The sequence below is a fragment of the Mytilus californianus genome, unplaced genomic scaffold (genome assembly GCF_021869535.1).
Source record: "Mytilus californianus isolate M0D057914Y unplaced genomic scaffold, xbMytCali1.0.p SCAF_12, whole genome shotgun sequence".
NCBI classification, from domain to species: domain Eukaryota; kingdom Metazoa; phylum Mollusca; class Bivalvia; order Mytilida; family Mytilidae; genus Mytilus; species Mytilus californianus.
Genome location: NW_026262604.1, coordinates 58,742,875 through 58,814,963, shown reverse-complemented (window position 1 = coordinate 58,814,963; position 72,089 = coordinate 58,742,875). Strand labels below are relative to the sequence as shown.

Below are 72,089 nucleotides of genomic sequence, written 5' to 3'. Positions count from 1 at the left end.
TCCTTCCCGTGAAAGATAAAGATATCAAGAATCAGGAAAGGGCAGTGTTAAGTATTAGCTTCATTTACAGTTAGTTCAGCAGGATAAATCTCTTGAGTGTACATACTGAAGTCGTCATTATTGAGAGGCAATATATCATCCAAATATCTAAAAGCGTTATTACATTTTTGCATCAGATGTTGTTTCGAATGGTCTTTGCTGATTTTAGTCATTACTTGTAATTCGTAACAATACAGACACAGATACAATAAGTGGTGCACAGTTAGTCCTCATTTGAATTCTGATAACTTGACGATATTCGGAATCTCCATAGCGAACAAAAATGTTATTTAGTAAATATATTTGTGCATTATTCGTATCAAAGCAGGTCTAATTGACATAGTTCTTTTGTTCGCTGTTACTAGAAAAATGACCTAAAAGAGTTTAAACATATATATATTCGCATTTTGACTTTTTAAATGCCCATCTAATTAGATGTGTAATTTTTATCTTAATGAGATTATGAGGCAAAGTGGTATAGAGGGTAAAGAAAATCAAAAACTTTGAACAGATTCGAACTCCACTATTTTCAAAGAACAATTTATTACCAGGTTTTTATTGTACCAAGTGTACTAGTAAGTCATTGTAAGAAGAATAGACAGTTTTGTTTTTGTTTTTTTTGTTGTTTTTTTAAGTAAAAAAATTTTATTACATATCTACTGTTTAAACAATTTACTCGGATTACAGCGTTAGCCTGAGTATCCCTGTTATTAGTTACTGAATATTCAGGGTAAAAGTAATCAATATTATAAGTAATAACATCTACATTCTTTTAAATACAGTGTATACATATAAAGAATAGAATTCCATGGAATAAATCACATGTTTACGGAACATCAATTTGCTTTCCGGAAATGTGCTCATTTTCCCATATTTATTTTAATCATTGACACAGTTATTTTGTACTTGACCTTTTGTCCCTGATTTGTTAACCTGTTTACTAATCCATTGTCCAAATACTAGAGCAAAAACGCACATGTTTGTAGTTAACAAATTGTTTGTATATTACATATTACAAAAAGATGACTCATCAAAAACTACTGTTAAGTGTAAAAACAACTCTCTTGACAGCAAAGTGCAATTATATATGATTTACAAAACATTACTTATAAAGATATTTATAAAATTATATCAAATGTTAGTAAAGATAGTCCTATAGGGTTTACAAGATGGCGGAAAGAACTAAATACAGATAAAAATCAACTAAATATCAAATACACATTAAATCGTATTTTGAATTACTTAAAGGACAATAAATTAAAAAAGATTCGATGGAAATTATTACATTTTATATTACCTATAGGTACACATCTTTTCACATGGAAAATCAAGAACACCAATTTGTGTTCAGTGTGTAGGGTACCAGATACTTATCAACACAATTTCATACAGTATACTTATTTTAAAGATTTCTTGAATACGATTTATATTCTATTGAATGAACTTCATATTGATAAACATATAATAAATTTAAAACATTTGATGGTAAGATATAAAATACAAGAACACTTATTAAATGATTTAACTTATCTCTTGACAGTTAATCCAGCACTGTTTTGTTTTGCATTAAGTATTTTGAGTATGTTGGTATCAAATCACATGTTTGTTTTTTTTTTCTCTATTATATTCCCTGTTATTTAAACACTTTAATTTTATAAACATTTGTTTTTTGTGACATACTTACTAATGAATAGTATATAATACTTACCAAACTAGTTTAATTTAATCCAACAATTTGTTAACTACAAACATGTGAGTTTTTGCTCTAGTATTCGGACAATGGATTAGTAAACAGGTTAACAAATCCGGCACAAAAGATCAAGTACAACATAACTGTGTCAATGTTTAAAATGAATATAAGAAAGTGAGCACAATTTCGGAAAGCAAATTGATGTTCCGTAAACATGTGATTTTTACCATGGAATTCTATTCTTTTTAGGTATACACTGTATTTAAAAGAATGTAGATGTTATTACTTATAATATTGATTACTTTTTACTGAGTTTTTTCCCTGAAAATTCAGTAACTAATAACAGGGATGCTCGGGCTAACGCTGTAATCCGAGTAAATTGTTTAAACAGTAGATATGTAATAAAATTTATTTACTTAAAAAAAAAACAGAAAAAAAACTGTTTATTATTCTTACAATGACTTACTTGTACACTTGGTACAATAAAAAACCTGGTAATAAATTCTTCTTTGAAAATGTGAAGTTCGAATCTGTTCAAAGTTTTTTATTTTTTTTACCCTTTATACCACTTTGCCTCATAATCTCATTAAGATAGAAATTACACATCTAATTAGATGGGCATTTAAAAAGTCAAAATGCGAATATATATATATGTTTAAGCTCTTTTAGGTCATTTTCTAGTAACAACGAACAAAAGAACTATGTCAATTGGACCTGCTTTGATACGAATACTGCACGAATATATTTACTAAATATCATTTTTGTTTGCTAATGAGATTCCGAATATCGTCAAGTTATTGGAATTCAAATGAGGACTAACTGTGCACCACCTATTGTGTCTGTTTCTGTATTGTTACGAATTACAAGCTATGACTAAAATCAGCAAAGACTTATCGAAACAACATCTGATTCAAAAATGTAATAACATTTTTAGATATTTGGATGATATATTGCCTCTCAATAATGACGACTTCAGTATGTACACTAAAGAGATTTATCCTGCTGACCTAACTTTAAATAAAGCTAATACTAACAATGAACACTGCCCTTTCCTGATTCTTGATATCTTTATCTTTCAATGGAAGCTTAATACCGAAAGATGATTTTTCATTTCCAATTGTTAGTTATCCATTTTTAGATGGTGACGTTCCCTTGTCACCATCTTATGGTATTTGTATCTCAACTTGAATCGCTCGTGTATGTTCCAACGTATTTGATTTTAACGAAAAAAAATCGCTGTATTACTGAAACATTATTACACCGGGGTTTCCAATATCACAAACTTGTCAAAACATTTACTAAATTTTATCATCGGTACAATGACATTATTCGTTAATTTTAATCAACGTGCAGGCATCTTATACGTTCAGGTATTTCACATCAAATCTTTTATGGTAATACTCTATACAAAGCATACAAATGTCGTCATTCACCTCAAAAGCTAACCAAACCTTTAAACATACTTATTCAGAGATATAGTTACGATTCTGTTGTCAGCTCATTAAAGATGACATTTTTTGGAATTAATATTGATTCACTTATAGGGTCTTTGCATCGAAAATAAACACATTTATTCTAAAACCAGTTGTTGGCATGATACAGGTTATGTTCTTCTCGTATATTTTATGATGGTATGATACTTAACCCCTTACGGAGGAAATGTGCTTGATTTTCATATGATGAAGACATAATCTTTCAATCAGTTTAAATGAGGTCTGGAGCTGGCATGTAAGTAACCGCTAGTAGTCATTTGTCATTTTATGTTTATCATTGTCATCTTCGTAGTTTCTTCTGTTTATTATTCTAACGTCGGACTCGGACTTATTTTAAACTGAGTTTTACTGTGCGTATTGCTGTGTGTTTGTTTATTCTACATTGGCTAGAGGTATAGGGGAGGATTGAAATGTCACAAAACATGTTTAACCCCGCAGCATTTTTGCGCCTGTCCCAAGTCGGGAACCTCTGACCTGTGTTATTCTTGTATGTTTTTTTTTTATTTTGATTCATTTATATGTTTCGGAGTTTAGTGTTACGTCCATTTTCGCTGAACTAGTATACATAATTGTTTAGAGGCCAGCTGAAGCCCTATTCCGGGTGCGGGTTTTTTGCTGTGTTGAAAACCCATTGGTGGCCTTAGGCTGTTTTCTGCTCTTTGGTTCGGGTTGTTGTCTGTTTGACGCATTCCCCGTGTCCATTCTCAATTTTATATTCATAAACAAATGTCGTTGATTGTTGTCATATGTCATATCACTATGTTTCCGTCATTTGCAGAATGTACTGCTAATGACAGATCTTCGATTATGTCTGTTAAATTTATCAATAGTTGGTAGATGGGCTATTAAAAGACTGCTGCTTAAGATGAAGGTCATTGATAGTAAAGTTATATACATTCCGTAGAAAGTCGCTCATATGCCAATTGGATTTGTTTATCTTTTATGAAATATTCTTGTGATGGTTGTTCACATATATAATCTGATTTTCGAAGGTGCAATCCATTCTTGTTTATCTAGGTTTGCAACATCATCGAAAGAGACCTACATTCGTTTCACCAAAGTTTAATTCCATAAAGAACACGTCGGATGCAAATGGTGTATCAGGAACAGGTGTTTTTTCCGGAACATCTATTGGTGTGTTTTAAAAGTGTAAGTGTCTTGTTTGGTTTTACTTATTAGTGTATTAAATGCTACATGTTTTTTCTATGATCTGTGTTGTAGGAAATGATTGACAGAACTTAAATAATTTGGTTGTTTTTTTAAGTTTGTGTTTCATGGTTAGAAAAGATTTGGTGAATAGAACCTTGCTTACATAAAATGACTTATTAATATATTTAAATATAGGGAATATGGCGTGTGTAGTAACTAATAGGTTAGGAACTGCTGATATTTCCAGTCATGTTATTATTGTTCTTTTATGTAAACAACTTGATTTGGAGAATATAAAGGTGACAAAGGAATATTCAATCTCATAAGTTGTGATGAAATGTAGTCTGATGTGAAACAGAATACTTAATTGCATGTGTTTTTCTTTCTTTTCTTTAATTCCCTTTCTGTTCTTATTGATTCCTTCTCATTCGAGTTAAACGGTTTCATCGTTGTTACATTAACGCTTATCGCATGTTTTCTTTTGGTCATTTCGAGCTTAAATTCATGTTTCTCTCTGTATTTAATATTAATATGTTTCGATATAAAATGAGTATAACTATTTACAATTTAACAGAGATTGTTAAACAAAGTTTGTGCTTCTGTCCTTTTAAGAGTTTCCAAACGTCCACTCTAATATGTAATGTTTACTGTTGCTTTGCTTTTTACTCAATAACATCTCTATCAATTAAAAATGCATGATGCAAATATTATGAAAAAAAAAGAGATAAGATATAATTATTAGCTTATAGGTCATTAGCGATGCCCCATATATTACCTTTTGTAGTTTCTGCTTCTTTGACAAGAAATGTTTACCACTCCGAACGAACGTTTAAGACGCTGACGTTCTTTTTTTTCATTTCTATTTCTTCAATGATTATAATCCCCTCGGGTGACCCGGGAATAGAAATATGGTCACTACAGGTCTTCTTCCGACCGACAGTTAAACCCTTGCCAAAGTGGGGCGTCCTTTTGGTTCTTCTGGATGTATCAAGTACGCAGTCACGTCCGGTCATAATGGATACCTTAAATCCGATGCCTCCTGTAGAGAGAGTGCCATGCTCTCTACACGTTAAGAACCCTTGCAACAACTCTTTGAGGGGTCCGTTGGTGGCCTGTTGCAAGGCTAAATTTCTTTTCCTATCCAATATACCCTCATTTTCCATTGGCAGTCTTAATTTACCCCAACCTTCATTCCGAACGACTTCTATTACAGGACCTACCTATTGTATTTATTGTCAATTTTTTCTCGTCCTGAACATGCATGAAATACTTTCCACTGGACGTTAAGCAACCAACAATCAATCAATCAATCAATTATAATAGGAAAGAGCGATAAAAAAAAGGATAATTGAAAAAAATCAAGTATTGTGAAATATATATGTCACATAAATAAAAATTACATGTTTATAAAATATTTCTTTTAATATTATTTTTTTTTTTTGCTGTAACTGGGTATTGATTTTTCATCCTACTGCTGCTGAACCTGTAATAGTAATAACGTAAATTGAATTGAAAACTGTTAGTAAGGCATTTACAAATTCCAATTTTAGGACATTATTATGATTGTCATATGCTTTTATATTTGGCCAGGAAGCACAGTACCAATGTTCAGATACCAATACCCCTTGTCTATCATTTTTGTTAGTGTCTTAAGGAGCGTAAATCCAGAAAAGCGCCTCTGACGCACTCAATTTATAAAGTGTTATTCTTTTCCATAAGATATTTTCATTTATGGCTCAATTTCATCTATTACACATTTGCTATTATGTTTCTCTTTTTTTTCTACGTGTTTGTCAACATTGTTAAGCACGCCCTATGATTTTATTAACATATCCGATCTCAGTGAGCATAAGTATGGTTGAATACATTTGTTATTCTTTGATTATCTGTCTATTCTAAAATAAAATTGTTTAATTTTACAAATACCAATAGATCAAATAAAAACTAATGTTCTGGTCGACTTTGTTCTTAATGACAAATGGTATAAATTATTGTGTTAGAAAATAAACGCATTTGAAACTGTTTACTATTTTAGTATGGTCTTTCAATATAAATCTTTGAAATTTTAATTAAAAAAAATGTTAAATGTATTAAAAAAAAGGGTCAGAAAGGTGGAATAAACAAGATTGCTAGTTATCTTATGAACTTAACTTTGAACTGGATATACAAACGAGACCATACGTGATTTATTGCACTTTGAGGTTTTATTTATATATTCGGCTTTGGTTATGCTTCATAAGGCGGCATGGGTAATGTTTTAATGTTTTAGACAGGTTTCAATATATCTATGTCTGCTCATTCTTACCTTTAACAGGTTTTTTTTTTTACTTTTTTGATTTAGGCAAAACAAAAAGGAGATATAAAGTATAGTAAAATTATAATCATAGTGAGAGAAATTTCACTACGACAGGATTTTAAAATTCGGCACCAGGACTTATTTATCGTTACATAATTTAAGCTGTTGGTTAAAGTTTGCAATTTGCAGTTAATTTACTTGTTTTGTTTACATATATTATGTCATGCATTTCCCTCTTTCTATCTTTCTATGAAAACAACAGTTCGTAGATAAAAGCACTACACTTGGGCAGTTTTGCTACAGACTTGAAACAATGAATAAAAAACTAACTCGTCTGACATCTTTTACTAGTGTACTCAGGTAGACAAGAACATATAAAGTCATGTATAACGTTTTTACAACTTCCACCATTGAGACACGGATTACTTGCGCATTTGTTTAACATGACCATGTCTACAATTTATGCAAAGAAAACAAAATTATTCCGTATATACAATACCACTAGAGCTAACAATCACTTTGTTAAAGGTATCATAAACAAGTGGTATCGATAGCTTAATTGTTTAACTAAGGTTTGAAATACTAATGTATAATTATGTGAGCTATTACACCACGGATTCATACGGGTAAAGTGTAAGTCATCCCCTTTAAAAGTTACAATGAGTTCGTTGAATGTTTTGGATTATCTTACCTTCTATGCATTTCTAGGAATGTCAGTAATTTTAACAAGGGGTAGGTAGGCGTGGTTTATTTTACTTCACGGTTAGTTGTGGTGCTACGTCCCTTTATACAAACCACACGGCGTTGAGGAAAAATTTAAAGCGTTTCGCCTGGACAAAAAATAAAGACATTGACGATGAACGATTGAACATAAATGCAGAAAACTCATTAAAAGCTAACAAATTGGTTCTTTATATTGAAGACTTGATGATTTTGATAGGCCACTAGTCTAAATGCCACATGTTAAGATAGTCGGTAAGATAAATTAGTTACACAGTGTGCTAGTGACATAATGTGATATATATGGGGTAAGTTAACTCCATATAGGGTGAGAAAGAAGCTATCTTTGTAATAGATAACCCCCAATTGTGTCGGGTTTTTGACATTCCCTTTTGAATTTAACTTGGAGTTCAGTATTTGTGTTATATTTTTTTGTTTTCGGTTTAAAAGAGGTGATATGATTCCAGTTATTATCTGGCCACTAACTTTTTTTTAATTTTGAAAACGATGTTAATGTCTTTGATAAATGAATAGGTTTATACAATCTAAACATTCGCCACCCAGCACTACTGCCATTTGAAATTTGACCTTAAATGTGACCTTATATAAGTGATATATGTTGATTTTGATATTTTATGGCGGCCATCTTGGAAATAGCCGCCATATTAAAATTTCAAGGTTGGTTCATAGCTAATATTGCTTCAAACACCCAAACCTACTATCATGCCAAATTTGGTGTTTTTATCATCAAACCCACAGTTTTTTCACCAATCTGCCGGACTTTTTGTAGAATCTTTGATGAAAGTGGACGAAGTATAAACCCTTGTGAGTCAAGGTGTTTTCTTAATGTATAACATTTTTTTTTAGTAGCGAGTTTATGTTTTCAGTATTTAATCTAGCAAAATAAAGGATTGATTGCGTTTTTATATATTTTTCTATTGGTTGTCTGCCGAGTTTAGCTTTAACCCCTAAATTGGAAGACGTTTTTTTGGTACCTAGAATATATTTACAGAAATTAACATGAACCTTTTCAAAATGAGTCTTCTTTCGTGTTGGCTTGACCTGTTGACACGATTTGTGATGCATTTTTGTTGTTCAATGTTTACTTATTTTGTATTATACCTCGTCTCGCTATTTTCAATACGTACTCCTAACAACAACATTGTTATATTTAAAGTTACATGTGTACGTTATTTATTTAACGCCATTTGTCCCAGGTTGTAGTCTTTTTGACATTGTTTTACATATTGTATTTATATGGTGTCATAGATCAAATGTATTCGTTCACTGTATGTATACTTGTTTTTGTGAATATTTCTTTTTGATCGAGTTAAGCCATTTCAATTGATATTTCAAAGTGTGTCTCTCTATGTTGTAATGCAATACCACTGTTTCGGGATAGGGTGAAGGTTGGTGCCCGTTGACAAGTTTAGGCCCGCTGCATTTGTTTGGCAATCAAATCACATCTCCTTATGTCATAATGGTTTGAGTTTCTGTCAGGAACCTGTTGCTCAGTGGTTGTCGTTTGTTGATATGGTTCATAAGTGTTTCTCGTTTCTTATATAGATTAGATCGTTGGTTTTCCTGTTTGAATTTTTTTACACTAGTCATTTTGGGGCCCTTTATATCTAGTTGTTCAGTGTGAGCCAAGGCTCCGTGTTGAAGGCCGTACTTTGACCTATAATGGTTTTATTTTTACACATTGTGACTTGGATGGAGAGTTTTCTCATTGGCACGCATACCACATATTCTTATACCTACTTCCCCAAAGGTGCTTGGGGAATAGAAATATGGTCACTACTGGTCTTCTTCCGACCAGCAGTAAAACCCTTGAAAAAGATGGGCGTCCGTTTGACTTTGCGGGATGTATCAAGTTCTCAGCCACGTCCGGTCAAAATGGGGACTTTAAATCCGATGCCTCGTGAAGAGAGTGTCACGCTCTCTGCACGTTAAGAACCCTTGCAACAACTCTTTGAGGGGTCCGTAGGTGGCCTGTTGCAAGGCTAAATTTCTGTCCCTATCCAATATGCCCTCATTTTCCCGTGGAGGTCCAAATTTCCCCGACCTGCAACCCAGTTGACCTCTATTACTGGACTTACCAATTGTATTTATTGTAAATTTGTTCTCGTCCTGAACATGCATGAACTGTTTGCCACTGGACGTTAAGCAACCAACAGTCAGTCATTCAATCTTATATCTACTTATCCAAATATTAGAAATTATCTATATTTTTGTTTTGGAATTTTAATCTGCCTTTTGCTTTATAATAATAATGATATGTATCCATGTATGATATTTCTGCATTATATTTAAAAATTAGCTTAATAAGAGAATCAAATAGATTACAGGATACATTAACAGGAAAATTTCCCCAAAAGGCTGCATGTGATTTTATTGAAAAAAAAGAGCCTTTCTAGCTTTTTTTGTCTAAAATGGTATACTTGCATTTAGATTTCAATTATGTTTTATCAAGGTGCCCAGACATTTATATTCTGTAACATTATCATTTTTCATTGTTGAACCTTACTATGTTTGGTTCCAGTTTTGTAGTTCTTTGTTGAATGATCATTTTTTTTTTTTAGTATATAAACATTACTGCCTTTTTTCAAAGTAATTTGATAAGTATTTTAAACTATTCTGAAAACCTTCTTTTAGATAATATGATAAGGTCTTTAGCAAACAAAAGACTTCCTATATCAGAATTTAATATTATCTGTGGTTTTGAATCTTTATGGTCAAAATTTTCAACTATGTCATTTATAAATAAGTTGAAGAGTGTAGGTCTAATATTTTCTCCATGTCTTACCCTTCGGTCAATGGAAAATAATCTAGAATGTTTATCAATATATTTTAAAGATTTTTCAATATGAAAAAAATGTTGTTTTATTATTTCAAACATATGTTTTCCCACACCCATTTTTAGATAATTTATACAGCATTCCAATTATCCAAAGTGAATCAAAAGCCTTTTTAAGATCTACAAAAAAGACATAAAGTTTTCCCTTTTTTTTATGAATATATTTATTAATTAAAATTAAAATAAGGATAAATACACATGATTAACTCTAAATCCAAACTGGAAATTCCTCGGTAATTGCTTTAAGTACATTTGTCATCGGATTTATGTACTAAAGTTATGTATGTAGAATTCCATGAAATTGGATAGTATCATGTTTTAACATTAGATTACATAATTAAACATATGCTGTGGTAGTTATTGGACTACTAAATTTAATTACCTCATTCAGCACTCTATCTGGACCGCTTGATTTTCCATTTTTAAAAGTTGTTTATTATACATTTAATTTCAGAGCAAGTAATAGGGCTTGCAGTGTCCGGGTTAAAAGAAATAGTATCTTCAATATCTTTTTTTAATTTTGCTCAATTTCAGTTTGATAATCATCATTTATTTTTGGAAATTTTCCTTAATAATAATAAAGATGTTTGTATTATAGTGTTACACCATATGAAAAAAGTAGATTCTTCAAAAATTACTAAATTCATACTTCAGATAACACAAAGTACCCATTATTGTACGGTTGCTAAGCACTTGTAATTGCTAAGCATTAAGTGAACCACAATTGAACTGACTTTTCATTTCTAACTTATAGTTGTTGGTAAACAGACAATCTGCATCGCATCTAATTTAGTTTGTACAACAAATTGACCTATTTTTTTTTTGTCATTCATTTATGGTCTTAAACATATCACACAAAAGACAGACAAATAACACTTGACAAACAGTTGACCCTTACTGTATTATAACAAATGTATCCGAGGTAAAATAGATAGCAGATTTCTAAAGCTTGCTGATATTTCAAAAAATTTCTTTGTTTTAAATATGACTTAAATATCAACATAACAATTCAAACTTTTGAAATATCAAATTAAATACATAAATACTACATATATAACATGGATCCAAACCAATTTATTGGTATTGTTTTACCACGAACCATTGTTTCAGAATTTTAATTAATTTATATTCATTTTGTGTGTTTATAGATCCTGAGTAGATGATAGGCTTTTTAAAACAATATTAATCTATTTCAATTCTGTTCTCCAGTAGTTATACGTGATTGAATATTATTAATATCATGATTGACCGATTGACTTATTGTTCTCAAACGACGTAAATGTTTCTTTATTTTGTTTTAAAAGTTACACATTTCTTCATTGAAAACTGGCGAATTAAGGGACGTGAGAAAACACCGATAAAACTGGCGAATAAAGGGACGTGAACAAACACCGATGCTCATATATTTTTATTTTTAAAATGAGCGAAAACACATAGTTGATGATAAAATTGATACAGAATATTATATTGATATTTTACGAATAGTGGGACGATAACAAACGTATATTTTGATGCCATTGTTTTTAATGGCATTTTTCTATATGACACGATCAAAAATAAGTCACATACAACTACATTAATTCATCACAAAGCAAAAAATAGATAACTACTTACCTATAAGTTGCAACCAGGACATCAAAACATACAACTAATTACATCTACGACGGAACGTACTAGCTTACCATTTACACATATGCACAAGACCGAAAAGGTTCATTTCATAAGTACCCAATACCTCGAAGATCATTAACATTTACCAATGTGCTTAAGTTCGAAAAAGTTCATTTCACAATGGCCCAATAACTCGGATATGTTTTAACTATTCTTTGTGATGACAAATGATTGTGCCAATCGAAAAAAAAAAAAACTTAAAATTTCTTGATATCTTTTGATGGTTTACACTGCCCACTTTCACCGTACACTATAACACCATGCACCAAACCATATTCCCCAAAACGCGCATCTATCCCATCGAACTTTAGATAAAGGATACAACAGATACAGTTAGGGCTACCTCATTTCTTGACCTACATCTAAAAAATTGATAATTAGGGTTGGTTGAAAACAAAATTTTACAAGAAAAGAGCTGATTTCATCTTTCCAATTGTGAACCTTCCATCCTCTGGTTTTATCCATGTAGTGCCATACACAATTTTGCCCACTAACTCCTACTTTTCTTTCCATAATTTGACTACATATAGTTTAAAATGTCATCTATGAAAATCTTATAAAATCCTTGTTATTTTTCATTGTTTTTGAAAGAAAAAAGGAACCACTGTTAAATGTATGAAAAATCTAGAGATAATGTTTTTTTCCGGCCAAATTTTCAATGGCTTATATCTCGAAAACAAGCACACGGACCCTTTATTTTTTACTGTTTTTTTTAATTTCTTTATTTATATACTATCAATTTAAACAGTCTTTTAAAAAGCTTCTTATTTTAAAACAGAGTAGCGAACATCCTTAAGCCATGACGTTGTTAGTTTATTTTCGACATATGAGTTTGAATGTCCCTAAAAAAGTCTAAACTTGGAAATATCAGCTGATATTTTTTCAACATGCATGAAAAACGTCCTCAGCTGATACTTTTATAAATTGTTACTCCCTGAATCAAAGTTTACTTTCGTTCTTTTATGATGTTCTGTGTAGGAACATCTAAATTATTTATGCTCGAATATTTGCTTTGGGCTTCCAATGATGTTGGCCCCGAACTTACACGATTTACAGTAGGGATTCCAAAAGGATGTGCAGAATGCAATTAATCAGCAGCATGCGTATACTAACGTCCTAATCAGAAAGTAGTTGCCCCAAAAGTTTCTAACCGAAATCTTACATTAAAACTCGCTCATTCAAAGTTGATCTTAACTGTGTTTGGCTAGTGTTTAAGTCTATTCACTGTAATTTGGCTCCAAATATTTGATTTATATTTTGTATATTTGTTACACGATGATGTTCATTGACCATATTGACAAGTTTATGCATACTGAACCGCAAAAGAAACGTCGCAGTAATTTGAAGCAAATAGCAGATACAAGAATAAACGCCATAATTATTATTAAATGGGCGTATAAAAATCCTTGTTATTGCACAAATTCACATCATTTCAGTTCCGTCACTGTTCATTGATAAAGTTTTTCACCACCATATGACAGGAATAATTAATACAGTTCACCAGTCAGTAGCGTTTGTGTCCTCCATTAGTGTTGATTTCGGCCCGGCATCTCCTGTACATTCTATATAATGTGATTTACACACAAAAACTATGTTGATTAGGGCTTTATCTGCGAGGACAACAACATATTTGTCATGGAGGTAGGACAAGTGTTTAGCAACATTTGGGTCTTTAAAGATTGATGTAGCATTGGTATTCATAGACCCATTCAGTTTCTTAATTCTGATTTGTATCAACGACCTTACAGCTTTAAGCCATTTGGAATGATTATCTACGTCTTCTTTCTCGCGTTTAACCCACTGCCTGGCATAATCCTCGGCATCGAGACCTTTGTTGGCAAAGGAAAGTTCAAGATAGGATTTTTTCCCTTTTTCATCTTTTCCAATGCGAAATGGTTTGAAAAGTCTGTGACTTGCAATATCCGAAATGATAGCTGTAAGTTTGTATTGGTTTGAATGAGGGTTTGTAACAGTGGTTTCCAAATGTAATTTGTACAGAGAACGAAGTTTTGCTTGGTCTTCCCCATGGATCTCTTTCCATCAAGCAGTTATCAGCATATATTTTGCCCTGTCTTCTCCAGATTCGTGTCCTGCCATCTTTATTTGAAATGCAGCAATGACTTTCGTCTGAAAACATAACCGATCACCACTGTTGATGTCGCCAATTTTGACGATGTGTGGCCAACTGCAGTCATTCACGGCGATGACGTGGTGTGAGAATAGGACCTCTAGCAAGACGACGACAACTCAGGTTACGATAATTCAATCGACGCCGGACTGTATCATCGCTAATTGGTCACTGGTTAATGCCTATTGTCTGACAACCAGTATGAGTTGCGCAGATGAACCGGTTCTGCAGATGGTGTCGTAAGATGTAGCGATACTGACGCAATGTTGTTACTCTGGGGCGACCAGTATGTGGGCGGTATTTGTGCTGTTTGTTGCATTGTACGTTCAACGTAGACGTTGGATGGTGCGTACATTGCAGTCAAATGCATTTGCAACGACTTCAGGCCGCTGTCCAGCATTTAAACGTCTTATTGCCTGTTCTCTTTGTCGTGGGTTCAATCATGGCATATCCTTAATGAGGCACGGATGCAACGTGCATATCATTATCATGAAATTTGACTGCGGAACGTTTCCCACTGGCCCAACGAAACCAATATTAGGACGACCAAATTAAGAACGCATTCAGCGGTAACGGAGATTTAAACATAATTTTAGCATCATTTAAAGGTAATTTACCTAAACCAAAATAGATAAATATTTTTTTTCAATGTACTTGAAAATATGAGTTTTCGAAAAATACGACTTTTCTTTAACGGTTCAGTATATTACATGCATATCAATAATAATACAGATAATTTTTTTGTTGTTGAAAAATATAATGTGATATTTATATGAGGTTTACCAAGCACTAGATCACTAATCAGCAGTATGCGTATACTAACGTCCTACGTCCTAATCAGAAAGTAGTTGATCCAAAGGTTTCTAACCGGAAGATTCTATTTTACATTAAAACTCGCTCATGCAAAGTTATTCCTAGTTGTATTTGACTAGTGTTTAAGTCTTTTCACTTTAATTTGGCTCCAAATATTTGATTTATTTTTTGCTTTCCAAACCTTTGTTCTTGAACGTTACTGTTGAAGGTTGTTCCAGACACATGCTACAAACTAGCATTTGTTATTAATGCATTAATAAAAAGTGAGTGTTTCCGTAGTCAGCAGGTAAACTAAAGAAAACCATATATCCAACCTGTATTTTCAAGCCCCAGTAACTATAGGTATATATAGTGTGTACAATATGTGTAAATGGTTTTCGTTTTATTTAGAATAATCCTTCTTGTATGAATCTGTAGAGTATCTATATCAAAAAATTTTGAGCTGCGATTGACTGAAACCCATTAATACAAACGTAAACTATAAATTTTCAAAAAAAGTAGGTTTGTTTTGAAAACTTTGTGCACACTGCTGAATGGTAAATATAAAAGAACGTTGTTATTATAACAAAAGCTATAGCACAAAATTTTTATATCCTTTTTCTCTACTTCTTTGGCAATACAATCTTTCTTGGCCCATTGTTTAAATCAAAATTTAATCAACATGTTGTTGCCGATGATCTCAGTAGATGATTGTAAGACTACTTTTCAGTCATAAACTTTTTCAGCTCTCTTGGTGTATTGAAATGTGATGACATGTGTGACATCTCTATATTTTTATGACTTGGAAATCCGAAATGTGGAAGGCATTGGATGGCGATTTTCGTTTATTAAAAATGAAAATTTATTTGATAATAATTAGAAAGATAGAAAAAAAAATTGTACACAATGAATGCATTTTCGGTTTTATCCAATCTCAATAGTTAACAATGGTTAAATTATAGAACGTTAAAATCCTCGCCGCCGCCCGTACTTTAAAATTCGATATCAATTGGATGAATCAAAGAATCCACTGGTACCAATCTAAGAATCTATATTGATCCGTCGGTCCAATATGTAAGGACAGATTGAGGATCGCTTAGATTATAAGAGATGGGACGTTTGTAAAATGTACAGAAAATAGTTGCGGGTTGACGGAATGTTTACCAACCGCAAATCTGGCGACAAAATTCCTCCCTTCAGAAACATTTAACTAAAATAATAATCATAAAAAAAAAAAAAAAAAACTATATGGTAATGCATGAAGGGTAAGAACTACATAGTCGTCATTAAGTATCGTGAAATAAATGTCTTCAGAAGGAACATAAATATTAACAATGTCCAAACAACTGGGTATGTTTTCAATGTTACAAACGTCTTAGCGAAAGGGATGATTTACATGACTAGAATTCAGATGAGAACAAGTGCAGCAATTACAAACTATACTGCAACCAAACCATATTATAATTAGCCATATATCCCCTCTTGTCTTTATCAGTCTGCTCATCTCTTAACAAAATCGTATATCACGACTTTGTGACATCAAATTGGTTGACCCGGCCTTAATAACTTTGACCCGGACGTACACTACAAACCAGTAAAAGTCTGAAATGACCTATATCTGTACTCGACTGTACTGATTTTTATTCGACCAGTCTGAATTAGTCTGAAATTTACTAGATGTTACTCGACTGTAGTCTTATCCATACTAAACAGTCTGAACTTGTACTCTACCTTTACCCGACCAGTACTTAACCATTTTATAAGTGTCTGAACCATTCTCGACCAAGTCTGAACCATGTTCCACCTTGTCTGAACCATATTCGACCTAGTCTGAACCATACTCGACCTAGTCTAAACCATACTCAACCAAGTCTTAACCAACCTAGACCTATTTTGTGTATCTATCTATTATATTTCATCAATTTAGAAACTGTTTTAACAAGAGATATTTCCCTTGGCTAGAAATTTGAACAACAATTTGAAATCAAACATGTATTTAATATACATGATATAGCATTGTAGCCATAATTTAACAAAAAACATAATATAATCATCAAGACCTTAATTCATCAACACGTATACATATGGACACAGTGCAGGCGGTGTTGTGTCGATATCCCAATAGCATGAGTTCGAATCCCGGCGAGGGAAGAACAAAAATTTGCTTCCGCTATTTTGCTGATTTAAAATTGTTGTGCTGATATTTAGAGTTATAATGAATATAATATGTGTTTTCAGCCGTGTATCAGCTTCACTGATAATCCAATGGATGGATCTGTCGTAGAGTTGTCACATGTTTAGACGTACTTATCAAAATAATTATTTCTGTGACTGTATCTTACGATCCTTTGCGATATATATTTAGCTTATCTGCAATCAATTCCATCTTCATGCCTAATATATCATGTACTGTGTTACAACTCTAGATTCTACTGACGAGGAAAGGTAACACTAGGCAACCGAAAGCTAGATTTTTTCATTCTAGGTGGCCGAGTGGTCTAGAGCGATGGACACAGTGGAGGCGGTGTCGTCTTGATATCCCAATAGCATGAGTTTGAATCCCGGAGAGGAAAGAACAAAAATTTGCTGCCGCAAATTTGCAGATTTAAAATTGTTGTGCTGATATTTAGAGTAATTATGTATATATATATATACATACAATGTGTATCATCTTTAAGATAAAAATAAAACAAGATGATCAAAGGAAGTAATTTCTGGTCAGATTAAAAAAAATATCATGTAATAAATTAAGTTTTAGGGTAAATTAATTTTTATATACATGTTCACATTGCATTATGTACATCAAAAATACTAGAACTTTCGACCATTATTCAAATATCTTAAAGGGTATTACATTTTTTTTTAATGTTTCAGATTTATTTTTATTGTTACTGGAAAATTATCAACACTAACTTAAGCCTGGTATAGATTTGTGGTATCGGTCATGTTTAGTTAATAAAGCAGGGAACTTTGTATTGTATATAAAGCAACTTAATAAATTTTGAAAATGACACCTTTGTTTTGTAAAACCAAGTCTTTAATATAATAGAACTTCCATAACAATCCTTGATAAAACCTCTTAAAATAAGAATTGTGTTCCAAAGTTATAGTAAAAATGCAGGTTGATTAATTAAGTTTTGTCAAAATGAAAGATATTCATGGATCTACAATCTGTCGATACCTGTATCTTGGCATTGCACAAGGTCATGTTTTTCTCTGACTGTTTATGACATCTTTACACTAGATCCATTGGATGTTGGATGTGAAGTGATTGATAATTTAGTCTTAAATGCATGATTTTGTTTTATTAGTTGTTATTAGCTTTGAACTAGCTGTCAATAACTGCGAGTTCTCTCAGATCTGTATTTAGTGTCTTTTTGTTGTTGGGATGCACAAGTACCCGGCCACGTCCACTCTGTGTTTTTGTTAGATGTATTTCTATTTGTATCATTCTGATGAGTTAAGCTTTTTTCAACTGATTTGTATGGTTCGTTCTTATGTTATACTGTTACACCACTGTCCCAGGTTAGGGGGAGGGTTGGGATCCCGCTAATATGTTTAACCCCGCCACATTGTGTATTTATGTGCCTGTCCCAAGTCAGGAGCCTGTAATTCAGTAGTTGTCGTTTGTTGCTGGGTCACATATTTGTTTTTCGGACATTTTATTGTACATAAATTAGGCCGTTAGTTTTCTCGTTTGAATTGTTTTACATTTGTGATTTCGGGGCCTTTTATAGCTGACTATGCGGCATGGGCTTTGCTCATTGTTGAAGGCCGTACGGTGACCTATAGTTGTTAATTGCTGTGTCATTTGGTCTCCTGGCAATCATACCACATCTTCTTTTTTATATGGCATACAAGAAGCACTTTAATAAGGTTTAATTAAATCAGTACAGGTGTGTTTAACAGGTAAAAAGAAAACCCTGTTTTTCTTAAACTCGTGTATTACTTATCTAGTGAATCCCAAAATCCTTGTGATTTAAGTTTTACAGGATGGTGTTTAATTTTCTATGGGTATTATTTAAAATTTATAACTTCCTGACCAGGTGTAATCTTTTTAATGAGTGTGCCCCAAGAAGGAGGTATAACCTTATAGTTTACTCCTAATCAGTAGAACAATTTTAATAATTTCTTAAATTTTTTATCCCTTTTAGATATATATATATATATATATATATATATATATATGCCAAATTAAAATAAGAATAGATTTATTTCCGATATAAAGTTAAGAATTTCAGTGATTTTGTTGGCTGTTGTTACCTCAGTTAAAAAGATATTTATATAACTATTGTATGTACTGTATGTACAAATACCTATAATTAGTTTTTATTTAAGAATTTAGGTGAATTAAGTTTTGTTAAAAAGAAAAAAAAACATGCCAAACAAGAAAGCACCTTAGTAAGGTTTTATTACCCTCAATACAGGTGTCGTTTTAAAGTAAAAGAACATCTTTTTTTTAACAAAACTCAGATCTCGGTTTGATAAATCTGATAATCATGCAAGGATGTAAAAATCTGTTTTTATATATCTTTACTTTATTGTAGCTGTTGTCATGTCAGTTAAAAAGAAAGTTGTTTAAACAGTTAAAGTAGAGGTCATTTGGTCAAATATGGTTTAGACTGGTCGAGCATAGTTCAGACATTTGGTCTAGTATGGTTCAAACTGGTCGAGTATGGTTCAGACTGAAACAATAGGTCAAGTACAGGTCGAGAATTGGTTAAGACTGTTTCTGACTGGTCGAGTAAAAGTTCAGACTATTTTCAATGGCAAAGATAAGGGTAAAGTACAAATCAGTACATTCGAGTATGGTTAAGATTGAGGTCAAGTAATATCGAGGAAAATTCAGATCAATTCAGACTGGTCGAGTAAAAATCGGTACAGTCGAGTACAGAAATAGGACATTTCAGACTTTAACTGGTTTGTAGTGATATCACAAACGTCATAATGATTGAACCGACATTGATAAAAGTCATCTTCTGGTTTGCTGGTGAAAGAAAGAAAACATTTGTTTTCATCATGCAAAGTAGGCAAATCCCATCCGATAAATCGATTATCTGGTTGTCTGCATATTGATATTGTAAAATATCAGCTGCTCGACACAATATGAAGCCCTTTTGAACTCGGTAGCAGCGCTCATATTGTGACTCGCAGCTCATATTTTACAATATCAATATGCAGACAACCTGATAATCGGTACGTCTTGCCCCATTTGATAAAGATCAAATATACAGACTAATAAATATCGGTTTAGAGATTGGAAACATTTAAAATTACTCCGTTGCAAAGGTAACCAAGGTTGACAACATTAAAGACACGTAGAACAAAAATGTTTCACGAAAACTAAGAAGAAATCCACCTCATGGAGGTATAAGCATAAATTATATTTAGTGGAACACGTATTAGTGTAAATTCTGCTAATCAAAGTCCGACTAATAAAACAGACAGAAGAAATGACACATTTCTAAAAGACGCATAAAATAAACGTATAAGTCCTGCACAAAAGACTAGTTCAATGTAGTCCAAGAAGTACTTAGGACTGTATCATAGTATAGTTGTGTTGTCTGCTCTATGGTCGGGTTGTTGTCTCTTTGACACATTCCCCATTTCCATTCTCAATTTTATTGTTTGGAAATATGTGCAAAATGTATACAACTATTATAATTTCTTTTATAGAAATAAAGGAAAAAAAAACACAAAAACCATGAAAGTGATGTAATTATAGATTGCATACATGCAAAACAGAAACAACAACTTGATTGTTAAATATACGTATGTTATGAAAAAGGTACACATTCCTACCAGTCACTTGTTACCATGACAGGAAATAAATAGCACAACACAATTTAGATTTGTTTCTTCCGGTAAGAACATAATTCTTGATATTAAGCTAGTAATAAAGCACCATTCCTAACACATATGTTTCCCTGTGAATTCCCTCCCCCCCCCCCCCAAACCAAAAAGCATATCAATCAAAAGTGGTGATATGTTTCATGAATCTTCGCTATGTACACAATGTATAGCAAGGGACAATCCCATTCTATCTATAATCTAGGATACACTATTTGCAGTCACTCGTAATTACAAAGTATACGAAGGAAAATCCAATAATAGTACGTTTCTTGTCCATGTATCACTTGTATTACAACACATTACAAAGACACTTACACAAATATCAAGCAAATACTAAATTACATCAAGCATTTAATCATACGATGAAAACATCTTACGTCAGTTTATTGTTTTAAACATGGTCATTGTTTTACTAGAGTCAAGGTCAATCATTTACAAAAATAAATAACAAAACAATATTATTTAAATGGAACAATATTATGAGGTTCATATTAAAATGATTTCTCAAAATATGTATATTTGTTACACGATGATAATCACTACAAAAAATTGACCATATTGACAAGTTTATGTTTTACATGCATATTAATAATATTACAAATATTTTTTTGTTGATGAAAAATATAATGTGATATTTGAATGAGGTTTACCAAGCACTAGATCACTGCAACTACGCGTCGAGATTTCGTCCCTTAGGTTATCACCAGCCCAGTAGTAAGCACTTATTTTTTGTTCATTAACTGTTCATAAAACTTTTAATCGTTTGTTTTATAAATCATAAGTACTAAGGCTCTAGCACAATTTTTTTGGCAAATTTGGATTTGAATATTTTTCAACCACTGATTTGCCATCAAACTGATTTTAATCGAGCGCCACGCATGAGTCTTGTGTAGACAACATGTGCGTCTGGCATACAGAATTATAGTCTAATATCATTGAAGCTTATTTATTATCAGGTTAAAAGTTTTGTAACTCTACACCAAAAAGAAGTGTTGGCAGAACACTAGACAGAGTTTAACAAATAAGTTCACGATTACATTTGCTTAAACAACATTTAATATATTGAATAAAACAATAAATGGTAACATTTAACTTTGAACGTTTCTAATAGAATAAAATGAAGTAGTTTTTATCAAATAGAGCAATATCAATACAATCTGATCTTGTGATGTTTTGTCCTACTCATCTTTTATTTTAATAAATGACTCACTATTGTACCTATATATATTCTTACTTGTTTTTTTATTATGTATTCCGTTATTTGTTTTTTTTTCTACTGAAATTTCTTAGAAGAGAGAAAACGGGATAAGGGAGACCACCACCAGACAACTGAAATAAATATGAAAATCCATTCACACACAAAGGCAGTTTCAGTGAAGTACCTTAATCTGTTACACACTGCAGTATAATTTAATAACTGAATAAATAATGGATACAAAGAGTCTAAGCAACAAGGACAAGATTAACAAAAGACGGACCAAAGCCTTCAACCTTTCACAATTTTGTACATAAAATATATTTAAATACGAGAAAATATCACATCGTTTCATTGTCCTAATCAATTTCGTTGTTTAAAACGGGTAAATAATACATCTTGTGCTCAATTTTGTAATGAAATTACTTCAAAAACGTAAGATAAATGTTGATTATTTACCTCCTGTTCAAGCGTTAATTATGTAAATAAGACAAAGAGTGACGGGAAATTCTTCACATAGTTTATAAGTTTATAACGATTTTATTTGGTATAAGATACAAATAGGATCGGAAACAATTTGAACCAACTTATGAAGTCTTCTCCTTACAATTATACAGAGCATGTACGGTTCAGTAGATCTATCTTAATTGTAATATCAAAATTCGGCATTTGCAGAGTCTTGGAAACAAAGCTTAACACAAGTAACAAAAAAAAAAGAAAAAAAAAAGAATAGAGATTTCAGAAAAATAAAAAAATAAAATAAAAAAAAATAACTTTATAAGAAGAAATTAAAATAAAAAATAATAAATGAGTAAATGAAATTCTGTGTACACTGTTATTTTGTGTTTTTTCATATTTTATTTTATTATTATACGAGAAATCGTCTAGATTTGTTTTTATAAATTTAAAAAATACTTTAAAGATTTCACAGTTTTCCTCGTAAGTTAAAGCTCGGCTACCCTCAGTGAGCAACTCTATATATTTTTTTCTCACTTGAGAACGATGAATGATGGTTTAATAGATCGTTCCTTATATCGGTGTATTTATTGCAATTAATGAAGAAAAGAAATGCATCCTCACGCGGAGCGTCAAGGGCACAATATGGACTCTGTATTATAATTGATTAAATAAGGTTATTATTTAGAAATGAGGCTAAGCATAATTACATTCAATTTCCGTTGACCATACATGAAATGATTAGGTACAGTCTTTTCTTCGTATGTATCCAGATAGTCATGAACCCCTATGTTTCTGGGTCACATTTATTTATATCTCAACCAATGAAAAGCTTTAGGATGCAATTGTGACAGTTATCTTCAGACGGATAACACAGGCAAAAGATAAAAACGAGGGTCGGTACTTCCCACTCAATATATACAATTAAATTTGATTAGAGATACTTAAAGCGAGTTGTTAATGTAGGCTTACATCAAATGAGAAAGAGTCATTAAGTACCATGTGTATGACAAGAAGTAGGTTAAGAAACATTTATTTAGTTTTTAGAAAAGTTGCAGCTATAAATACATTTAGATAGATAGATGTCTGCTGGTGGACATTTTGCCCCCGAAGACATCATCCGCCCAGTAGCAAAATTGTATGAATTTACGAAGATCAAACAGAATACTGGCTCGGACGTCGCCCACTATAAAAAGGTCCGAAACAGACGTCACCATGGTAACGGTGTCGTCTGATATAGCAGGCGTCCCCTCATCACAAGACATGACAAATATCCCTAACATGAAACATTCAGATTATCATACTAAAGACAATAGCAATAATCTACCTACGCAGCCATGTTCAGTTCTTCTACATGATATTTTTTTTTTATTTTAATGACACAACTTCAAAATACTGATTGATTCAGTCGAGGATTATGCAAGGTAATGGACTAAACGCAAGAAAGAAGACGTAGATACTCTTTCCGAAGGGATTAAGGCAGTGAGGTCCTTGATACAAATCAGAAGTAAGAAACTGAATGGGTCTATTAATACTCGTGCTACATCAATCTTTAAAGACCCAAATGTCGCAAAACACTTGTCCTACCTCCATGACAAATATGTTGTTTTCCCCTTAGATAAAGCCCAAAACAACATCGTTTTTGTGTGTAAATCACATTACATAAACTGGTTGATAAATGAATTTGGTATTTCAACCAAAGATAAAGAACTTGATCTTCCATTACTGTATTGGATACCTAAAGTACATAAGTGTCCTTACAAACAACAGTATATTGCTGGGTTTTCCAAGTGCTCCACGAAACCTCTTTTTAAATTATTAACATCAATTTTATCAGCAATCAAAGCTGGGCTTCAAAGTTATTGTGAAACTACCTATTCTAGAGATGGCGTGCATCAGTTGTGGATACTAAAAAATTCAAAAGTTTACATACAATCTAAGACTCTTTAATCTTGCAATAGTATTAAAAAAAAAGACTTTTCTACACTTTACACAAGTATTACTCATTCCAAACTAAACGACAAATTGAAAGAGTTCATCCTGCTTCGTTTCAGAAAAAAAGAATGGCCAACGTAAAAACAAGTATCTTGTCTTAGGGAGGGATTAATCCTACTTTTGAAAAACAAATACTCTTATTCAAACAAAAAATTCTCTGAAACTGACATTATCAAGATGCTTGATTTCCTGATTGACAATAAATTTGTTACGTGTGGAGGACAAACAATCGGCATTCTCATGGAAACCAACTGTGCCCCTCTTCTTACCGACTTGTTCCTTTATTCATATGAGGCTGGCTTCATACATAAATTTCTTAGGAAGAAAGAAAAGAAGTTACCAGTATCCTTTAACTTCAATTTCCGCTATATAGATGATTTTCTCTTACAAAATAATTCAAAATTTGATGACTATGTTGAACGCATTTATCCCATCGAACTTGAGATAAAGGATACATTAGATACAGTTTAGTCTGCTTTATATCTTGGCTTAGGATCGGTTGACAACAAAACATTTCTACAGAAGAGATGAATTCAGCTTCCCAAAAGTGAACTTTCCATTTCCATGTAGCAACATTCTATCAGCGCCTGCATACGGAGGATATATATCCCAATTGATCCGATATTCTAGGGATTGTATTTCCTATCATGATTTCCTCGGTAGAGGGTTGCTGCTCACAATGTAGCTATTAAACCAAGAGTTCCAAGTGGTGTAGTTAAAATGATCCCTTCGTAAATTTTACGGACGCAATCACGAGTAAGTTGACCGTTATGGAATATTCGTTTATGATATTAGATGATAGTGGATATGTTCTTAATCTCGACTCCTTTTCACGAATGTGACCTACCGAATTAGACTTATTACCAGGTTTGTACTTACATGATCAAAACGACGTGCGTCACATGTGGAGCAGGATCTGCCTACCTTTCAGGAGCACTTGAGATCACCCCGAGTTTTTGGTTGGGTTATTGTTGCTCAGTCTTTAGTTTTCTATGTTGTATTTTGTGTACTATTGTTTTCTGTTGGTCGTTTTTCTTTGTTTTGCCATTTTCCTAACTCCTAGGAATAAACCTGTACTCAGTAAACAGTCTGTCCCTGATTATGACTGTCTGTTAATGTACAGGAGGATAACATTTTGCAGTATTATCTTAATTCCGGAGACACCACAACAATTCTTCTTTATTACAAGGAAAGGCAAGGATAAAGGACAAGCATCTACTATAAAACATAATTGAATTTAAATCTTAAAATTTGAATCGTGCATTTCTATTTAATTTTTAAAAAAATATGAAGAAAATGGGAAAATTTATACCAGTGGTGCAAACACAAAACATTAAACATAAAACTGAAAGGGGGCAACATTTCTACAACAAAACACGGACGTGAAAAAAAAAACACCAAATAAAGAAAAAGAAAAAAATACATACAAAACGATGAGTGTCGCTGATATTTTTATGAACAGATTTGAAAATTGCAATATTTATCTCATACGAAATAAACATGTTTCAAAAACATAATAGGTCAATATTTATCATCAATAATTGAGTAAATGGAATCAAGTAAGATCTGTCTTACATCATTGTACTTAGGTTTAATAAAAAAAGAAATGCTGGTTATTCTCATTCGGGTGAAAACAGTATGGACAAATAGTGTTTACTGATAGAGTAAAAGGAGTTCGCTTGGAAAATATGACTGGACTTACTCATGCATGCAGGTGTCATCGCATTTAATATTTTATAAAACAGTATAAGCTTATGTTTATTTCGTCTATTCTCCATAAGGAGCCTCGGGGGCCGAGTTGTCTAAGTAGTCCAACTACTGTACCAATAGCCAGCCAACACTGAGGTTGTGAGTTCAAATCCCTCACGGGACATGTGCACTCGACTTCAGTCTTAATTGACTAGGATTGTCAGTCTTCCTGCCGAAGGTCGTTGGTTCTCTCCGGGCACTCGGATACCTCCACCAATAAAAACTGACCGCCACGAAATAGCACAATAGTGTTGAAAGGGGCGTTAAACACCAATCAATCAATCTATTCTCCATAAATCTAATCCTGATTCAATATAAAGTTGATTTCTAAAGGAATTACGCCGTAGTCCAGTGGTAAATTTTGCAGCTTCCATATGAACATTTTCAAGGAGCCCGGACTCGTGCTGAAAGCAGTTGCCACAAACAACATCCCCATACTCTTATAAAGGTCTAGTGAATACGTATAAGTGAATTCCTGTCTAATAAATGCTAGGTTTTACCTCTTATGCAAGAATGCAACTTAATCTTACGATGACATGGTATGTTTGTACAATTAGGAATTAACAGTAAATGTTTATCTTCCATGACAGAACTCATACATTTAAATCCTCTAATTAGACAACATTTTATTAGCTACCTTTTTCAATGTTCGCGTACTTTAGAGCAACGCGTTGCTGTTGGTTCGAGTACTTTATAACAACGCTTTATTGTTGGCATAAAGTACCTTAAAGCAACGCGTTGCTGTTGGTTCGTGTATACTAGAGCAACGCGTACCTGATAGTTTACGTAGCCCGAAGAATGTGTTACAGTCCCTTTGCAGTACTTATGTCAACGCGTTTCACCTATTACACGTTTGAAGTTGTTCACGGTATAAACGATATTTCTTACATTTGTAACGAACTTACATCAACTTCGTTTGTACTTTGATGGATAGTGTTTTCATTTGCAATAATTCTTATTAGGTCTTTCCACTTTTCGGTGAGAGAACCTTTTAATTTTGTTCTGGCCTTTTTTTTTTCTTTTGCAGTCCGAGATGTTTTTTGTTACTTTACATATCGAAACAATTTTTGGCCCATGATATTGTACAGTGATTACGATTCCACCAATCACCCTGCGTAAGCAAACACTTTTTCTATTAGGAGTTATCTCCTCGGGAACTTTTTCTTGTTATCTTTATTTCTTTAACCGTAATTGATATCAACAAAAATATTTTTCCAAATTGTTTGTCTACTCTTAAGGATGTTTTGGTTAAATTTAACCGAAGTGATCCAATGATCTTAAGGGAGTTATTTCCCTGTTCAAATTTAACATTAGTGAGATGTTGAATAAATTCATAAACCATACGCCATAGAGACCTAAAGTCTTTTGATATAAATTTGAATATAAGAAGATGTGATATGATTCCAAATGAAGTCCTTGCTCAAATTTGAGGAAATGAGCCCTATAGCCCTATACTAATAACTCCTTTCCGAAAAGACAGAGAACATTTCTGGATAAGGGAACTAGGTACTGGAATGTCATTTGGTTGCAATGATAACATCAAAATAGAAGGATATTTGTCAAGTCTAGCCTGCAGTGATGTAAATGTAATGAGTTTATTTAAAACTTCATAAAGACCCCAGCGTAGTCATGGGCAAAAACATTACCATCGACCCATTGTTAAAAATTCTTTCAAATCTAGATCGCCCTCTGTGAGCTTTGATGACCTTCTTTCACATCTTCATGATCCACTACGGTTACATTACATGAGACTCTTATTTTCTCACTGCCTGTTAATTTTCTTAAATGTTTGAGTGACTATGACAAGGGATGCCTAGACACTTTTTTGCCAATATACAGACTCATCTTAAAAGCTTTAGGGGTGTTTTTGGGCATGATAAAGAGGAAAGCAAAAAATAAATTGGGATTGTAAAATAGAAAAAATGATAAAAATGTTCAAGACATGGGAAAAAAGAAATCTTTCAATTTTAGGGAAAATACTAATTATAAACGCATTGATCTTGCTTTTATTTACATTTTTTGGGAAGCGTTTGCTTAAATTCCCGAAAGTTATCTTAAAATACTAAAAGCACGAAGTTTTACATATATTTAGTATGGGAAGCCTGACAAAGTAAAAAGAAACTTGATAATAAGTCCATATGAAAAAAGGGGGCTTACCAATAGTCGATTTTAAAAGTTGTTTTATCATGTTTATGTCGCTAACGGCATAATGGGTATATAAACTTGTTAATGGTAAATTTGCCAACTGGAAGCTTATACCTTTAAAATATCTAAAAGTGTTTAATAATATTTTGTTTATATTCATAGAAGATGTGGTATGAGTGCCAATAAGACAAATCTCCATCGAAGTCACACTTTATAAAAGTAAACCATTATAGGTCAAGGTACGGCCTTCACCACGGAGCCTTGGCTCACACCGTACAGCAAGCTATAATGGGCCCTAAAAATGACTAGTGTAAAACCATTCCAACAGGAAAACCAACGGTCTAATCAATATAAAAATAACATGAATTTAAATGATATAAAACATTTGGAATATTTCAAATGTGTTCCAGAATTTTATAGAGAAGTACTAAAGTCCTGGATTTCGACTGGGGATGGGCAAACAAAACAACCAGTTACATATGTTGATATAAGAAAGCAAACAATATGGAGGAACAAATTTACTACAATTCATAATAAACTTATCATCTTTGAAAACTGGATTAAGAGTGATATAATATACTTAAATGACATTCTAGATGACAATATGTCATTACCAGAAAACTATATTTTAAACAAATTGATGTGTATGGTAAACTGGATTGCTGAATTTCATAAATTGAAACAATCTATTCCACAAAATTGCATACACATAGTTAAAAAAGTAGATTCTGTTAAAAGTACAGTAAATGTCCAGAGAAAAAAGATCACATAGAAAGATCGTTATTATGAGACTACATGTTTTTTCAAATACAATGTCATATGATTCACTAGTGAGCAATAAAAAAAAATCGTCAGTAGGGATAAACAGGTGGCTTGAAGTTATACCAATGCAAGAAGCTCCAAATATGAATTCATTGTAAAACTTTATTTTTAAACATTTAACTGAAAATAAATCTTCAGATGGAAACTACTACAGTTTTACAATGGAAAATAACTAACAATAATATGTGTAATTTGTGTAACGTAGAATACTATGCTCATTTTTTTTTTTAAATTGTTCTTCTTTGACAAGATTTTGGAAACAAATATACGATCACTTTAAAAGAAGTAATATAGATTCTGTTATAAAACTACAACACCTAATATTTGGATACCAAATAACAGAACAATTATTACTCAATACATTTTTTTAATAACAATACATAGTTTTTCTATATATAAGGCATACTATGTATGTGAGCAGAAAAAAAAACAACAAAGATGTCTACAGAATTTTTGTGAATGAATGTTTTAAGACAGTAGACACCAATATAAATGGACATAAGATTATAAGCCCAATGTTACTAACAATTAAAAGAAACATAATCAATGAATAATTTTCTAGTATTGTTATTCTAGTGTTAACTTTCATGTTAACAAAATGTATATGTCAATAAATCTAATCAGCTGATTATTCTCTGGGTAGTCAGTGGAGTGTAACAGGGTACGTCAAGAGAAGCTTGGAATCTTGATGGTTTTCGTAACAAGCAATATTTGATGAATAAGAATTATAATGTTGTTAAAAAAAATATACAGACTGGTCAGTATAATTTGTGATGTAGCCTTTTTCCGTCTATTTAAACCTGTAAGATCGGAACCTGTACATAATGAAAAGAGGAAATTCCTTCATATTCAGTTTACTAATAAAGGACGTGATGCTATCAACTTCAGCAACGTTCTTTATCACAAAGAGGTAACATCTAAAATTCAAATTTATTTTCAACATGTTCAAAATCAGTCTTTTCCTATTGTATCCAACAGTTACACCAAAACCATTGGATCTAAAGTATTTAACTTTAAGCAGGCATTGCAGGACCTTGATTTAAAAAAAATACTTAAAAAAAACCCTCCGACATGTGACTGTTCCCACTCTCCTTATATTTACAGCCTCTCTGGCCATGTTATTACTTGGGATCTAAACGTAATTCAGCATTAACATCCCCGAAAGGTGATATCTTATGGTTCTTAATTCAAAGAACCCCAACACATCAATCGGAACCATAACTTCAAAATAATTATGAATTCCATTGAGGAATACACCAGAGCATGGGCTTAACGAGAAGAAGTTGAACTGTACACATTGTCAGAATGGGTCAAAACAATCTTGTCTCTGATAAAACGTCAAATTCATAAGTTGAAAAAGTGTGAATAATTGACCAACGTCCGTTTTCAGAGACAAAGAAGCTGTGAAGTGTCTATCATCTCTTCACGCTAAATATGTTGTTGTTACTGCGAACAAAGCTTCAAATAATATTGTTCTGATATGTAAATGGTACTACTATGAGTGTCTTGTACATGAACTAAGAATACATGAACACTCAGGTAATCCCACATACAAAAACATATCATTTGACAAGGATGAGATTTTGGCTAATCATAAGTCCTTCATGGCTTCAATGATCATTGCATTGAACAGCAAATTTGAGGACTTACCTTCTTTGTATTGGATACCTAAGCTTTACAAATATCCGTACAAACAACGGTACATTGCCAGCTCATCTGCATGTCCTACAAGAAATTGTCCATTAGTTTGTAAAAAAGTATGTCCGCAGTGAAAGAGGGTCATCAGAAATACTGTGAAACTGTTTACTCGCGTAGCGGTATTAACCATATGTGGATTCTAAAAAAAACTCTAAAAAACTTCTTGATAATTTTAAAGCTTGATCTTTCTCTGAAATTAATTTTATCAAAACTTTTGATTTTTCAACCCTGTATACCACCATTCCCCATGTGAAAAATTGTCTAAAAGAAATAATCCATAATGCTCTTCAATGTACAAATGGTAGCTTACTCTATACATTTATTGCTTTGGGATACCATACAGCATATTTTGTTAATAGTAAACATAAAGGTAAAACATGCTACACAGAGGAACAAGTGATCAGTATGCTGGAGTTTCTCATTGACAACATATTTGTTGAAATTGGAGGTAGACTGTACAGTAAGTTGTCTGCATTCCTATGGGAACGAACTGTGCGCCCCTCTCGACCGACCTCTTCTTATTTACAGACACTTGTAAAAAACAAAGAAAATGTCTGCCCAATCATTTAATTTCACATTCAGATATATTGATGATGTTCTTTCCATTAACAATCAAAACCTTTCCGATTGGGTTCCATTAATATAACCTCAAGTACTAGAAATTAGAGAAACAGCAGACACGGCTTCCTTCGCCCTTTTTTTGACGTATATCTCGAATTGGACATAAGCGGTTATTTCAAAACCAGAATCTATGAAAAGCAAGACGATTTTAATTTTGAAATTATAAATTTCCCCACCTTGAAAATGTTGACTGCTGTACCCCATTTTTTGACTATTTTACCTATTATGTCTGTTTGTTTTGCTCACACAATGTTGTCAATATAATGGAATTCAAAACAACTGTCATACAAGTGAGAGGTTTAGCTAGCTATTAAACCAGGTTTAATCTACATAAGGAAATGCCTGTACCAAGTCAGAAATATGACAGTTGTTTCGATTCGTTAAATGTGTTTGAGCTTTTGATTTTGTCATTTTATAATGGACTTTCCGTCTTGAATTTCCTTGGAGTTCGGTTTTTTTGTTATTTTACTTTTTTCCTGAATGATATCAAACGAAAGTTTTGTAAAAAAGTATTAATTTCAGTCCCTATTAGTCATGAAAAGCTTTCATCAGTTCTTTCAATCAATGTAATCATTAAATAGCAAGACATATGATATATTGCACTGTGTGTTCTAGAATGTAGTGTGTTAGAACCATATAATTATATTAGTCCGTAAAAAGGTGTAAACGGTTTCGCATGATCCACTTTACCTACTGGGACGCGTTCATGCTTAACATAATTTGAGATTCCTGTTCCAGTAGGACCATCTTTAAAAGTCAAAGTTCAGACGTAAACATATGCTTTAAAAAGTTACGCCGCTAAAACGATTGTGAAGTACAAAATTCAAATCAATTAATTTATCAACCATTCTTTAGTTGGCATGCTGCGCTATCTTACCACATATTACTAATTAACGCCTTTATAAATAAGACCATTCACTGCTATCAAATGCAATCAGCTGATTTGCTGTCAGAATCGATACGAGTGACGAGTACAAGGTGAAGTCCGAGTGCTGTCTAATTCAATAAAAATTAACAAGATGAACGAAATCGAAATGTTAATTTGTATGTAATCATAATCACATAAACGGTACCGAATTAACTGCACCAGATAGGCATATTGACAATCAATGTTACTACAGTTATGCTTGAAACCAACATATTACAAAATAGGAACCTTTTAACAAAAATCATGGCTCATCGACCTAAAAGTACCAAAAAGTATAACCAAAGCCGGGCAAGGAATCAGAGCTACACATGAGAAATATGAATTCCATAATGTAAGCTAATTTCCAACATTTTGTAAAAGCAACTTTTAATGACACTATATCCATATGTTCATGTCAGTACGGAAATACTGGCTACTAGACTGGTTATACCAAGGGGACTAATAATCCACAAGCAGATGCATCCACCCAGTCGTTGTTCTTATATTACCGGTACCAATATTGCTACACATAAATCAGATCGTCGATTTAGACCATTGCATTATTCATGTTATTTTACATTAAGTCTTGTCGGATCCTCTCATATATGTTATTATACAGTATTGGTTTTACTCGGACAATGCTGCATTGTTGATTACATTAGTGTATTCTGCAGCTTTTGAAAAGGGCATTGTAATTGTTTTATCAGAGGGCACTCTAAGCGCGATAGGTCACCCTTTGCGAGGAGGACTTCACTTTTAGAGAACCCTTAACACAGACATAAAAACACTGTTATGGATAGAAAATCAATCGAAATATACCATTGTTTCATATTTTCTGGTAAGAAATAAATTTTCATACGTTTTGGACTATTGTGGATAGTTGTTTCAATTGTTATCATACCTTATATCCTTACTGTTATATATAAGATCAATGAATTATCGTTTGCAATGCAGTTATAAGGATTGGGAAATGTAAGGTTACAATACTTTTCTTTAAATAATTATTGTATTTTAATGGTCATCAAATTATTTCTTAATCATTTTATTGTATGGTATGCAATAATTCGTGCTTGATGGTATAACTGGTTTTGTTTATCACTAAAATGTTATTATCAATAAGTGGATGCACAGATTTTCCAAATAGTGACGAACTTGGCAATTATTTAAAACCATATGCTGATTTCCGAAGAATTGTGTCTTATTATCAACCGTTTGGATTCAAAATTTATAGCTTTGCATAATATATCTTTGCAGACAGAATGTTGTTCTTCTAAATGTCAGTTGGTTGTTTGTGTTGTTGTTTTGCTGTCTCATCAACGTGTATTGTACTTCTTTGAGGAATAATACTTATATTGCTAATATTTAGATTTTTATCTGTAATTAACCTTAGTGTGGATCATCGGTATATATTTCTTCAGATATAAATTCTGTAAGATGATTCGTTGAGCGTCTATATATATCAATGAGGAGAAAACAGCCCTAGACCAGGAATATGTCGTCAGTGCAGTGATAAAATCCCTCTACCGGAGGATTCAGCTTGCCTCTAAAAAGAAAAGTAGAAAAACGGGAGAGGTTGTGGTTGATTTTCATAGTATGAAGACATAATCTTTCACGAGCTTAGTTCTGGTCTGGAGCTGGCATGTCAGTAATTTCTAGTAGTACTTTCTTAATCTTTGTTGCTAATTGTCATTTTGATCAGTTTCTTCTATTACCTATTCTATCGTCGGACTCGGACTTCTTGAGAATTGAGATTTATAGTGTGTATTGCTGTGTGCTGAAGCCCGCCCTTGGGGGCCGTTTTTTTCTCGCTGCGTGAAAGACCCATTGGTTGCTTAAGGCTGTTTTTTGCACTTTGGTCGGGTGGTTGTCACTTTGACAAATTCCCTGTGTCCAATCTCTAGTTTATAATGTAGGTTCGGCATTTATTCAACACCATAAAAGTTTTAACAATTCTGGAAAGAAGGAGTTATGTCGTATTTTGAACAAAAAACATAAATATATTGATACTAAGCTGTATAGCAAATAAAGGTAATAGTAGTATACCAAATTCAAATCTCATAAATATAATAACATTAAGTCGGCATTGATTTAACTTATTGATATGGATTCACCCGGTTAAGAAAATAAATAGTTTTAATAATTTTGAATGGCGTCTACATAATATATATTTATACTTTTTAATGTTCAAAAGAAATATTAAAATGTTTATCATAATTCGGTTAGCAAGCCTGAATTTCCTATCTTAGCTGATTGGATGGCAAACAAAAGCATATTTTTCAAACCTATGAACAACGGTATACTACTGTTGCCTTTACATGTGTGTCCGACATGATTTTATCTTAAATTTTCTTTAGAAATAGTAAATATGCTGTTTTAATATAAAATTGTCCGTTTATAAAGTTAGACTTTCTCGGGAAAAGTTGACTTTATAGTCATTTGGCTATTATGTTTAGGTCTTATTTTGTTCATTTAGCTGTCCAACTGTTTAGGTTCTTTTACATCATTTGATTTCAAACATTTGGCATTGAACCTTCCTGATGAAGGTTAATCCAGAAAAGCGTCTCGGAGGCATGCAATTTTAAAAGTATCATTTATTTCATATACCAGTTTTCTTATTTCTTAAAATTGATTGGCCGGTGATAAAATGAACACTTTGGTTATGTTGACTAGTGGGTGGTATTTTGTGTAATACTTATAATTGAAACGTATAATATTATTTTTTGTGTAATATACAAATAGGAAGATGTTGTATAATTGCCAATGAGACAACTATCCACCAGAGAACAAATGACGTAGAAGCTAACAACTACAGTTCACCATACGACCTTCAAAAATTAGCAAAATCCATACTGCATAGTAAAAAGTAAAATTACATAAATACCGAATTTCAAGGAAAACTCAAAACGGAATGTTCCTTAACAAATGGCAAAATCAAAAGCTCAAACACATCAAACGAATGGAAAATATCTTTCTGGAATGGTACAGGCATTTCCTTATGTATATAATGGTGGATTTAATAGTAAGCTCTTAAGGGCCTTGACATGACATATGTAAAACATTTCAAACAAGAACACTAACGACAAGATTAATGTACAAAACAATTAAAGAAAAAAACTATAATGTACAGCATTTACAACCATTGAATTACAATCTCCTGACTTGGGACAGGTACATACAGAATGTGGCGGGGTAATATCAAAGCTAATACTTCATTGTCTTGTTTTTAGATTGATTGACCGGCAAATTAAATAATGACTGTTTTTATCTATGAACATGGTGACTGGTATGATATATATAATTTTACATCGAATGTTGTAAAAAATCAACAATAGTAATACTTTTTCGAACGATATATCAATACGGAATTGTCATAATTTTATAAAATCGTTAAACCGTTAAATAAATGAACAACCTCTCGCAAGTTTTATTATTTTACCTTTAATGTTGTGAAGCTTTTGTAATTTAATTCAATACTATATGTATGTGCTTACAAGAAGGAAAGAATCACTAAAATAAAAAGCTCTTTCATAGAAACGTCTTCAAATGTCATCGTTCTTATGCGAATTGAAGCGTTGTGTTTATCATTTTCTGTAAGTGTTACAAGTTATTACACACAATAGTTGCAACCAGTAAAATTAGTACAGTTTTAAACATGCTGTTAAAATCGTCGTGGATAAGGTGATCCTGATCTGTATCTACGATTACCAACTGGAGAAACATTATTTGACTCCCTAAGTTCTGTAGCTACGCATTGAGTTTCGACATCTTTTATTTTCATTCTTTCCTTTGTTGAAAAAAATTTGTTTTCTTTCCCGAAAAAAGATTGATAAACACTTATAATCTCCGCATCATTCAAAAGACCAACACTCGTAATTTCATTTGTGAAATATTGTTTATCAACTAGCGGAAATCGAATTAAATACAATAAACTTCCTAAAAGCTCTCTTGTATTTTCTCCTGATGGATCTGTATGTGCTGATTGACATTTTTGACTTGCCCATTTCATTGCAAATTTGCAAATTTGGGTTTCAGTCCAGTTGAAATCTTCAGATTCTAAAATCAATTTCATGCATTCACTTTCTATGTCAATGCTTATTTCATTTTCTAAGCATTTACTTGGATGCTGATGAATATATTTCAGGCTTGCACGTTGCAGATCCAATAAATGAAATTCTATAGATGTTTGAAGAGCAACAATTGCATCACTGGTTGTCACTGATTTTTTGAGGAATTTTTCGCAAGCATCTTTACCACTATAAAACATATACTTTTCCGATATATAAAGCATCTCTCTCACATTTTCTGATGATACTTCTATCTTATCGGTATAAATCCATCTGAAACATGAATACAGGACTAAACATTTATCAATCCTGCATAAGACGCCACTAGTAAAACAATTTTGTCTTAAACGGTCATTTTGATCTAAATTGTTGTTCTTAAAAAAAAAAAAAAACAATTAATGATTAAGTCATGTTCAGTCTGTATGTCAATTTTCAGAATTATCCATATCATTAAAGTCAGTACTGTTCAGATAGTTCGTTTGCAGTCAATGTAGATCTGTTTAGTATATGTTTAGACTATTCAGTAGTTGCTATTTACCTGTACACATTTACAACATACTGAAAAGCTACAGAGCTGTAATGAATTGTCCCAACAGTGCTTAATTTACCGCAGTTGTTAAGTCTGTAAATTAAGGGTAAGACTTGAAGTGACATAACAGTGAATTGTTCAGATTTTTCGGATGCAGTTAAGACCAAAAAGACCATTTACAACTAAAATTTCTTTATTTGTGCTTTATTGAGAGCATACATTTTCTTATCATGAAAAAGCAACAGGGAATGAAGGGGAACATGCAATATGATTAATCGTTTAGCACAATTTAATTCCTATACAATGCATACAAATACTTGATATATATTTTTTTTTTTAAATGAATTTCTGTTTATTTGCAAATGAACATAATAATAAGTTATACACATTTTATGCACAATATGATATATAGACAGAACATATACAATATATTTTAAAATAATAGACAAAGCTTAAATAGTTTAATACATTGCATAATATGATTGAAAGACAGAAGCTGCTTGGACAAAGAATACACATTTTTAATTTATACAACATATGGTGTCTGTTACTTATCTTTGTTTTTATGACAATAAAGGAGTCAAGGGGTTCCAGCAGTTCTCTGCCCTACTCAGACTTTTATTTTTATAAAATATGTGTTTTTCTATTAATAAGTTTTCTTTTAAATATTTTTTTAATGCTATCATATTGGTTTGTTCCAATGATAATTTGCTTATATAGATATAGAATTTTGTTAACAGAATTAATAAGTTTCTTATATCATTTTTATCGGTTTTCGTTAGAATATCAAATAAAAACAAATCTATATTTAAAGTTAGTTCTATTTCTATCTTCTCAAATATCGAGGAGTATTTAAGGTCCTCCCATAATTTTGATATATACGGACAAGTCTAGAATATATATTCTATTGTTTCGACTTCTCCACACCCAAAACTACACTTATTTGTATCTTTCACTTTTATTTTAAAGAGAAGTTCATTCGTGCCTAAAATGCGATGTATTATTCTGTATTGAGACCACTGCAATTTAAAATTCTTGGTAATATAAAAGGGCAATATATAGATATTTTTCCAATTGTAGTTTGTATTGAGAATTAAAGACCATTTTTTTCACACTTTTGTTTGAGGTTTGAATTTTTACTATTTAAAATATTATACATATCGTTTGAACCTCTCGAAGATTTAAAAAAAAAATTAATAACTGGGGACAAAACGAGGCCATTTTCTCTCACTAAGTCATTGGGACATATATTATATTATTTTAAATACTTTTTTATTGCAGAAATTAAGCCTTGATATGTAAGGAAATTATTTTTTATATTGTATACATTTTTAAAGTTATCAAATGTCATGAAATTTCCACATTCATCTAACAAGCCATTAATCAGCCAAATCCCTTTTTTAGTCCATTTTTTTATATAAAACTGATTGATTACCAATCTTTATTTCATCATTCTTCCATATATTGCATGTGTTAATTTGAAATTTATCTTGAATATTTTGAAGATCATTCCAAGCATCAAATACTTCTTCCCAAAATGGATTTTTTAGCTTTTAATATGGGCCCAGAAACTGCATTTCCAAAAAATTTAAATTGTCTGAAAAGAGGAATAGTTTCACAAGTTTTGAATTATTTTTATTAATTCTTCTTATCCAGGTTACTTTTAAATTTTTATGTAGTTTTCAATATTTATCATTTTTAGACCTCCTGAACAGTGTGATTTGGATAAAGTTTCTCTTTTAACTTTATCTGGTTTGTTATCCCAGATAAAGGAGAATATTTTGTCAGTAAAATATTTAAGCTTTGTACTATTGTTCATTTATCAATCCTGCATAAGACGCCACTAGTAAAACAATTTTGTCTTAAACGGTCATTTTGATCTAAATTGTTGTTCTTAAAAAAAAAAACAATAACTGATTATGTCATGTTCAGTCTTTATGTCAATTTTAAGAATTATCCATAGCAATAAAGTCAGTACTGTTCAGATAGTTCGCTCGCAGTCAATGTAGATATGTTTAGTATATGTTTAGACTATTCAGTAGTTGCTATTTACCTGTATACATTTACAACATAATATTAAGCTACTGAGCTGAAATGAATTGTCCCAAAAGTGCTAAATTTACCGTTGTCGTTAAGTCTGTAAATTAAGGGTAAGACTTGAAGTGACATAACAGTGAATTGTTCAGATTTTTCGGATGTTGTTAAGAACAAAAAGACCATTTACAACTAAAATTTCTTTATTTGTGCTTTATTGAGAGCATACATTTTCTTATCATGAAAAAGCAACAGGGAATGAAGGGGAACATGCAATTTGATTAATCGTTTAACACAATTTAATTCCTATGCAATGCATACAAATATTTGATATATGGTCCATTATTGAAACCGGATACCGAGAAAAGTATCGACAAAGAAAACGTTGTAGCCATAATAATAAGTAAACTGTCAATTAAAAAATCATATGAATTTTTTTTTTAGGTGCTTTATGATGTATTTATGTCAGCATATTCTCTAATACTTATTTAAAAAAAAGAACTGACTTGCCCAACACATTGCAGTCTTTATGAAACTATGTTTTATTATTCATTCACTTACCGCAAAAATAAGTTAAAAGTATCATCATCCACATCAGAAATCACTATATTATCGGTTTCTGGAACAGAACCTTCAAACATTGTATAGAAAACAGGACTTCGAGTGGCAAGTATAAATTTATGTGCTACTATAACTTTCTGCTCAGGACCAACTTTGAAAGAGACATCACACATTAATCCGTTTTCCAGCATATAGAGTGCACAACCAGACAAAATTTTCCCAGACCGCCATTCTTTGTCAGTGTAAGTCTGCAATTAACATTACTTGTAAAAAACTAAAAAAACGCAAAGCTTTAAACAAATATTTTGATTGCAAATATCTATCATTCCATTGCTGAAAGGATTTTTTTCAACGACAAACTTATTGCCTTGGTTGGCCGTAATAGTATATCATCGTAGCATCTGATCGCATATATGTTATAATTGTCAGAACACCTTTAGTTTATGAGAGGCATGGGGGTCGTTTTTCAATTCATTGGTTAATAATTTGGTGTTCATATATTGTTCTTTGTCTTCCCTTCATTTTAAGTATGTATTGTTGCAATGATTACATGTACTTGCAAATTTGAATGGAATAATCTTAGGATGATCACCTTCAGACATACGTTTTGCTTGATGGCATATAAAAGTCAATTTACATCATTTTTGGGAAATTTTCAAAATCATATTAAAATCTTTGCTGAACGTCTCAAGCCCTTCCAAACTGAATTTTACAAGAATTATTAGTTTTTATGTTTTGGTATTACATGTCTGTCACAGCTAAGGGGCGGGTTGAGCGTACGTAAAAATGTTTAACACCGCTGAGTATTGCTGTCTGTAAAATTTATGTACGTGTAATATCTTATCAAAATTCAGGCCATCGGATTTTCCGTATGAAATATGTTTACATCTGGTAATGTCGTAGCCTTTTGTGTTTTATTTTTCTTAATTGATTTTGCCATTAGTTTAAGGACTTCCGGTGACCATAACTTGTTTTGTCCATACCTTGTGGACTTTGGTGGATTGTTGATTTGTTGGATATCATACATATGTCCTTATTTTTACACTCTTGAACACAGTAAAGTTTGAAATGTTTACATTATCATGATGCGATGTACAACATCAAAAACACAGAAAAACAAATTAGCTTGCTAAACCTAGATTTGAATTTATATTTAAACTTAAAAGTAGAAAAATAAATAAATAGATAAACTCATGAGTAAATTTACTCTAATTTCAAATTTATTGAACGGCAAACCCCAAAGCTGGAAAACATCTTTGAAATTCGTTCGTGTTAATTAATCATGTTAATAAAATGGGCGTAGATTTAGAATATCACAAAATTCCAACTGACGTAACTACTTAAAAGACGTCTTCATTTTCAGTATGATCTAAACACGACAACAACTGGTACAATGATGATTACATTTGAAACTCAAGCGATATTCGTCGTGTTGTGTCACCATTTAAAGATACATTTTCGATTCGTTATATGGCTAAATAATAAACTGATTGTAGTGTGAATCTGCGTGTCACACTATTATAAAAAGGTCCAGCTGAGAGGTAATATTTCTGGAAATTTGAATGTGTGCATCAATACAAATTGTATAACTGGTACAAATGAACTTTTGTAGATAGTTGTTACATTGGCAATCATACCACATCTCCTTCATTTTATATCTAGGGGACAATCTAGCAGCGGTTTTGTATGGTTAAATAAAATTTAAAAGATGTACAACTAGTCCGTTTGGTCCTTTAATGTGCAACTAGAGACCATTGTTGAAATTGACTACTAGAAAATAAAGCGTATAACGAATTCTTTTATAAATAAGTTTAAATATTATATTGCTATCACTATGTAGAAGTTAAACTGCTGCTGCGACTATGTTACTGCTGTTAGCCTGCAATTTCAGAGGGTTATATGAGCTTGAGAGACAATGTTTTTGTATGGTTGAACTTGACTCTAGAAAATATATCGTATAACGAATTCTTTTATAAATAAGTTTAAATATTATATTGCTATCACTGTGTAGAAGTTAAACTGCTACTGCGACTATGTTACTGCTGTTAGCCTGCAATTTCAGAGGGTTATATGAGTTTTAGAGACAATGTTTTTGTATGGTTACTGTATTATCAAACGCTGGAACGTCATGTTACTGAATGATACATGAGTGGTGTTTCCAGTTTTGTGGGCATGACATATAAATATTTATTTTTTTAACATTTTTTTTTTAGTTTTGGGAATCTTTTCAATTCTAACACGTCAAACACTTTCGTCTTCCAGTATGGCATTTCGATCACATATGCAGCTGTAATAAATGCAAATACAATAGGTTAATCAATGTTTAGTTAAGCGTAATCTATGTACCATTTCAGATATAAAGTCTAATTACAATAGCCAAATAGCTCAGCAACGCTGTGGAAATCAATATTAAGTATTCAGACCAAAATAACAGCTACATAAACAGGCACACAAGACTTCATTATTATTGAGAACACAGATCAACCTATCATGTCTATGTACATACCTCTTCACAACTACTATGTCTTTGTTCCATTACCCGTTTGAACGTTAACATTTGCCTTCTTTTAGGCGGCATGATGAATCTGTTGAAGAAAAACATTTTTCTTGTCTAATGGCTCATTATGATAATATTGTATTTTGTATCTTTTGCTTTTCGAACATATGAAGAGATCACAGGGATACTCCCAAAGTTGCCTTTCTATAAAACATTCAGTTTGTGGTTCGTGTTGTCCATTATGTAGCGTAGTGTAGACTATTGCTTGTTTTTGTGGTTTTTAGTGGTTTGTGTTGGCATTATTTAAGGGTTTCTTTTTTATTTATGGACTTTGACTTTCCATTTCGTATCTTCCATTTCTGTTTTGTTAAAAAGAAATACGAGAGCATGTGTTATTTAAATTTTAAATTAAGGAATATTTCTCCCTCATGCAAAGGGCTGATTCGTAGTCCGTCTTTGGCTGTAATGTTTGTATCCATTGATATATTAGCTCTTCGTATCTTGAATAAGTTTCAATTTCAAATATTTTGGCCTGAAACATCCCTGAAGAGACAATAAAAAGAGAGGCGAAAGATGCCAATTGGACATTCATTTTCGAAATGCGCATCTAGTGTGCAGTGAAATTGGTACTGTTGTTATTATGAAATTTTGGCCAATGATGTAACTAATATATATTTATTTTAGGAACACTTGTAGTACTATCATGACTAACATAATATCACATATTAAGTCTATCAATACTAAAGCAAATTTATTTATTATACTTCAAATCAAAATGATAGATTTTGATTGGTTATTACGAGGGAGACAATTTTCTCTATCCCATGGCAAATACCCTATTACCCTTCACGGAGATGTTTTCTCAATTGTGTGCTTTAATAAAAAAAAGATGATTGTTATGTACAAGACGACATAGTTTATTATTTTAAATTTAAATTGAATAGACAGTAATAACAAAACATTCATTATAATAAATTAAATAACCCATATATAATAAAGTGATAAAGCAGATTGTTACCCCCCGAAAAGACATTAGTCAACCTTGGATACGCCTTAGTTGACAATGTTTTTCCCGGGTAAACAATCTGCTCTATCACCCTCTCAGCTATGTGTTATTCATAAAAAAAAAATTTCTGTGATTGTCCGAAATTTCATCGTAAGCGCCATTAACATGATTAATGTATGCATTTATCTTAACAAGTTTGTTAGAAGATGTGATTTATTCAAATAAAAAACAAATTGTACGCCTTGACTCATGTGTCTCATTGATAATCATACCACATCTTCTTTTTTATATAATCAGTAGACATTTTGCGGAAACTAGGTCTATACATAGGATTCCACTTAGACTTACGATTAAAGTTGGCGGGAAAACAAAGGGTGATCTCAAAATGTAAAAAAGTACATTAGAGATTTTTATGATGTTAATTATTCTTTTCGACGACACACTAATGCAATGCATATGTTCACACCAGATTTGAATAGCTTTCCCATTATTCGCCACAAGGTCTCCATACCTTAATTTTCCGATGGCACATTCAACCATTTAATCTCTTCCCTGTAGTGTGTAATAAGTATTTTTTAGTTTTCTAAACTTTCTCTGCATATTCTGGGATTTATGTTCGGATATATGTTGTCGCTCATAAAAAACAGCAAAGAATCAGAAGCGTTCTCCGATAAACAGAGTACTGCTTTTTAAGTTATGGCTCTAAAAATGTGTCTAACACCTTATTTAGGTAAAGCAAAATTCGGAAATAAAAATCGTTCAAAGAATACTCTACAAACGGTACACTAGGAAATCACAGGAAAATGCGATAAGCAAGTTACACAATGTTAATAATTAACCAGCCGCAGTGAAATTTTTTTTCAACTTTTAATGTCGGGTGTCGGCCCTCTTTAACCCGATCATTCTTTTTGTATTCGAAACTGCTCCTTAACCTATTTATTAAGGATGATCAAATAAGGAGCATGTTGACAATATTCATTGTTTACTCTGAGACATACATTTTCCGTTTTCTTAAAAAAGAGAATAGAGGGATACAGCGGGCGAATTTTTAAGAACTATAAATTTTTTCATGGCATTCCACTTGCCGTTAGGTATATTTTTATCATCTGTTTTTCTGCTTGTTGCCTTCGTTTTTGGTATCAATAGAAAAAATCTAAAATATACAGAAAAAAAACATTCCACCGTTATCAATGGACATCCTTATGCCCGATACTATTCGTTAGACTTTTTCAAAACTTCAGAATAAATAGTTGGAATTTTACCACATATGTTTTTTCAAATAAAAAAGAAGAGACAACGGGTGTTAAGTTGTGTTTGTGCAATTTTCATAGAAATCTTGAGAATCAGTTTAGAATCGACGTTTTCTTCCACGGTGTCGATAGTTTTATCCTTTGAACATGGGTGGGTCTGGTATGCTCGAAGCATGAAACCTGTACACTTTTCTTGCAATTGTACTATAGAGTGCATTTACATGTATGACGGTGTCCATTTCAACGCAAAGTTTATGCGCAAAATTTTTCCATTGATTAAACGGAATAAAAGGTGCAAATGTATATCAGACGAGAAGAAATTGTTAAAATGAACTGTTGACACAGAGATATATCTCACCTGTCGGAAGAACAATCGAAAACAAGATAATCTGATGGACAGCAATATTGCTATTCAATTCAAAGTCGCTGGAACATAACCAAGGGGACAGGGACTCAACATAGTTATCAAACTGATATGTTCTGATAGTAATGCAAAAGAGGGACGAAAGATACCAGAGGGACAGTCAAACTCAACTTTATACAAAATATCATTGGTCTATCACAAATAGTTCCTATCGAACTGACTTAAGCAGAAATCTTAACAATTGTTGGCGCATCCGTTGCCGCCGGAAAAGCAACACTATGTCTCACTTCTGCGACTTTATTTTCGCAGGCGAAACAAAAATCACACACTATTTATTAGTCTTTCTAAACACTAAGTCTTGCTTAAACAAACTTCTAATTGTCCCAACCTAGATAATACAACGACAATTGCGATTTGTTTGGCATGTCTCATGTACAATTTATTAAATGTTGTGTCTATTCTATCATGCTTCGTACATTTACAATATGTTCACCATGTACACTAAAAAATGTAAACATATATTTCTTAAAAACCCCGTTGTCCAACTACAGAAAAACATCATACGAGTTAGACTTTGTTTTGGAACGACGGTTAAAATTTACGTTTTGAGACGATCCAAGATTTCAATGCTACCTGTAAGTGTAAATGTAAAACTAATCAAAGGTGTATGACAGTTTCCGCAAATGTCTTGACCTTTTTAATAGCTCCTACACATACATATTACATTGTATGTCACTTGATTTTTACGTTCGATCCCTTCTTGTTCATCATACCGTTTTTGTGTACGTTTCGCGATGCTTGGTTATAAACTTTGAAAATTCAAATATTAATTTATTTAATTATATTTAAGGAAAAGTACATATACTTTGTTCACTGACCAACATTATCAGATTGAAGCGCACACAGCATAAATTTTACGCTCGGTTTAATCGACGATACATCAACGAGACACAGGGAACATTTTTGGGGTCACTTTTATGTACTAGTAGTAATACATACACAATAATTAGTCGTGTTCTTGGAAGTCAAGTTTATTAGGACAACACTCCCAATTTCTGCATCAAATCGGTTTGGACAAACCCTCCCGCATTTAAATAAGTATTTACTTTGGGATAAAATATATACAAACCGTTATTCTGTTGAGAGACAAATTGCTGAATGCCTAATTTTCGTTGAACCTGTTATTGTTGAACTTAAAGGATATGCTGTGCTGAAGTTATGAGAACAATGTTGAGGGCAGTTGATCACGTCTGAAATGTAAAGCCTTGTTTAATTAGTCTTGTTAATTGCAAAACTATTTCAATTAATACCATAACAATTTTCAAGCAAATATTATTTTGAGATCGCCCCCGTGTTTATAAAAGTATATTTCTAATTTGTAATCGGAGTCGGACTATATTCAATTACTTATACATCACTTTATTTATACAACTTTCAGACTCCGAATACGAAAAAGATTACATTTCATACATTTAAATTATTGGAGTCATATGAAAAAGTTTTTGACGCTGTAAATACTATCATGTTTAATTTCTATTTTGTTTAGGAACTTAATCTTTGTTCTTTGAAAAATTTACATCGTTCATATAAATTTATAACATCAGGTGAGCCTTCTCTCATCGGCATATCAAATTTTTTTTGGTCGTCAACGTTTTGAACACAAACAAAAACGAGCATTAATTTTGTACGAAGTTTCAATTCGTCCCTCTCGAATCAAGAAACAGTTTAATGAACAATACAATGAACACTATGTTAATAAGCAAATGAATATGCTTAAATGCAAATGATTTTCGAGTGAAAGCATGTCTTCAATTTCAAAACCTGCCTGCCTCTATGGAAGTTTGTATACTCGTTCAAAGAATAGTCGTGTTTTTAACGTGCTTTATAGCAGAACACATACAACCCGAAAAATATAGGGTAGAAAACTCAACATAATCATATTTATAACAGAATACGAGTCTTCGTTGAACACGAAATTGGTGAACTTAAATGCTAAACAATGCTATGATATACACGGGTTTTCCATCTCCATATATATATAAATATTCAATAAGCTGTATTTGGCACAATTTTTCATAATAGTGTATGCATTTATGTCTGAAACTTTAAGCCATAAAGTGTGTTGTACTTTTGTTAAATCGCCAAACATAGTTATTTAATTACTACTATAATAATGAATACTAAAATTATATTATGTTTTATCGTATATCGCAGTCGAAGTAGTGTCATATATAAGACAAATGGTAAATGTCAGAACTGGTCATTGTATGTAGTCATAAATGTAAAGGCCAACAAAAACAAACTGAAATAACAAAATTAATTTAAATTTTTGCTAGTATGCAACGACTGTTTGGTACAAAACCCTTTATTAATTGATATTTGCAATTTAGTTACTAGGAGACCAAGTGTACCAATATCATGGGAAGCTAGTAACAAAAGAGTCGTTTAATGGTAGAGCTCAGTGGTGGTATCAATGTTATGGGTATGAAATCAAAATATTACTTTACTCCTGTGTACAGCAATGTATAGTTATATCTACTTTGTATTTTGAACATTTTTGTTCGTCTCTGTACTCTACTGTTTATACCTGTATTTGTTTTATTTTTAGATGTGTACTCGATTATCAATATAGGAAAGACATTTCTTAATTGCTTAACGGTAAAATATTTGCTTACTTCGCTTTTTTTCATTATCTCAGGATTACAGCTCAGCGTTAAAACAAATTGATGTGTGCTAAGTAAAAAATACATTCTTGTATTACTTTTAATTTTAGTTTCTTGTGTACAATTTGGAGTTTAGTATGGCGTTCGTTATCACTGAACTAGTATATATATTTGTTTAGGGGCCAGCTGAAGGACGCCTCCGGGTGCGGGAATTTCTCGCTGCATTGAAGACCTGTTGGTCGGGTTGTTGTCTCTTTGACACATTCCCCATTTCCATTCTCAATTTTATGTCATATTAATTCCAAAATAATACCCCAAAAATGTCTAAAAGAATATATGATACACAAATAAGAAGACATGGTATTGTTGCCTATGTGACAATCATTCACCATAGACCAAATGACGTATATTGTAGCAGTGAGCTACAATAAGTCACCATACGGCTTTAAACAATGAACTTAATCCATACCGCATAGCAGGCTATAAAAGACGGACCCGAAATGACAAATAAAAAATAAGTACACGAGAAAACTAGCAAACTAACTGAATCTTGGTTGTTTTATATTTAGTTACTCTAGACTCTGTCTTATTTTTTTTCTTCTTTTTCTTCTATTAGTAAAAAGGTATTAGAAGAATTTTTTTAGAGACTGATCCTATTAAATTGACTTTCAAACGAAGCATGTGTCACTAATGGTGACTAATTAAGGTTGTCATTTTAGACACATTTACATCTAACAAATCGTGCAGCAAGATTCTCTTCAATAAGGATCATATTGTCAGACGAATGAAGGCACGCAAGCCATATGGACACCTGCAATCCAATTGTTTATATTAAAAGCGTTTTTAAAACGTACGATTCATGTATTAAATTTGAAGAATTGATCTCCCTTATTTCATATAACTAATGAACGATATACATCTATTCTACAATAACAAAAAATGTGTGTAAAATATTGCTTAGCATTTTCACAAAGAAAATATAGTTCAAAATGTTATGTAAATTATTAATACCATGAATCAATTCCCCTTCGAAGATATTGGTACATAAATGAGTTTTTGGAACCAAATATGATGACAGTTTTTATTGCCTTATATAAAACAAACGGATGTTTACAGACCATTACTTAAAAAAATGTTTACAGGTCATTACATAAAAAATGTGTTCAGGTCATTACATAAAAAATATTTACAGGTCATTCCATAAAAAAAAAAACATATACAAATATATACATGTAGGGCTCTCATCTGACAGTTTTTATAATAAAGTGTAAGCAGAATGATTTAGTGCAATGCAAATATAAAAATAAATGGTAAAATATTCTTCAGCTGAAGGACGCCTCCGGGTGCGGGAATTTCTCGCTACATTAAAGACCTGTTGGTGACCTTCTGCTGTTGTTTGTTCTATGGTCGGGTTGTTGTCTCTTTGACACATTCCCCATTTCCATTCTCAATTTTATTACTTGTCGATATTGTTTGAATGTATGTATAACTTTCACATAACTGCCAAAATGTAAAGATTCCTACTTCCGATTTTCGTTCAAAAATCAAATCAAGTATAATGAAACATAAGAAGTGTACAGGGATAAGTAATAATGGAAGAGAATGAGAATGGCATGTTCTTAACCATTGAAGCACAAATTTAAATAGTCAATAGGTTGCCTGTTGCTTGACATAATTGCACTCCTTAATGAATTTACACTCGCATACTATTTCAGGGTGGATACTCCACTTTACAAAACATGTGAAATTTTCATTTAATTTATTGTTATTTGTTTTAAGCCTGAATACGCATGAAATACTTGCAAAAGCAAATTGAACAAACCAGAATGAAACATGGGTGTGCCACGATTAAGGATAGTAATTGACTAAGTGCTAGAAAAAATTGAAAACAACACGTTTAATAATTTCATGCGTCCGAAGCGCTTTTCTGGATTTACCTTCATCAGGAACGCTCAAAGCCAAATATTTGAAATCCGAGGGATGTATAAGTACCGAAACAGTTGAAGAGCTATATGACAAAAATGCATAAAACAAATAGCCAAATTCATCTAAGATCAACTTTGCCTGAGAGAGTTGAAACCTTAGTTTCTTTATAATTTCAACATTTATAAACGGACAATTTTAGAAAGGTTTGCTAGCCTTCCTTCATTCATGTCATTCATATTTCATGGCGTATGTTCTTCTGCGAACTAGGTCATACTTATTTTCACTTTAACACAGTTTTTTGTCATGACGAATGATATATCATAGTTACAACATAATTACCTTATTCATATGTTATAACTGCATCTTATTGAATCAAAATTTATCATTTGATTATGTTAAAGTTATTTAACATCCTACTTGTCAAATAGAAATCCATTGATGTTTACTCACATGTTTGTGTACACACGTTCTATATTTAATGTGTATTGATGGCTGGGTCCTGCTAATGTTTTAATAAAATATAGTCTGTTTCAAATAAGAGCTTTGACTGAACAGCTAATTTTGAAAGTTAAACAGTTTTTTTATTGAGGTATGCTGCACACACTGTAATTTTTTAGCAAGCATTACAACGTATTTATACATTGTATGAGTCAATACATATAATCAATGATATTATCTTAAAATAATGCTGCCTTTATTTATTTAAACATATCTTTTATAAAGTTCCGCTACATATATGCTCATTGTCGAAGGCCGTACGGTGACCTATAGTTGTTAATTTCTGTGTCATTTGGTCTCTTGTGGAGAGTAGTTTTAGTGGCAATCATACAGTCTATTATGCTGTATTTGTGTATTGTCGTAAATTAATTTTAGATGTTCGTTGTTATTCTGTGGTTTTCATGTCGACATGTATTATTATATTATTTATTTATGTATTTCTCTGTCCTGAGTGTTCTTGCATTTATTTGTACTGTATTCCTGTCACGTAATGTTCTCATTTTAACGGTATTTTTAACATTGCCATATAAGTGGGAGGTTTGGCTAGCCATCACTAGTAGCACGATTTCAGTCTGAAACGGTCATTTTGGTCTGATCATATCTTAATCGACTGGATTTACCGCTAGAGAAAAACGTCAAGACTTTTAAGAACTTTAAGACGCCGTTCCGATCGATAGTCTCATTAGGTAAATCAGTCCGTTAAGGCATGTTAAGATAAACAAGACTGAATCTTCTAGCAAGCTGTTAAGATCCGTTACGACGGTGTCAGACCAAAACAGACCAAATCTCAAAATTAACGTTCAAAATTGTCAGACCATGTTTAGATCCGTTAAGTATGCCGGTATGATACTACGAGTTACGCCCCTTCTGCTTGATAATGTATTTTAGATTAATATATATATATATTTATTAGAATTTAAAAAAAAAAAAGTATATCTCTCGAATAAATAAAAAGTAATTAAAGATTAAATCCTCTGTAGATTCTTTATTTCTGTTGTTGTTTTGTTGCGGAACTAATAAATTATTCATCTATATATGTTGCTTATTTTTTTAATAAATGTTAGTTTATTTATTTACATACTTATTAAATGCAAGGTCGTATGTTAATTGTATACTTACAAAAACGATTGCCATACATTTAACCTAAAAATGTTGTGAACCCTGTGTGAAAATGTTTTTCGTATTTGAAAATTAGTAACGGAAAATCTTAAACGTAACCTAAAAAAATAAGAAGATGTGGTATAATTGCCAATGAGACAATCCACATAAATGAAGCGGAGGCAAATTAACACATGCGTATTTTTGTTTTATGTCAGTTGGTTTAATTCGTTTTCTGTTGATATGTCCTAGTTTACTATTACCGTTGGAGCTGTTTTTTTTTTTATTTTCATGCGAGTTACTCTATTAAACTTGGAAAAGCTTTTATTGCCATAGCTTTGTACTGTACAATATAATTTTATATTATTAAACAATAATTTATTTTACATAGTGGTGCGTCTAAACACCACCAAGGTCGCCATAGTACATGAAGCTGATCATGATACTGCATTCAGTCTGTGTCGAGACAGTGTTAAACTATATATAAAGTACCATCGTATAAAGATTTTCATTCAAACAATGTATCCTTATATTTATTTTCTAACCCATATAATATACATATATATAGTACTTAGTGTATGGCGTAAATTTAAAATTTTCCGTTTTAGTTCAAATGATTGAGTTCAATGGCACGTGCTAGTAATCAACCGGGTCAACAGGTGACAAAATCAATGATCCATAACGTAAGAAAGTACATGACTATTTTACAATTACACTCATGATTCTTAATAAAAAGGTGCCGTAGGGCTAAAAGTTAATAAAGAATTAATGAATTTATGTATACGTATTAGTATTTAAGCTGTTGATGTTTGACCGTCAGTTTTAATATATGCTATGTTTTATATTCAATAAAATAATGAATCTGAATCTATTATAGCTTAGTATGTGTAGTTTAAGGTTCTTACAATATTATATATTTCTAAACACTATACCAAAAGATAATGCAAAATATATTTGAGCGCTGCATGGCAAACCATTAAAAAAACATGTACAGTTCGGAAGTTTGTTTAGTATTCAAAAGAAACTTTTCGCTTCTCTACTTATATAGTTTAGAGAGTATTCCTTTAATTTGTGTCAGTTATATAAAGTGGTGTGTATTTGTATTCTATTTATTTGGCAAAATTGTATCACTATACATACATTTTGTATTTCACAACTATATATACTGTAAGTTGTGAATTGTGATTGATTGTTGGTTGCTTAAAGTCCAGTGGCAAATATTTCATGCATGTTCAGGACGAACTGTGGGTTTATGACATGGAACCCACCAGTGTAGGTTTCATGTGGTATAATATTTAAAAGTTACTTAAATTTAATTAACATGAATTTTGAATAAATCGAAACATAACGGGAGCTAGCTATATATAGACGCATGGATCACCAGGACCTATCAGTTCTTTTCTCTGTTTTGTCTTAAAAAAAAATAATGTTTTTTTTTTTATATTTCGATTTTGTACTTTTATATAATTTATGATAACTGTGGTTTATACGTGCTGCCAGACGAAAGATATCTGTGTCCTCTAGATGTCTTTTTTTGTGTGGATTGGTTGCTTTGTCATTGACGTTTAACACAAAACTTTTATTAATTAAGTGTGATCTATGTAGAAATTCAAACGTACTTAAGAATGAAGGATGAAAATCCAGGCTTTAAATAAAAATGGTCATTAAATAGCCACACAATTAAAAGAATAAGAAAAATGTAAGTGTTGGAATAACATATACAATATATATGTGCATTGTCGGAAAATATAATTTTATTTTACGAACTTTGGTAACTGGACAAAAAGAGAGGCGCACCAATCTTTTCTCCTTTTGTGTAGCGAGTACAAATGAACTGATCCTAGTTATTTCGTTTAGCATCTTTTTTTAAATAATAAAATCGCGCGTGCTCTATCTCAAAAAAGATGCTCACAGTGCAGTGTACTACTTTTGAGACAAATTATATCAAATTATCAAAATATCAATCTCTAACTTAATATGTAAACATAATACATGTAACAGCACCCCTTCTAGTCCTTAGTGGCATAGTATACGTCCTTATAGTGCATTAAGGACTCCTTAGCAGTGTTTAGACGTACCGAAATTATAGAGCAGTCTAACAGCTCTAACTCAAAATATGAACCATTCTATGTTGCAGGATGGGGTCTACAATTTAGTTTGAAAGCTTCAATCATACAAGTGTTTTATCCTTTTAATTTGGACTAAATCAATACTTTACCTTAAATTTCATCACCTAAATTTTCAAACATGTACTACTTTTTATTTGATGCTTAAAATATAAAGAAAGAAATTTGGAAGATTATAACCTGTATTAGATACACCAACAACTACCAAAGGCTGATAAGTATGTGTCACACACACACACAAAATATTAACACTGTTGTTTGCTCAATATGGAAGCGAAGTAACAGTATAGATAGATATAAGAAGATGTGGTATGAGTGCCTATGAGACAACTCTCCATCAAAGTCACTATTTGTAAAAGTAAACCATTATTATAGGTAAAAATAAGTCAAAGACTTTATTTAGTTATACAATAATTGGCTGATTGCAGGGCTTAGATTCCTATATTTGTTCCAAGTTTTTAAAATCACAGGTTTTGGATGTCATCGATTTCACCGTTCCCGTTGTAAAACAGTCCCTGACTACCAACGTGGACTTATGTTACGAACTAAAACCACTATCACACGGTTTTTACAAGCGGAGCCCGTGTTATTACTAATTATGTCATACAGGCAGTTTTGTATTATCTGTCTTTTGTTTAGCCGGACTCGTTTACTGACAGAAAGAGCCTAAATATTAATATTACCAAAAAATACTTTATGTACAATTATTTGTCATGTATTTGAAAAATATTTTTCTTCTTTGTCTTACAAATTTATTCATACATACACTATTTTTAAATTTGCAAATCCAATTCACACGGAAGATCACTGTCACAATCCCTGACCACTGATTCATCACCAGATTTAACACAGATCACATTCATACGATTTTCAAAATAGAAATATATTCCAACAATATCATACAACTTAGGCACGCATATGCTTATGAAGCCTTTTCGTTATTTTAGAAATACGTATACAAAATTGTGTGCAATATTAATATTGTATATTTAATACTACTGTTCTGGCATAGATACATCATTCACTTATCCGAGACGTTTTTGAATCTCACTTCCAATTTGCAATTTGGATTAACTCTGTATTGATACGGATGACAACACAAGACTAAAGTAAAGACCATAAATTTCCGTGGGAATTTCAAGTGGAAGCCCAGTGGTGTTATTAAAAACAGAAAACTTTTCGTTTGTTACAAAACAATCTTGATACATTGGTAAGATAATACTGATTGATTGATTGTTGGTGTTTAACGCTACTTTCAGCACTATTGTGCCATATCGTGACGGTCAAAAAAGGGAGTTCCCCCTCCCCCCTTTATTTGTAACCTTACCTATTTTTTGATCATTTGTTTTCGTCCAAAAATGTATGAAATATTTGCTACTGGACATTACGCAAACATCAATCATGAATCACCTAACACATATCTAAGGGAAGCCTTCTATGCATGCATTTACGTGTTTAAAGATTGAATAATCAATTAATTACAAAATATATTGTGTTGCCAAAAAAAAAATAATAACTTTATAACATTTATACATTTAAACCATTCGTTGATTTATCAAAATGTTTGGAAATATATATAAGTAGCAGTAAACATAAAAGAAGAACTTAGAAGAAAAGAAATATATATATATATAAGCGTGCATTGTGGATGCAACATTGCAGATAATACTTTTTAAAAATTCATATTATAAAACTTAGTGCTTTTTTTGTATTTTTATATAGAAAATACTAAAAGACAAAAGAAAACCCTCTTAGATAAACAAAACGTCTTAAATGGCCATTTCATTTTATATTATTTCAGAATTTGAACATCTGTGTCCCTGGAACTGAACAAGAATTTGTTCAATTTAAATTGTATCATGTCATGGCATTGTGAATTATTACTTATTAAATATGATATACTGCTACATAATGTCATTTCCGTACTTGATATAAAAAAATCAAATAACTATTTAATTAGTTGGCACGCGCCGATGTTGTCGACACGGTAAGTATGTTTATCAACGAATACGCGTTATCTCTGTGGTCAAGCGTAACCGGGAGTTTAAAACATGCGTTTTTAATTGGAAAGATAAAACCCAACCCGACGGTCCCTAGATAATTGCATATAACTAAATTGGAACTATTTAAAACAATGACAAATTCAATATAAAGAAATCTCTTCGGACGAATTTTCGAAAATCGAAATTTAAAGTGTAAAATAATTAATCGTTTTATTTCTATTACATCGAGTCTTTTTTTAAATAATAAACATTTAAGTGGTTGTCATTCTCTTTCGCTCTCTCTCTCTCTATGATGTTTTTGCAGACAAAAACAATTCGCTGAATTAATCTTAATAGTCAGACATTAAACTCTCTCTCAGAACTTTTTGCATTAAAATTTAATTGGATGAAATTCAATAAGTATGTTATTATTCTCATCACTTTTAAGGATAACCTTAATAATGTTTGATTTTTGACAGAATTTTATATATTGTAGAATTCGTTCTTTTTGTAGACACTTATACTGTATGAACATGATTCGTTCCAACTTTTATGAAGAAATCACCGACGTTTTTCTTATTTAAACTACATAAATATACATAAAAAAAAAGGCCGTTTTTTTTTCTAAAATCAATTTCTTTTCATAAAAATGAATTATTAACAAAGAATTGTAACACAAATGTAGAGGCTTATTTTCTAACGAAGATATTTCAAATCTCTTTACCGAAATCTGCATATGTTTATCTTTTGAAACAAAAAAGTTAAGGATGTCTGTTCAAAGGACAGAAATGTCCAAGAAACCGAAATTTTAAGTAAATGTTGAAAATTTCGAACCCATTTATCTTTTAAATCTAGCACACGAAGATATGCTTTTTATTTCATATTCAAATTGATTGGGGAAGAAATCGCTTGAATGCACACTTTCGTAAAAAAAATCACCCTGGGATCAAAACTGTATCGTATGCCCATAATTGCCCTAAAACTTAATGTCATCGGCAGATTATGAGGGTCTGGAGAGGGGTTCATTATTTCTGTATTCTATTATTTACATGAAGATATACTTTTTATTTCATATTCAAATTGATTTGGTTAGAAATAGCTTGAATGCAAACTTTCGGAAAAAAAAATCATCGTGAAATCAAAACTGTATCGTATGCCCATAATTGCCCTAAAGCTTAATGTCAGACTATGAGGGTCTGGGGAGGGATTCATTATTTCTGTTTTCTATTATTTTTATGCCATTTTTCTCTATTCTGTATACTTTTGCCCATTATTCTTTATTCCTTATATTTTAGTACCTCTTCATTCTCCATTTTTTATTTGTTTGGTCATTTTCCTCTATTCTTTATATTTTTGTCAACTATTCTCTATTCTGTAAACCCCCATCCACACCCTCGTGTATAAGGGAAGACGATAAACATTTTAGTATACATACCACCCGTTGTCACTTCTCACCTGACACAGGATTTATATATTTATTACGTAATACTAACGAATGTTATATTATCGATATAGAAAATTCAGTAGAATATAATCTGTATCAATGCACTGGCATGTTAAAGGTATTTTGATCTGACAAGAATACATTTGTTTATTTTATTTTTAGTTTATTTAGTTATATTTGTTCATGTTTTAGGTTAGAACAATGCACAAAACCATCGTATTTTCAAAAAATCTCTAAAACGTGCTGATTTTGGAACCTATATCAAAAGATTGGTATTACCTAGCTTTTGGGGTTTTAAAAAATATCCATTTAGTAATCAATTTGTGGCTTTTTTATATTTATATCAAAATTGAAATTCAAGGCCATATTTGCCAAAGAGAACAAGGTTAACAATTACCCAAAGTGCGACATGCGAAAAGATGTTTCGTTTTCCCTAAAAAAATTAAAATATTGAAGTAACGAATCTTTAAAGGTTACGTCACGTTAATATATTTTGAATGAAAAGATGCAACTGGATGCACCCCTAAACAAAAAATGAAAAACTAAAATGGCGGGTATGCGTCAATCAGACAGCAATCCAACACAAACACAAGTAAGTTATCTGACATCTAGAATTAAGAGGTTTAAGCATAACCTGTGCTGGTATCAACTTTCAGAGTTCTGAGTAAAATTCTATATACGCATGTAGGACTTTGAACCGTGAAATAAACGCATTCCCTAAACACATACGGGTTCGCAGACTCTTCTTATTATAATATAACGGTAAACGAGGATCTCAATGAGAGGAACAAGTTAAAGAAAAATGTTAACGCAGAATTATTTCCACATCCAGAAAATCAAAGAGGACGATCTCTCATTTAGTACGCAACTGTAACTAATAGATACATAGACAATAACACTAGTGAATGCAAATGTATGTACTGAATTTGAAACAAATATACTGCACATCTGTAGATTTTAATCTAGCTTTCACGCGTCATATCTGAGACTGCTATATGTGTTATAGTAGTCTCAGGTCATACAGACCATCGCACACCATCGGACGGCCCACTGCACTTCGGCGCAGACCATCTAACTTCAGCGTGACAATCAGACTTCAGGGTCCCCATTGCACCTCCGACTGATACATATATATATATACACTTCTTTTTACTTGATTTCAATAATTGCAAACACTTTTCATACCGATTTCCTGATAATGGTTTTTATTGTACTAAAGTATTAATTGTTATTACCGCGGATATTGCCCGAGGAAAATATGAGTTTATTTAAGGGTATAAAAATCTTCATAGCTGATATATTTTGATGCTTATGTTACAAACAAAAATATATAACAAACATTTCGTAAATTGTCAGTATATAAATTTAGAAAAAAATATTATGAAGGTTTTAGCTCCCTCAGACTAAGTTGGCCTTTGATGAATTTAGCTCTCAGTATGTAAAAATAAGGAGATGTGGTATAATTGCCAATGAGACAACTATTCAAGTAAGTTAAATCAAGAGGATGTATAAGCAGTTACATGTATATAAAGGCAATCGTGCTTAAAGTGTTGTTTTGTGAGGGGATCAAGACGTAGGGATGTGAATGAGTGGTTTATGTGTGCAATAATTTCGGCCTCCTAATTATAGTGTAAATCTGCAGTTGTTTCATGTAGTTGATATACAAATTATCACAAACCTAAATGGATAAGATGAATGAATTAATAGTTGGTTGTTTAACGTCCATTGGCAACTGTTAGATGGATTATTAGGGGAGAACATTAATCATGATATAATTATGAACATTGGCAATCATACCACATCTTCTTTTTTATAAGAACATACATGCATGTGTAGATTTTCGTCTTAACTGTAAACGACAGTGTCCCCGGGCGTCAAAACCGAATTTAGACTTGTGTAAATTTCTGAATCATACATTTCATTATTTAACCAATGTAAAGTGTTCCGAATTCACTCCAGATTTCTGAATTTATTCTCATTATGAAATCAAGAAGAAAGAATCATCAAATGCTCAGGCAAAACAAATAATACCGTTTTGAGCTATAAAGCCACAGCGATCCTAAGGTTAGGAAACACACAAGACCTAACGTACTACATTTTATTTTATACGCCACAAAACGTATCTAGCTTAGTTTAAATTAAAATAAAGAACAGAGAATAAAAAAGTTGCTAAAGAGAAAATACATATCCGTGTTAATTTTGCCTCAGTTTGTTTATTCAAGTTTGACATCCAACTTCTTAATCAGCAATCCACATTCACCCGACAACCTTGTATATCATTGTATATTCTTGATGAAATACCCTCATGTACATGCATGTGACCACCAGGAACTAGGACAAATCTGATATCTTTCATGGTATTTATCAAAACCTAAATGATTGAAAATATCTAAGTAGAATATGAATTTGCCAAATAAGCGTTCAGAATTTTAATCTAGCATAGTTCAACATTGGAAAAATGACTCAAGTTGAACGTTATTAATAAGCTGTCAAAAATATATATATATACATGCATATTGCGATTGGTGCTGCAGTGTATCAAAGGTGTGAGTTCCAATCCCGTTGAGAGACAAACATTTGTCAGCTTAAAGATCTAATTCTTACACTAATGGGTTTAATTTTCAGATTCAATTATAGACGTAAGTAAAGTTTTAACCCAAAATCGAGAACAAGAGATTTGATATTTGCTGTTTCAAATATATTGCAATTGAATTAAGATAAAGTTACATAATAGTAAACCCATTTCTATAACATCATGATACACATGTACAAGTAGATGAAAAAATGAGTATCTCGCAATTAAAAAAAAAGTTTTCCAATCAGTTATGGTTATACAAGACTGTAAAGTCATCGTACAAAATGCACTAAAGACTGAATGAATATCATCCGATTTAGAATTAACACACGTTGAGTGCACATTACACGATTAAGAATGAATGAACGTTGAGCGCACTAAACACAATTGAGAATGAATGAACGTTGAACGCACTTAACACGATTAAGAATGAATGAACGTTGAGCGCACGTTGAATGGAAAACACACAGAATGATGAACGATGAGCGCACGCACGTTGAATGCACGATGAATGAACGATGCACGCACGCAGAACGGACGATGCACGATGAATGCACGGAAAATAGGTCAGTTTGAATTTTAGAAGGTCTGTATATATACATGTTTTATTCCACGAGTTTTCCGATGCAAGAATATTTTATTAAATTTCATATTGGTTTTTTTTCAGTTTAGCCTGAATGGAGAATTTAGAAATAAAGTAGGAAAATAGTTTATAGCCTAGCGTGCTGTCGAAATATACCTTGTGCGCTAAATTGTAGAAAAGGGAATTTGGTCCTATAAAAATTACAAATACGAAAATGAAGAATTTTTTATAGTGGCGGGAATTTGTGTTCGATCTCTGTAAAAATACAAGGCACTTATTTTTGCTAATATTTCTTTAGTTTACATGTAAAAATCATTGCAATTTATACTAGTAAAAGAATATATTGTTCATACAACCTTGACCATAACAGGTCTCATTAAATCATTCTCGTTGCTGCATAGTAAGCCGATAAAACGTTTTTTTGGTGTTTTTTTTTGTACTGATAAATGAAACAACTCCAAAATTGATAATTTCGTATCAAATAAAATGTTGTCCCGAATAAAAACTGAAACTCAATTTATTGAACAAAAAAAAAACGAGTATTTGATTTATGTACATGTCGTACGAAATAAGTCCACCGGATTTAGCAGTTAAATAACTGGAAAAATTAATTGAACAGTAAAAGCTACAATTTAATCCATCACTTGGTGTCTGTCGTCTGTTTGTATTGTAAACATACTGAATTCGTTTTTTTCCAGAAATATATCTCTTAAATGAGTTCAAGTATATATATATATAAATAAATCCATAGGGTATATTGTGGTAGTTGAAATTATTCAGTGCAATCATTTAGAGTCCTTCGTCGACTGTCATACATTTCAAATTGTTTGCTGTTGGTCGTCTGTTGTTAATGGCAGTCGGCCCTCTGTCTCCAAATTTTAGCCCCCACTTAGGTCAATGACCAATATTTTTTGGAAAAGGGGGGGGGGGGGGGGGGAGGGTATTTTTTTCGAGACAAACATTTTCTTTACTTAAACAAAAACTAAACAATTTTCTATGTTTTATCATTAAATTAGCAGATGTATACTCAAGTTAGATTGCAACTATAGATGTTGAATTAAAAAAATCATTTAATCTGTATGGTTCGGGTGACCCTACTTCTGTTTTAACACATGACGCCATCAATCTACACGACCGTTTGGAAAATATGCGGACGATATAATCCATGGCTAATTCTCTTGTGGGTTAAAGAAAAGGAAATTTATGCCTTGAAGTAGTAAAATATTGTTACCTTTCAAATTATTATTTTTATTTTTATATTCAGATCTTTAATTGTTTTGGTTTTATGTATTCACAATTTTATAGAAAATTTATAACTTGATATATTGTGTAAACACCTGTTTCTTGTTGAAGACTATACATGTATATGTTGCCCTCTTGATGTTCTTATGTTGTTTTTGTCGTTCGATTGCTGTCATATTGACGTGTAACCCACATCTCAAACAGTTTGAGTTCCGTTTGATTACTTTTTAACTCAACTTTTCAATCAGTTTATGACAAACTGAAAGGGTTATCGAGTTAATTAATTGCTTTCTTTCCCTCAAGCCATGAATATACTCAGTGGAAGATATATATATATATATATATATAGGTATAAGCGTTGTCTATTTTTATAGGACAAGACCACAGTAGCAACAATATCCTTTTAATGTAGAATTCTTTATAAAAAAACTATGCCGACAAAGTTCAAGCATTATCGCATACAGGTTTGTTTTATAAGACAGCTGATTGGATAAAAGTGATACATTCCCACGCCTACATTAATCTGATGTCCAATCAAATGCCTCCAGAAACCTGTCAATAAAACAATTACTGCAAAAATTGATAAGTTAGAGATTTGATTGTGTATTCGATATTTGAAAAAAGTAAGAAAGCTTCTATTCGTTCAACATTAAACTGCGAAGAACGTGTCGTGTAACAACCCTCCCCCTTTCATGTTTACACCTTCTTATTTTAACACTTTCTTTTTCAACGGAGAAAATATAAAATATAACCGTACTGCAAGTTTCTGAATTTTGCAAGAATTCTATGTAGCAACGTGTGATTCACGGAATTGTCATATTTTCAAGGTTTAACAGACCTCTGAAAGAAGTTAGATCATACAATTTTCATCAACCATGTGCAAAAAAAAAAACAAAAAAACCGAATTATATTTGCAAATTGGAAAAGATTAAGAATTGTTTTATATCCGTACTAAAAATCTTCCGTAATTATTTGAAATAAAACAAAAAAAAAATATGTTTCTCTCTACCTGAATGCAATCGAAAACAAATTTTCATTTTATTCTTTATCTATAATTTGCAAAAGAGGAAAAATTATCAAATTATTAAAAGAAAGACTAACGATAATATTACCATCCAGGTAAATGAGTTTTCCATAAAGTAACTAATCCTTAATTCACAACCGTCAATGTACTTGAAAAACTCTGGATTCATTTTTGATATTTACCTGATAGATAGATAAAAAAAAACATATCTATCAGGAATTTCGATGGCAAAAATGAAATAATAAATGTTTTTTTTTTGTAGACGAGTAGCAAATTGAAGTAGGAAATTTTGTTGTAAGAAAATTAAAATATATTCACATCTTTCTGAGTAAAGTGTCAAAAATGCAACAGTATAATTGTATTAATAGTAACTGATGACTATTTTATAGATTAAAGGATTATAAGTCGAACACGACACTCGCACAATGTACATAATTTAAAACTGGTTTATTTTTTTTTCTATAGATTGCATTCCGAAGTGCACATGCTTGGCTAAGATAGTTGAATGTTCAGCGAACAATATTACATGATATGCAAATGATATCAATCGAAAGCAACAGAGGAAGATTTAAGTTTGAAATCAGAGCATTCCTTAAATTAAACATTTGAAACAGATTTTTTTAAGCACCAGCATGCATATTTTGATTATATAAATATAAAATTGAGAATGACTGAAGTACTTATTATTCTATCTAACAATTATCATTGGTAGTCTCGGCAGTTTTCTCTCCCTGAGTGCGGGAGGTCCTTTTTAACGGACAGCGGAAAGAAAGTCACAGGACAGAAAGTTACAAATTTGATAGGACAAAAGTCACATATAATTTGTTGACAATTGATTGATTATATAAGAGACAAATCTTGAAATAATTACTTTTTATTACATATTTTCTTTTTACAGTTTGGGAAATTGTTCATTAGCCTTGATAAATGAAGATTTATTAAATTTTAATCATTAGAAGGATATGTTTTTTGAAGCACCATAAAGCCGTTTAGGCACCAAGCCACTTTGACATTTTGTTTTTGAAATGAGAAGTAACACGGGTGCTATATAAAACAAATCTGCTACGAAACAGAAATATAAACCGTAAACTAGATGTATAATTATGTACATTTTCTTTTTAATAATTGTTTCATAACTTATTCTATGTTAAATTTTTCTATAATATAGTTTATTCTTTTTTTTTAGTTCTTGTTAAAAAAGACTTGATGCTTAAAAAGGTCAGAGAAGTATCAAAATCGGGTTTTATAGGTACCTATACTAAATATAAACTGTTACCTAGATTTTTGAAATATGCTTGCATTCTTGTTGCATTTATTTTGAAATAATGTTGTATAATTTGTAAATGTAATAATTTTATCCGGTGTATCCTTATATATGATAAAACATGGCAACATGTTTCACATAACTTCCATGCATAAAACAGTCACAGCGTTGCACGGGTATTTATAATTATTAAGATAGTGTTTGACAGTCCGTTTCGGTTGAATGCTCAGATAATCCGTATATTAAAATGTAAATAACTTTCACCAAACATCTGTCATCTGTCAAAAATTAGAAAAATATATAAGATACTCAGAATATATTTTCCTTGACTAATTTTATATGGGTAAGAACAATTATTTTAAATCACAGACGAAAATGTGTTTAAGAACATTTCTGATATTTATTACTAATCATTATATCTTTACAGACGGAACGAATAAATACTAAATACTTAATGCAAGAAAGCACGACTGCAAAGTTTTTTATGACTTGCACACTTTTCCGGTTACACCAATTATTCTTTTCTTATATAATCAATTAAATGTTTGCGTGAAATAACATCGGAAAAAAATGAATTGCAACTTTGCAAACGTTATTTAATTAATAGACATACAACATAACATTGAAAGACCACAAAAGAATACCCTCCATTCTTTTCCGATTTTATTCACGAAAGGGAAACAACCCTTAATAAACACAGAGAAAGTGTCGCCCGTTTTGCATCCGAATATTTAAAATCTTAACACGACTGAACACGATCTTAAAAAGTCTAAACAGCATTTTTACCTTTAGTCTGATTTGATCTGAACATGGTCTGATCAAGTCTTAATCGGATGCAAGAACAATCTGTCTTGTTTATCTTGTCATGACTGAACGGACTTAACACGGTATATCGTGACAGCGTCTGAAAGTCTGAAAAAGTCTTGACGTTTTTCTCTAGCAGTAAATCCAGTCGATTAAGACTTGATCAGACCAAAATGACCGTTTCAGACTCAAATATTGCTACTAGTGCATAAAACCAGATTCAACCCATCATTTGTTTCTTAAAATGTCCTGTACAAAGTCAGGAATATGTCAGTTGTTATCAAATAGTTCGTTTCTATGTATGTTGCATTGGCGTTTGTTTTTGTTGTCCTTTAGTGTTTCTGTTGTTCCATTGTTTTCCTCTTACAGTTGATGTGTTTCCCTCAGTTTTAGTTTGTAACCCGGATTTGTTTTCTCTCAATCGATTTATGACTTTTGCACAGCGGTATACTACTGTTGTCTTTATATACCACATCTTCTTATTTTTATATTTACGAGATAAGATATGATTTCAGCTTCCAAATTGTGAACTTTCCATTTCTATGAAGCAACATTCCGGCAGCGCCTACATATGGCGTAAATATCTCCAAGTTGTTACGATATTCCATAGCTTGGAATTCCTATTATAATTTTCTTGATGGAGGGTTGGTGCTTACAAGGAAGTTATTGAACCAAGTGTTTCAAGTCCCATTCTCCTTTTTCATATGTGACATACCGAATGAGACGTATCATCGGGTGTGTATTTACAGTAGCAACAAGACGGTTGCCACATGTTGAGCAAGATTTGCTTACCCTTCTGGACAACCTAAAATAACTCATAGATTTTGAGTGGGTTCTTGTTGCTCAATCCTTAGTTTTCTATGTTGTGTGTTGTGTACCGTGTTGTCTTTTCGTCGTTTTTATGTCATGACATTATGTTTTTGACTTGTGAGTTTGAATGTTCCTTTTGTATCTTTTGCCTTTTTTTTAATGATTTATTTGTTTATTTGCTTTCGAGATAATAATAACTACATATATTTATATATATAAACAAGTCTAAATTGAAAACAACGTTCAAACCTATGATTGCGTTGGATAAAAACCGCAATTTTTATACGTGTGCATGAAAAACAAATTTCTTGGTAGAGGGGTCTAAATACAGCACAAACAACATTTTCCAAAAGACCAAAAAGTGAACAGTGTATTTTAACAAAACGTATTTGACTAACAGGTCGAAAAACTGATGTTCTTTAACCCTGCTGGTTGCCATTAGCGATTGCCAAATAAATTGATCATCAGATGTAATATGGATCTTAATTATTAATTTATTACCAAACAGAAAACAATAAACTTGCGGAAAATATGGTATATCGCAAACATGAGGTGCAAAATTTGTACACAATATCCGGATATCGACAATTAATGTCTCTTCAGTGATGTTAAGGATCGAATCGGTATTTGATAGGCCATATAATTTACCTCAATTTAGAATAGGTTCTTGAATTTTAAAGAGTCAAAATAGGATGAACGGATCATATAATACCAAAGGAAAATATAATACAAGCCCAAACGAAAAAATATAAACTAGTCTAAATTGAAAACAAAGTTCAAACCTATGATTGCGTTGGATAAAAATATATATATTTAAAAGCTGAAGATATGAATATCTAACGTAAAAAAGATTTCTTTTATTGGCATATGATATCAAATCATATATCAAACCCCAATTCCAAATAAATCATAGAAAGTTCACATGCTTTAGCGCGTGAATATACATTACGGTTGCAGTTTTTGGAAGCTAGATTTTTTGCGCAAAAACACAATTTTCTTGCCTCGTTAAAGCAGATAATTAATTGAATTGCAGTCATACAATTCAATGTAACTTGTCATAATCGAAACTGTATTTGAAAGTTTACCTGTGAACATTGTTTTATTGCCCTATCCCTATCCCTGTTGGCTATGTCATATCGATTTTATTTAATCCAGATGGACACAAATGAATTTGGATGTGCATGTCCCGATTTGGAATCCTATTCAAATATATGTTGAATTCATTTATGTACAATGTTGATCAAAACTTATGTGCTGAATGCCTTTTTGCAATACGGGATCGATTAAATCTAATGACTTATATAAAATTTCTGAACAGATTTAATAGACCTAGTCAATTCAATTTGCGGAACATGTTAAACTCATTGTTAATTTTTTTCGTTATCAGCATGCATGACATATTGGGGAATGAACGGTCAGCAAAGCAAAATAAATCAATCACTTTCCAATCCAAAGATCATACGGAAATCTGAGGAGTGTTTAAAATTCTTTCTAAAAATTGGTTATGCATTCATTTTCAATAAATAAACAATTGAGTTAAAACAATGAACGAAGCATGAGTCTTTTGTAGACGAAGCGCGCGTCTGACGTTTAAAAGGTTACACCTGGTTTATTTGATGAGTGTATTGATAAAGTAAGCTCTTATTAAAAACCAAGAATAACAAGATACGAAACAAGCCAAATGAGAGAAACAAAAACCACAACCCGATACACAAAATCCTCAAGTAATTTTCTGTAACTATTCATTTTTCATAATTCTGCTAGTTTGCCCTAAAAATCTGCAACCGCTAGAAACTGAATTATCTAAAACTTGGGATTGACGAAATGACAGAGTTAATCTTAAACATATTGAATACATTTGAAAATTAACTGATTAAATTGCACTATCAGACATGTACTCACTAAACGATGGGGTTATATTTTTGTCCATAATTTGCATATTTAGAGAGGGGTCTCCTAATTTGTGATAATATGCGTCTCCTTGTCAAACCATTAACATAGCCAATTGCCAAAAAAAAGGGCCATAGAGATATAGCTTTACAGCATTTCCTATCTGTGTGCGTTGTACGGGGTGTTATCAATTAGCCCTCAAACTCTGTCTACCTACGGTAAGACTTTAATTATTACTAAAATAATCCTAAATATTTGAAATATCAAAATAGGAAGCTGTGGAATGATTGCCAATGAAAAATTATCTACTAGACATGCTAGAGATCAATTGACAGTCACATACATGTAGAGGTTAACAACTTTCTAGGCTACTGTCATTAACACTTTACAGCCTTCAACAATGAGTAAATCCATTTATATTGTATAATAAGCTATACATAGCCCAGAAATGACAAATGTAAAGCATTTCAAACAGAAAACTAACAGTCTGATTTATATACAATTTAATTTTTGAATAAAAAAAAAATATGATATATACAAAGTACATGTACAGAAACAAGGGCAATCTGAATAACATGCATTACAGGCTTTTAAGGCTTCTTTTTATGGATTTACCATTGTGTGCTTCCTTGTTATCTTTTATGTTATTTTTTTTTGCCATTTACTTGAATATTGGGGATTTATGGATGCAATATATCTCCAATATGCAGCTCCATATGTACAAAGACCAGTCCTTGGATTGCATGAAACTTCAGAAATCTTCATTATCATGATTACATGATGCCTATGTGAAACAATTATTCTTAATATGAGTGAGGAACTGAAATACATACATGTACAAAAAATGTACATTGTATTTACTGTATTTTTGTTTGTTATATATAACGGTGGACATCACTGACTTCATATCACACTTTACTGTTGCCAGACTCACTTTAAGGAACCTTGGAATTGCATTTGTATTTAACGTTTCTTCCTATTCCTAATTAAGCCTTACACAAACAAAAATATTTTTTTGAGAAAAGGTATGAATATAAAAAAGAAAATGTGGTATGATTGCCAATGAGACAACTATTCACAAGAGACCAAATGACACAGAAATTAACAACTATAGGTCAACGTACGGCCTTCAACAATGAGCAAAGCTCATACCGCATAGTCAGATATTAAAGGCCCCGAATGACAAATGACGAAATGTAAAACAATTCAAACGAGAAAACTAGCAGCCTACCGGTAATTTATTTACAAAAAATGAACGAAAAACAAATATGTAACACATCAACAAACGACAACCACTGAATTACAGGCTTACAATGAATGAAGGTTATTCTATATTCATACAATTTTTTTGTTTTGCTTTATTCAAAAATCTTATGAATATTAACTTGTTTTTAAGGTATCTAAAATGTAGCTGCTACCAGTGCCATTTAAAGTTACCAGAGCAGAAATCTTAGTTAAGGAGTTATTGAAACACAAGGTAATCATGGTAGTTTACCAATAGAAAAATGTTTTTTTTTAAAGATATTCATAATTCTTATATCAGAGAATTTACTTGTCAAAACAAATAGAGAAATGTTAGTAGATTGCGCCACTTTTGTTCTCCTGTGTACTCTTTTTCAATGCCTTTATTTTAATGCACTGATACTTTTGATTTCTGTACACACATTATGTAAAGTACATTAGATTACAACTGGGATTAAAAAGTTCAATTTCATTGATATGAAACTTTGACCAATTTCATTTGTAACTCTATATCATATATGGTAAATCAATGTGCTTGTAACTTTCAGTTAGAGTCTGATGAAATGGTTACAATGTACCTTGGTATGCAGGGTTGTCAATAAATTCAAACTATTGTATTGAAGAACTTAAAATACTAATGCATATGTCAACAACACTTCAAAGAGCCCACATTTTGTTTTAAACTTGGATCAGATATACATGTATAATATAGAAAAATAAATTTACTCTTTATTTTTCTATATTTATCACAATTATTTATAACTTTCTACTTTCACTTTTCAATTATTTTCTCTGCCAGAGCAATATTTATTTTAAATATAATGTGGGAAGATATGTACTTCTAATTTAAAAAACAAAATTTAACAGTTGTTTCAAGTTTTTGACATCACATGCTTGTTGAGTGAAACAGGCGATTTTATTTGAATTGAATTTTGTTGTACCACTTGTACATAACCCGCTTCCAAGTTACTCAATGTGTACTACAAGTACAACAGTGAGTAGTTTATTTCTCCATGATAGAAAACAAAATCTGATCATTCCTTAATCATCTTTTAAAATCAGTTGGCAGACTGGCCAAAATGAATTCTTGAAAATACAATTTTCATGAACATGATAAATGAAGTTGAGCATGTTGAGATAGAACTACACTTTGTATGAATTAACTTCAATTGAACTTGATTTTATCTTTTATGACATCTGATTTCTATGATTTTTATGCTTACAATTTTTATTCTCCCGCCGTAGCGGTGGGGACATTAGGTTTTACCCTTGTCCGTCTGTACGTACGTATGTACGTCCGTCCCAAAATTGGTTTCCGTTCTCTAACTTGAGTTTGCCTCACTCAAATGTTATGAAACTTATACACAGAGCTTATTACCACAAAACACAGATCAGGTTTGAATTTTGGTGACGTCACTTCAACCGTTCTAGAGTTATGCCCCTTTATAAATGGAAAAATTGCTGAATTTTTAGTTTCCGTTCTCTAACTTCAGTTTGCCTCAACCAAATGATATGAAACTTACACACACTGCTTATTAGTACAAAACACAGATCAAGTTTGAATTTTGGTGGTGTCACTTTAATTGTTCTAGAGTTATGCCCTTTTATAAATGGAAAAATTGTAAAAAGTTTAGATTCCGTTCTCTTACTTAAGTTTGCCTCAACCAAATGTTATGAAACTAAAACACAGATCAAGTTTGAATTTTGGTGGCGTCACTTTAAATGCTCTAGAGTTATGCCCCTTTATAAGTGGAAAAATTGTAAAAAAAAAATATTTTCTTCTAAATATCAAGTAATTTTTAAAATTGGAGTTATCTTCCTTTGTCAATGATTATAGTTGAATCAACTATAATCAATGCTTTATACAATGCAATATTTAATTTTGACTTCCACTGATAAAACACAGATCAAGTTGAATTTGGGTAGTGTCACTTTAAACATTATTGAGTTATGCCCCTTTATAAATCGAAAGATTGCAAAATATTTAGTTTCCATTCTGTAACTTAAGCTTGCCCCAACCAAACATTATGAAACCTATACACAATATTCATTACCACAAAACTTATGATCAAATTTTTTTCCATTTTCTAACTTTAGTTATGACATTTGATTTCTATGATTTTCATGCTTACAATTGTTTTGCCCCCGCCGTTGCGGTGGGGGCAATAATTTTTACCCTTGTCCATCTATACGTACAAATGGGTGCAGTCCTAACCTGTACAGCTAGTTAACTTAATAAGCAGACTTTATGACTGGTTAAAGTTAACTTAGGGCCGGTTTTATGACTGCTGTGACCGGTCCTAGGACAGAATTTGTGTTAACTTAAAAAGCAGACTTGGTCCTATGACTGTTTTATGATTGCCCGAAAAGTTAACTTCAGGACAGGTCCATTTCCAGAATTGAAGTTAACTTTGGACGAAGTTAACTTTGCCACAAGCAGTCCAACACACAAGTTAACTTATGAGCAGGTCTGCTATCAAAAGTCAAACCAGACCTGTTCTTATAAAAGTTAACTTTGGTTTGGTCCATGATAAAGTTAACATGATCCAAAGTTAACTTTGGTCTGGTCTGCTCCTCTAAGATAAAGTTAACTTGATCCCAAGTTAACTTTGGTCTGGTCTGCTTTTCCAAAATAAAGTTAACATGATCCAAAGTTAACTTGTAAACAGGACTGCTTTTATTGTATGTATCAACGTGGTAAAGAATATCCTTAGGACCGATTAAAAAGCAGACCTGTCCCCATGACTGACAACACTGCTCTGTTAAATACCAAACTTGTCCACAGGTCTGGTCTGGTCCGGTCAAGCAGACCTGTCCATAGGTCTGGTCTGGTCAAGCAAACCTGTCCACAGGTCTGGTCTGGTCAAGCAGACCTGTCCACTGGTCTGGTCTGGTCCGGTCAAGCAGTCCTGTCCTCAGGTCTGGTCTGGTCAAGCAGACCTGTCCACAGTTCTGGTCTGGTCGAGCTGACCTGTCCTGGGAACAGGTCTGCTCTAGCAAACTTGTCCTTAGGTCTGGTCTGCAGCAGTCCTATAAAAGCAGACATGAGGTCTGGTCTGCTAGGGATAAAGTTAAGTTACAGGTCTGCTAAAATTGCAGTCGTAAGGACTGCTTTAAGTTAACTTGTGTACAGGTTAGGACCGCACCCATCTGTACGTATGTACGTCCGTCCCAAAATTGGTTTCCGTTCTCTAACTTAAGTTTGCCTCAACCAAATGTTATGAAACTTATACAAAATGCTTATTACTACATAATACAGATTAAGTACGAAATTTGGTGGCGACACTTTTACCATTCTTGAGTTATGTCTCTTTATAAACATAAAAACTGCTGAATTTGTCCTTTCTGTTCTCTAATAAAATTGAATGTCTCAACCAAATGTTATAAAACTTATACACAACTATTCTAGAGTTATGCGTGTTTACAAATAGAAAAATTGCTGAATTTGTAGTTTATGTTCTCTACTTAAGTTAGCCTCAACCAAATGTTATGAGACTTACACACAATGCTTATTACCACAAAACTCAGATCAAGTTCAAGTTTGGGTAGCGTCACTTTTACCGTGCTTCATTTATGTCCCTTTATAACTATATGATATGCAAGCGGGGGCATCATCTGTGTCCACATGTAGACACTATCCACATTTATTTTAAACATGATCATATATGTACCATTAATTGGCACTAATACATTTGTATTTCAATATTTTCATTTCTGTTTTGCAGATTTTCCAGAATAACTACATAATCATTAATGAGCTACATAACAGACATAGAGCTAACAGAGTCACATATATGGTCTTGGCGGCAGAGTGTTATAAGATGTTTGAACCAAGCCGTTGACATACTACCCTTTTGGATGATTTAGAGCCTGCGACGTTTTGATCATTATGGACTGGGCCATTGTTAAATGTCATCATATTATAATTAGGTTTATGAAAGGTAATAACACAAATACCGCTTCCAAAAAAAAAATCTAAACTTTTCACAAGACGTTAAAGACTTATTCGAGCTCTCGAGTTCTCGCGAGAATCATGACCGAGTACTCGAGTATTGAATGTCTGATCTTTTGACACTCCTGATTTAAACTATTGGAGCAAAAATGAAAACAAAGTTGACGCTATACATATTACCAAGTTCAATATCTTTGGACACGTAGTATTGTGTTCTTTCAAATTTTACATCTTTATTATAAATGTATAACTACAAGTAAGCCTCCTCTCATCAGATTTTTTTGTTTTTGTCGTCAACGGTTTGAACACGAAAAAATGAGCATTAACTGTGTACGAAGTTTTATTTCGTCTCTCCCTAATCATGACAACAATTGCTAGTATGCGA

The 72,089-nt window shown here is 32.0% G+C and overlaps 1 protein-coding gene across 2 annotated transcripts; it reads right to left on the bottom strand.

Annotated features, from left to right (window-relative positions):
• Positions 1-35,694: 35,694 nt before the first annotated feature.
• LOC127722099 (BTB/POZ domain-containing protein 3-like) lies at positions 35,695-49,671 on the bottom strand. Of its 2 annotated transcripts, none has more exons than XM_052228946.1 (5): positions 49,621-49,671; positions 45,711-45,831; positions 41,971-42,049; positions 39,465-39,712; positions 35,695-36,613 (listed from the first exon to the last, which is right to left on the bottom strand). In XM_052228946.1, the coding sequence occupies exons 3-5, from the start codon at positions 42,040-42,042 to the stop codon at positions 35,935-35,937; spliced, it is 999 nt and encodes a 332-aa protein (XP_052084906.1). In that variant the 5' UTR covers positions 42,043-42,049; positions 45,711-45,831; positions 49,621-49,671; the 3' UTR covers positions 35,695-35,934. The 2 variants fall into 2 exon arrangements, with proteins under 2 accessions (XP_052084906.1, XP_052084905.1); XM_052228945.1 differs by having other exon boundaries at positions 49,510-49,660.
• Positions 49,672-72,089: the final 22,418 nt, after the last annotated feature.

What these genes read in the sequence shown, in the direction of transcription:
- LOC127722099 (XM_052228946.1), bottom strand. Translation starts at nt 42,042, where the DNA reads ATGCCGCCTAAAAGAAGGCAAATGTTAACGTTCAAACGGGTAATGGAA. An exon ending in GACATAGTAGTTGTGAAGAG is followed by an intron (nt 39,713 to 41,970) that starts GTATGTACATAG and finishes TGTTAATTGCAG; the next exon opens with ACTTACACTGACAAAGAATG. An exon ending in ACTTTTAACTTATTTTTGCG is followed by an intron (nt 36,614 to 39,464) that starts GTAAGTGAATGA and finishes TTCATGTTTCAG; the next exon opens with ATGGATTTATACCGATAAGA.